Raw genomic sequence first — 72,089 nt, 5'->3', positions numbered from 1 at the left:
AAAAGATAACAGAAACTTCATATGGTGTGTCTATTGACTTGAAAGACATACTGACCTCTAGAAGCTCAACCTCCAACAAATCACTCAGCACTACAACAGCTCCTTCCTCTTTTCTTTCTTCTGGGGAGGTCACTTCAGGTCTAGCAGGTCTTCATCTGGATGGTCACCGTCTGCTGTTTTAGTCTTGGTATCTGCCACCTCTGGCCTAACTTCATGAAGAACTGATAGATCCATAACTTCAATCTCCCCACCTGGTGCCTCTGTGAAAGGAAGGAACTTGCTGCTGAGTGCCTATTTGAAAAGTTTGCTACAACTTTCTGTCTCTTCATACAATTTCAGCATGAACTGTGACCTGATTACGTTGGTCATAGTCTTTAGTCGTAATTCATTTCAATTCACGGCTGCCAATGGCTGAAACTAGATACGATTAAAGCTGAAGTTAACTGATTTTATAACCATGAATCTTCACTGAAGGGTGAAGATTCTGTTTACATGGGTATTTGTACATGCTGAACTATCAATTTTCTTTCACTGTTAATTTGTATTTTATTGTTTTTAACTATTTAAATAAATCGTATTGTTGTGTAATTTCTGCTGCAGCAGCATTAGCCTCTTGCCAGGTCATTACTGTAAGTGAAAATCAGTTCGCAATTGACTTAACTGGTTAAGTAAAGGTTAAATAAATAAAATATAAATTTCCTCAGAGGCTACAGGTTGCAGTTCCGTTGGTTCTAAATAGAACATTGAAGACCATTCTTACGGGCTTAAGAAATAGGAGAAAGAATAGGCCATTCAGCCCTTCGAATCTGCTCTGTCACTCAATGAGATCATTGCAGAACTTCTATTTCAATGCCATTTTCTTGCGTTACCCCCTATCCATTGATGTCTTTAACATAGAGAAATCTATCCATCTCACTATTCAACATTCTCAGTGGGTGGAATTTTCTCATTTTTTTTTATAGTGTCAACATGGATGGGAAAAGGGGTGTGGTAGCCACCGGCTTTTCCTGCCAAATTTTTAACACTTTTGAGAAAAGGAATTCAGGAGATGGATCCTACAAAGTCACCCTAAATGAACTTGCCCCACCAGCAGCCTCAGATTTCAAACTGTGCCCCAACATAACAAATAAAAATAGAAAAACATGGATCATGGGCAGGACGGTGGTACAGTGATTAGCACTGTTGCCTCACAGCATCAGAAACCTGGATTCGATTCCCAGCTTGGTGACTGTCTGTGGAGTTGGCATGTTCTCCCCATGTCTGTGTGGGTTTCCTCCGGGTGCTTCAGTTCCCTTCCATAGTCTGAAGGATGTGCTGGTTAGGTGCATTGACCCGAACAGATGCTGAAATGTGGCGACTAGGAGAATTTCACAGTAACTTAATAGCAATGTTAATGTAAACCTACTTGTAACTAATAAATAAACTTTATTTCCCCCACCCAGCACCATAGAATAACTCCCTCCCCTCCCACAGGCATGGAACCCCCAGCACCACCCATGACCCCCTGCACTGGCCCCTGGCACTGCCTGGGTATTGCCAACTGTATTCACAGACTGTGGAAGGGAACTGAAGCACCTGGAGGAAACCCACACAGACATGGGGAGAACATGCAAACTCCACAGACAGTCACCCAAGCTGGGAATCGAATTCAGGTTTCTGATGCTGTGAGGCAACAGTGCTAATCACTGTACCACCGTTATAAACTTTCCCAGGGTGTGGGGGATGTTACAGCGGGGAAGCCCATTAACTCGATTTAAATGTATATCATAATGAGGTTCCTGTCATTGTACGGCGGAAAACCTGTTACATCACTGACGCGGGGCACGGACATTCAAGTAGGAAAATCATGCTAGCATAATGGCTGTTTTGGGACTCCCCCCTTCATCATTCCCATCCACCAAAAATGGGGGCAGTATATGCCCTCAAATGACTGAGCCTGCACTACACTCTGGGACAGAGAAGTCTAAGGGGTCTCCACCCTCTGAGTGATGAAATTTCTTGCCATCTCAGTTTGAAATGGCCAGCCTCACAGCTGGGTCAGTATTCCTGCTTGTAGATGTCCAGCTGTTAGAAACATCCTCTTGCATCAACCCAATCAATTCTTGTGGTAATTTTGTATGTTTGAATGAAGTCAGCTCTCGTTCTTCTAAACTTCAGAGAATAAAGGCCCAGTCTATTTAATCTTTTCATATCTTCACAGCACTAAAAGGTGCAGAGGAGATTCACCAGGATATAGGAACTCTGTACATTTGTCTTTACCCTGATTTTCAATTTGTTGGATGGAGTTTGTTTCATAAATATCTTCTTGCTTTCTGTCTTGAATAAGCTTGTTACATTTAAAATGTTTCATTTTTCTCCAACTCCACGCTCCCTGCTGTGTTAGACTGATGAAGAGCAACATGCCTACTCTGTAACCTCTTTAGGTTTAGTACTGATAAAGAAGTGGTAAGCAAGGGCCAGAGTATAATTACAAACTGCTCCATATAAGAGGAGGTTTAGAATAACTTGGGACTAAAAGGCTAACAATCAGAGTGAATACAGTATAGAGAAGTAACAAAGTGCCTGGAATATATGTTATAAAGGCGCTGTTTGCATCGAGACACATATAACCACTTTAGAGAATGTAAACATGTATTTCTGAAAACATTATATTCTGTATTAAAAGCATATATCTTGGCTAACGACGCGCTGCTCTAAAACATGATGGGATGTAGTCAAGTAAAAAGAACCACATTCTACTGAGCAATATAGCTACTTATTGAAGGGAGAAAGCAATTCTTATCAACATCTCTAGTCCTAAATGTTTACAAAGCTAAGGACAGTACTAGAAATTTCAGGCAGGCCAATGAATAGATCATATATTACACAAGATAAGGATGTCTAGGGAATGTTAGCAGACTGTGAGAAAGACTTTCAAAATCCATGAACTTACATATTTCCATGCTGTCAGAGGGTAAATGTTATTGGCCAAGGTAAATAATTCATAACAATTCCAGACTGATTTGAAACTATCTCAAATCTCTCTCCTTTGTGTGTTGACCAGGCCTGGAAGATAAAGGTATCTCTTTAATCAGAATACTGTCTCCACGAGTCTTTGTATTAGTTGAGCCGTAATTACTAAGGGAAATCCCTCATGTGAAAGCCAGTTTAATGCTTAACCTCTGAAAAAATCTCCAACATCGAGTAACCAAGAACCATGTCTTCAGTCCATGGATAACAAAGACCATCTCAGAACATGGTGATAGCAGTAGAGATACCATTACAAATAGTACATACTGTCATTATTGAAGGAAATCTTGATAGCAGCTTGTACTTACAAATCGACAGGAGGAGGGAAACTGTGGAGAGATACCAAGGGGACAGTCTCTGCCTCAACTTGACTTGTGAGTGTCTTGAGGGCCCACAGAGAGGCCAGCAGTGGGAGCTGTGGAAACGCCATATTTTTTCAATCTTGGCACTTGTGTTGGATTTTCATGCCACAATGCAAGCATCTCAAAATGGCTACTGTTCAGTTTGGCAGGCTTTCTTATGGGTGGGACTGCGGCTGGGGGCCTATCCTATCAATAAAGACATATGGGCCTTAGAGTCAAACCGAATTACAGTCTGATTGTTACCTAAGTTCAGCCTGCTTCATATACTGGACTACTTGATTTAATAATATGGTCATCTTTGTTCTGCAGAAAGGTCGGGGCGGAATTCTCCGAACTTCCAGCCACGTGTTTCCCACCAATAGGAGATGGCGAATTGTTTGCTAATGGTGAGATTTTCTGGTCCTGCTGCTATCAATGGAAATTCCCATTGACGTCACCCTTCGCTGGCAGGAAATCTGTGGGTGGGGAGATGCTGCTGGCGGGAATAGAAAATCACTTCAGCATGAATGGCCGGAGAACCCAGCCCAAGTTTTTCATCTTGATGTCTGCCATGAGGAAGGTATTAGAATCAATCATTAAGAAGTATATTGCTGTACACTTAGAGAAAACCAAAATAATCAGGAAGAGTCAGCATGATTTTGAGAAAGGGAAATCATGTTTAACCAAGTTATTGGAGTTCTTTGAAGAAATAACAAGCAGTGTGGATGAGAGCCTGTTGACATGCTGTACTTGGATTTTCATAAGCACTTGATAAAGTGCCACATTAAAAGTTATTTTGGAAAATAAAAGTTCATGATGTAGGGAATAATCAATTAGCATGAGTAGAAGGTTGGCTGGATGACAGGAAATAGAGTACGCATAAATGGGTCTTTTTCTGATTGACAGGAAGTGATGAGTGGAGTCCCATTGAAGTCTATGCTTGGCCTCAACACTTTCAACTTATATCAATGACTGAGATGGGGGGAGTGAAGGCAAGGTAGCTAAAAGATAATTAGGAAAGTATGTTGTGAAGGAGACATAAGGAAGTCTCAGATGGATATAGAAAGATTGAGTGAGTAGACAAAAATCTGGCAGATGAAGTATATTGTGGGAAAATTTAAAGTTGCTCACTTTGGCAAGTAAAATATAAACACATAATATTACTTAAATTGAGAACAGGTACAGAATTCCAATGTGCAGAGGGACCTAGGTGTTCTGGTTCATAGAAAATAAGAGCAGAAGGAGGCTATTCAGCCCTTTGAGCCTGCTCTGCGATTCACCAAGATCATGGCTGATCATCCAACTCAATAGCCTAATCCTGCTTTCTCCCTATAACCTTAAATCCCGTTTACCCCAAGTGCTATATCTTGCCACCTCTTAAATACATTCAATGTTTTTGGCATCAACTACTTTCTGTGGTAATGAATTCCACAAACTCACCATTTTTTGGGTGAAGAAATGTCCCCTTATCTCCATCCTAAATGACATCCTGAATCCTCAGAATGTAGCCCCTGGTTCTGGATACACCCACCATCAGGAACGTCCTTCCTACATCTACCCTGTCTAGTCTTGTTAGAACTTTATAGGTCTCTATGAGATCCCCCTTCATTCGTCTACAGAAACAATCCTAACCTAGTCAATCTTCTTTGTACATCAGTCCCGCCAACCCCAGAATCAGCCTGGTACACTTTTGCTGCACCCCCTTGAGAACAAGAACATCCTTCCTCAGAAAAGGAGATCAAAACTGCACACAATATTCGAGGTGTGGCCTCACCAAGATCTTGTATAATGAGATGAGACACATGAAGTTAATATGCATGTACAGTAAGTAATCAAGAATGCTAATGGAATATTATCTTTTTTATGAGAGGAATCGGTCATAAAAGTAAGGATTTTATGCTTCATTTATACAGGGTGCTGGTGATATCACATCTCAAACACTGCATGCAGTTCTGGTCTCCTCTTTTAAGGAAGAATGTCAATATATTGGAGGCAGTTCACAGAAGATTTACAAAATTGATACCTGGAATGAACAGGTTGTCTTATGAAGAAAGGTTAGACAGACTGGGCTTGTTTCCACTGGAGTTTAGAAGAGTGGAGAATCAGCTAATTGAACTATATAAGATGGTGAATGATCTTGACAAGTGGATGAGTCCAGAATTAGGGAATATTGTTTTAAAATTGGGAGTCACCCTTTCAATACAAAGATGAGAAGGGTTTTTTTCTCTCAGTGCGTTGTGTCACTTTAGAACTCCCTATCGCAGAAGGTGATGGAAGCAGGGTCATTGAATATTTTTAAGGCAGAGGAAGATAGATTCTTGATAAGCAGGAGAATCGAAGGTCATCGGGGGTACATAAACAGATCAGTCAAATGGTGGCGTAGGCTCAAGGTGCTAAATGGCCTATTTCTAATCTTCCTTCATATATTTGTATAAGTCCGTAAGAACTGAAGTCCAACGGCACATTTTCAATCTCAAACATGCTGCAGCATCTAATGGCCAATATCTCAGCTTCCACTACAGCAGGAGGATAAGTCACTGAATTCCTGGTGTTCTGCCTTCTGATTCAAAAGGTCAGTTCGCTGCCATGGAAACTCAGACCACGTTAGTCCCAGTTGCAGTTCCAGTTGCAGCTCCAGCTGCAGTTCCAGTTCCAGACATTGTGGAGGCATGGCCCTTAGTAGTTGGGCCGGCCCTAGGGATTGTTGAGGCAGGAAACTGAGCCAATTGAGTGTGAGGGTGCATTTCCCAGGCCAGGAAGAAGTAGTGTACAGTTATATAGTTATTCTGTCTCACCCTGCTGCAAATATAGTTCAGTGTTTGTTAGAACATAAGGACTTGGAGCAGGAAGAGGCAATTCAGCCCCTTGAGCCTACTCCTCCATTCAATACAATCATGGCTGATTTCATCTCGACCTCAACTCCACTTCCCTGCCTGTTCTCCAAAACCCCTCAATCCATTACTCATTAAAAACCTGCCTATCCCTTCCTTAAACTTACTCAACGTCCCAGCATTCAGCGCACTCTGGGGTCGTGAATTCCACAGATCCACTACCCTTTGAGTTTCGTCTCTGCTACCCCTTTTCGTAAAACTATCACCCGTTGTTCCGGATTGCCCCAAAAAAGGACGCATCTGCTCTGTATCTACTTTGTCAATACCTTTTATCATTTTATATACCTCAATTAAAGCTCTTCTCATTCTTCTAAACTTCAGAGAATATAGGCCTAAACCGCTGAATCTCACGTCATAAGACAAACCCCTCATCTCTGGAATCAGTTTAGTAACTCTCTGAACTGTCTCCAATGCCACTCGTGGGCAATAAAACCTCTTGTTTTTTAACCTACTGAGTTACCCTCAATTTATTACAGACAGTTCAAACAGGCTTACACAGTGTCACAGCAGTCCCAGCTGCAGACACTATCATCCAAAGCGGTTTACAGGGTGTCACAGCAGTCTCACAAGCTGTTCTCCAACAGATTACTAGGATTTCTGAATTGTCATTGTGGGGAGTGGCAGTAGTTTTAAGCCTTCTCTTAGGATAGCAACATTCATTCTCCCACCAGCGCCACTCTGCCAGTATCCTTGTTGTTCCCTGTTGACTAGCCAGCCTGTGCCGATTGGTGCAGCCCAAAGTTGGACCTTCTGCACCCACAGCACTTGGGGTCATCTTGCAAAGACATCTCAATCCTCTTCCACTGAATGTCAGCGGCTGCCCACTGGCCATGCTGGATCGCACTGGGTCACAGCACCAGGACAGGCAAAGGCACATTGGAGGAAGGATCTAAAGCAAATGACCAAGGATGATTTGTTGATATTTGTTTCAGAAATGATTTGGTTTAGTATAGTAATTTGGTTTGGAAGGTTTACTCCAAAAACGTTGCCTTTCATTTTCACTTGGTGATCAAGCTGATTCTGTGATAGTCAGTGACAGAGGGAAGGTAAGATGTAGCAGTCTTGGTGAATGGGGAATTAGGGTTGGATTGACTGGTATTGTACTCACACTTCCCTGGCTTGAAAGGGATTGTGTTGGTTACTTATCTTTCTTCCTTTTCCTCCTTCTTCAGCTGTTTGTATCTTGCTGAGTCATGGTAGTGCAGGGTGCATAACTTGACTGCACTCTGCAGCAAAAAGAGAGGTCATCCAGAGGGGAGGCTTTTTTTAACCGCTCCAATGAGTTTCTCTGTCATATTGCTCCTGGTAGCATGACTTTCATTGCGTGCTGGCTGCCCATGTTGTAAGCTATGCCGGGGGTGTCCCTTGTCACACAGTAATTATCTTCTGGTTCATCAGAGAATCATAGAAACCCTACAGTGCAGAAGGAGGCCATTCGGCCCACCGACAATAATCTCATCTAGGCTGTTTCCCCGTAAACCCACATATTTACCCCACTAATCTACACATCCCAGGACACTAAGGGCAATTTAGCAAAGTCAATGCATCTTACCCGCACATCTTTGTCTGTGGGAGGAAACCGGAGCACCCGGGGGGAAACCCACACAGCCACGGGGAGAACGTGCAAACTCCACACAGACAGTGACCCAAGTCAGGAATCGAACTCTGGAGCTGTGAGGCAGCAGTGCTAACCACTTTGCCACTGTGCTGCCTGGTGAGTCTAACATAGGTGGCACAGAGCCTGCTATAAGATGAAGACATCGTGACTGCTACCAGGATGCCACACACAGCTGTACAGTAAGGCAGTAGAATCCATCCCAGAATTCTTAGAGTTGACATGTGGCCCCCACAAAGCAACCTGCAAGGTAGTTATTGTCAATCCGCATGATTGGAGAGGCCATTTGCCTCATTTTCTCTAGCGAAAGGAAATGAAATGTATTTAGCTCTCTTGAAACGCAGAATCTCAGTGACATCTCTTATGATGTCCCATCCTATCCATTGGCTCTGCTACACTTCCCACTGCCTCGGCAAAGCAGCCAGCATAATTAAGGACCCCACGCACCCCGGACATTCTCTCTTCCACCTTCTTCCATTGGGAAAAAGGTACGAAAGTCTGAGGTCACGTAGCAACCGACTCAAGAACAGCTTCTTCCCTGCTGCCATCAGACTTTTTAATGGACCTACCTCACACTAAGTTGATCTTTCTCTACACCCTAGCTATAACTGTAACACTACATTTTGCATTCTCTCCTTTCTTTTCTATGAACGCTATGCTTTGTCTGTATAGCGTGCAAGAAACAAAACGTTTCACTGTATGCTAATGCATGTGACAATAATAAATCAATTCAAATCAAATCAAAGCTATTATAGGTTGAAAGAGATGTTATTTGTTGAGGATCTGGTGTTTGGGAACACATTGACTCCATAGACTCTGACTCTGTTGGCAGGTCTAATTTAGCAAATACAAATGGTCTTCATGTAGTTCCCTTTGAAGTTGGACTGTGCAAGTCCCTAGGAAGAGACCCCAGTCCCTCCACTAGTTACAGTCTGCCAACTTGAAGAAGCCCCATTTCTCCCTGCTTCCTGTCCCTTAACCAATCATCAACCTGCGCTAATACATTATACAAGTATAGGCACAGAATATTTGTTCAACATCTCTGCCATTTCCTCAGTTGCCATGATAATTTCTCCCATTTTTTCTCTCAGAAGAACCAACACTTACTTTAGCTACTCTCCTCCTTTTTACATATTTGTAAAAGCTTTTATTTCTGGTTAGTTTACATAGAATCATAGAATGACTATAGTATAGGAGGAGGCCATTTGGCTCATCAAGTCTGTACCGACCACAATCCCACCCAGGCCCTATCCCTATAATCCCACATATTTACCCTGCTAATCCCCCGACACTAGGATCAATTTAGCAAGACCAATCAATGTAACGCACACATTTTTAGACTGTAGGAGAAAACCGGAGCGCCCAGAGAAAACCCACGCAGGCATGGGCAGAACAAGCAAACTCCACACAGACGTTTACTCCTATATAAGAACAGAGGATGCTGGGAAAACTCAGCAGATTCTGCAGCACCTGTAAGGCGAGAAAGCAGAATTAATGTTTTGAGCCCGAAACTCTTCATCATGTTGCCTCTCACTAGTACGTCCACTTATTTCCAAGTGGGAATAAATCCTGTCTCGAAGAATCCTCTCCAATAATTTCCCTACCATTGATGTAAGGCTCGCCGACCTGGATTATTCTTGCTATCCTTCTTAAAAAAAGGAGCAACACTGGCTATTCTCCAATATTCTGGGACCTCCCCTGTAGCCAGTAAGGATGCAAAGATTTCTCTCAAGGCCCCAGCAATTTCCTCCCTCAGTATTCTGGGGACTTGTCTGTCTTAATGTTTCTCAAGAACCCCAATATCTCCTCCTTTTAGATATCAGCATGGCTCAAACTATCTACACATCCTTTCCCAGACTCATCATCCACCACGTCCTTCGCTTTGGTGAATACTGACGCAAAGTACTCATTTAATACCTCACCAGTTCCTCTGGCTCCACTCATAGATTCCCTCCCTTGTCCTTGAGTGGGCTAATCCTCTTCCTGGCTACACTCTTGCTCTTTACATATGCATAAAAAGCCTTGGGATTTTCCTTAATCCTGCTCATCAATGCTTTTTTGTGACCCCTTTTAGCTCTCCTCACTCCTTGCTTAAGTTTCTTTCTACTTTCCTTGTATTCTACACTTGCTTCGTGTATTCCCAACCTCCTAGCTTTGACAAATGCTTCCTTTTTCTTTTTGATTAGGTTCACAATATCTCTCGTTATCCAAGGTATGCAAAAGTTGCCATACTCACCCTTCATCCTTACAGGAAAGTGCCGATCCTGAATCCCTATCAACTTACACTTGAAAGTCTCCCATATGCCAGATGTTGATTTGCCCTCAAACATCTGCCCCCAATCTACATTATTGTTAAGACTCCCTTCATAATAAAACAGATTGGGTGAATGGACAAATCAATGGTAGATGCAATATAATTTGGATAAATGTGAGGTAATTCACTTTGAAAACAAAAACAAGAAGGCAGATTACTACCCGGAATGACTGTAAATCGGGAGGGGAATGTGCAGTGGGACCTCAATGTCTTGTGCACCAGTTGCTGAAGGTAAGCATGCAGGTGCAGCAGGCGGTAAAGAAGGTAAATGGCATATTGGTCTTCATTGGGAGAGGTTTTGAGTGCAGGAGCAGGGATGTGTTGTTGCAATTATACTGGGCCTTGGTTAAGCCACACCTAGAATATTGTGTGCAGCTTTGGTCTCCTTTTCTGAGGAAGGATGTTCTTGCTCTCAAGGGAGTGCAGCGAAGGTTTACCAGACTGATTCTGGGGATGGTGGGACAGATGTATGAGGAGACATTGACTGGGTTAGGATTTTTTCTGCTGGAGTTCAGATGAATGAGGGGGGAATCTCATAGAGATTTACAAAATTCGAACAGGACTAGACAGGGTAGATAGAGGAAGAATGTTCCTGATGGTGGGGTGTCCGAAACCAGGGGTCACAGTCTGAGGATACAGGGTAAACCATTTAGGACGGAGGTGAGGAGACATTTCTTCACCTAAAGAGTGATGAACCTGTGGAATTCGTTACCACAGGCAGCGCTTGATACCAAAACATTGAATATATTCAAGAGGTGGCCAGATATAGCACTTGGGGCGAACGGGGTCAATGATTATGGGGAGAAAGCAGGATTAGGCTATTGAGTTAGATGATCAGCCATGATCGCGATGATGGCAGAGCAGGCTCAAAGGGCTGAATGGCCTCCTCCTGCTCTTATCTTCCATGTTTCTGTGTTTCTATAATAGATTCCTGCAAGTTCCTGCTGACTGATGTCAAGCCAATTGGCCTGTGGTTTCCTGCTTTTTATTTACTTCCTTTCCTGAATAATCATGTTACATTTGCTAACTTCCTATCTACTATGGCCAATGTAGGATCTAGGGAATTTTAGGAAATCAAAACCAGCACAGTCAATATCTCTACAGTTGTCTCTTTTTGAATCCTAAGAAGTAGGTCATCAGGTCCTGGGAAATTGTCAGCTTTTCATCCTTTAATTCTCTCTAATACCTTTTCTCTACTGATATTAATAATCTTATATTTCTAATTCTTAATAGCATGTTTATTATCCTACACTTCTGGTATATAATTTGTCTCTTCCATTACAAATGCAAGCATAGAATATTTGTTTAACGTCATTGCCATTGCATTGAGGTAATACATGGGTATTTATAAAACAGGGGTTTAAGATGGAGGAGAAAAATCATAATCCAAAGCTGCTGAACTCAATGTTGAGTCCTGACTGCTGCATCTTGCCCTTATATTCTAGTTTTTGCTGCTTGATTAATTTTTTGAACATTCTGAATTGTTTCTTTTAATTCAGTGACATTCTGATTGGAGACAACAGCAGAGGAGGTAAAGAAATGGAGGCAAAAAAGCCTAACAGTGTAGACCTGACTGGTAACACCAGCAATGGAGACGGTAGATAATAAAAGAGAATGAATGTCAGAGTATGCATGGACCTGATCAGCGCTTTTACAAAGTGTAAGGAATGTCATCCCATGAAAGAATATTTTAAAAGTACTGACTTAAATTTAGAGCGTAACCAGTTGAACTAATTAATACAATTTGAACTTTAGTAACTATAGCAGTAAGGGAATTAGTTTTAAAAGCAATTAGTAGGGGCATTTATTCAAATTATTAGCTCATACTTGATCCTATGAGGGAACAGAGATTTTCCTTTGATCATAGATAAATTGCTGGGACCTGACAATTCCTGTGTCATGTCAGAACATAGAATCCTACGGTGCAGAAGCAGGCCATTCAGCCTTCACTGACCACAATCCCACCCACGCCCTATCCCCATAATCCCATGCATTTATCCGAGATAGCCCCTTTGACACTGAAGGGCAATTTAGCATGACCAATCCTCCTAACCCCCGCACATCTTTGGACTGTGGGAGGAAATCAGAGCACCTGGAGGAAACTCACACAGACACAGGGAGAATGTGCAAACTCCACACAGACAGTGACCCAAGCCAGGATTCGAACCCGGGACCCTGGCACTGTGAGTCAGGAGGGCTAACCACTGTGTCACTGTGCTGCTCTGCTAACCACTGTGTCGTCATGCCGAACCTTGGGTTGCTTCATGTCTTTTGTAAGTGTCTCCAGCTGTTTGAGTATGAGCTCAGCTCACTGATCTGCACCTCAATTTCATTCATCCAACTAAAGGGTGAATGTACAGAAGGGAGAAGGTAGTGAAATTAATGAAAAAGTTACATTTGAAATGTTTCTACAAATTAAGCTGCAAAAACTGAATAATGTGTCACAGAAAAGGTGAATTGAGGACAGATAGCGGTGGGTTTTTTTACACAGACAATGATAGGAGGAGGGAATAAACATCTCAGCAGAGTGGGAAAAGGCATAGGTCATTCTGGATAGAATAACTAAGATGGGCCAAATGGCCTTTCGCAGCAGTAATTCTATTGCAATGTGGAAAAGTGTGAACTTATCACTTTGGTACATAGAAAAACAGAATATTTTTTGAAAGGTAAGAAACAGGTAAATATTCGGTGTTCCTCCATTCCCTCCCTATTCATGTATCTATCCAGAGGCCTCCTAAATGTTGTTAATGTGCCTGCTTCCACCGCCTCCTCTGGCAGCACGTTCCAGGCATAAAAAACTCACACATCACTTCAACTTCCCCCCTCCCAGCTTGAACCTGTGCCCCCTTGTAATTGAAACTTCCACCATTGGAAATAGCCTCTGACTATCCACCCAGTCTACGCCTCTCATAATTTTATAGATCTCTATTGGGTCTCCCCTCAGCCTCCGCCATTCCAGTGAAAACAATTCTACTTTATCGAACTTCTCTTCATAGCCAAAAACCTCAAAATCAGGCAACATCCTGGTGAATCTTCTTTTCACTCTCCCCAAAGCTTCAAGTAGTGTGTGACCAGGACTGCACGCAATACTCCAAATGTGGCCTAACCAAAGTTTTATATAGCTGCAACATGATTTCCCAACTCCTGTACTCAATGCCCTGGCTGATGAAGGCAAACATGCCAAACGCCTTCTTAATCAGCTTGGTGTCCTGTTTTTAGGGACCTATGGGTTCAGGTCCCTCTGTACGTTAACGTTCCTAAGGGTTTTGCTATTAACAGTGTAATTCACACCTAAATTTGATCCTCCAAAATGCATCACTTCCGGATTTGTCCGGATTAAACTCCATCTGCCATTTCTGTGCCCAAGTCTCCAATCTATCTGTATCCTCTCACTATCGCCGACACTATCAGCAATTCCACCAATCATTGTGTCATCCGCAAACTTATTAATCACACCACCCACATTTTCCTACGGATCGTTTGTATATACCAGAAACAACAGAGGTCACAGTATTGATCCTTGTGGAACGCCATTAGCTACAAATTCCATTCTGAAAATGCCCTTCTACCTTTACTCTTTGTCTTCTATAACCAAGCTAGATCTGTATCTATCTAGCCAGCCCACCCGAAATCCCATGTGATTTTAGTTTTTGTACCAGTGTGCCATGCGCGACCTTGTCAAATGCTTTTCTAAAATCCACATAAACTACATCTACAGCCCTTCCCTCATCAATTATCTTTGTTAGTTCTTCAAAGAGCTCAATCAAATCGGTGAGACGTGAACTTTTCCTTTCAAAACAATGCTGCCTGTCACTCGTTAATCCATTTTCTTACAAATGTGCATATACCCTGTCCCTCAGTATCTTCTCCAAGAGCTTCACTGGCTTATAACTTCCTGGGTTATCCCTGTTTCCTTTCTTAAACAAGTGAACAACATTGGCTGCTCGCCAGTCCTCTGGAATCTCACCTGTGGAAGAGGATATGAAGATATCTGTTAAGGCCACAGCTATTTCTTCCCTTGCCACCTGCAGTGACCAGAGATAGATCTTAACTGGCCCCGGAGACCTGTCTACCTCATGCAATTTAGGATACTCAACACTTCCTCCTAAGAAATATTGACATTCTCTAGAGCATTCACACATCTATCCCTGTCCTCAACATGTCATATCTTTCACCTTGGTGAATACCGATACAAAGTACTCATGAAGAATCTTACCCACTTCCGGTGGTTCCATGCACAACTTCCCTCCATTGTCCTTGAGTGGGTCTACTCTTTCTCTCGCTACCCTCTTGTTCCTAATATATGCATAAAAAGCCTTGGGATTCTCCTTGACCCTGTTTGCTAAAGACATTTCATGGCCCCTTTTAGTCCTCCTAATTTCACATTTAAATTCCTTCCTACTTTCTCTATGTTCCTCAAGGGCTTTATCAATTTTCAGTTGTCCAGACCTATCATACGCTTCCTTTTACCTGTTGACTAAGATTCCAATTTTCCTTGTCATCCATGGTTCCCAAATCCTGCCATTTCTATCCTTCAGTTTTGCGGGGACATGCATGTCCTACACTTCAATCAAATAGCCTTTAAAAGCCTCCCACATTCCAGATGTGGATTTGCCCTCAATAGCCACTCCCAATCCACATTCCCCTGTTCCTGTCTAATTTGGATGTAGTTGGCCCTTGTTCAATTAAGTACCCTCACCCCAGTGCCACTCTTGTCCTTATTCATGACTATCCAACTTCTTATGGAATTATGGTCACTAGGCCCAAAATTCTTCCCCACTGAGACATCGATCACCTGGCCCAGCTCATTCTCCAGTACCAAGACTAGAAGGCCCCTTCCCTGGTTGGATTGTCAACATGCTGTATCAAAAAGCCCTCCTGGACACATCTAACAAATTGCTTTCCATCTGAGCCCCTTGTCCTCGGGGAGTCTCAGTCAATAAGGGGGAAATTAAAGTCACCCATGACAACTACCTTGCTTTCTTCACACCTTTTCAGTATCTGACTACACATCTGCTCCTCCGTCTCCTGCAGGCTGTTGGGAAGTTTATAGTACACTCGCAACATTATCATTCCATCCTTTCTATTCCTGAGCTCCATCCATAATGCCTCACTACAAGATCCCTCCAATATGTCTTCTATCAACACAGTTGTGATGTGCTTCCTAAACAGCAGTGCAGCTCCCCTACCCCTTTTGTTTCCCCTTCTGTCCCATCTAAAACAATGATCTCCCGGAATGTTAAACTGTTAGTCCTATCCCTCCTTTAACCATGTCTCCGTAACTGCAATATCATAATTCCATGCAGTAATTGAGGCTCTCAGTTCACCTGGTTTACCTGCCAGACTTCTTGCATTGAAGCAAACGCACTACAGACCTACAGTCCCACTGAGCTCATATTTGATATGTTTATCTCAGTCTTGTATCGGTATTCACCAAGGAGAAGGAGATGATGGATGCTGAGGTCAGGGATAGGTGTGTGAACGCTCTAGGGAATGTCAATATATTGAAGGAGGAAATGTTGGGTCTCTTAAATTGCATTAAAGTAGAACAATCCTGGGGCCAGGCGGGATCCATCTCAGGTTACTACGGAAGGCGTACCAGCTATCTTCACATCTGCTTTGACCACAGGCAAGGTTCCAGAGGACTGGAGATTAGCTATTGTTGTTCCCTTATTTAAGTAAGGAAACAGGATAATCCAGAAACTTATAGGCTGGTGAGCCTGATGTCAGTGATGGAGAAGCTTTTGGAGAAGATACTGATGGACAGGATATATGCACATTTGCAAGAAATTGGACCGGTTAAATTTGTTTATTTGTATTTATTAGTGTCACAAGTAGGCCTACATTAACACTGCAAAGAAGTTACTGTGAAAATCTCCAAGCTGCCACACTCCAGCATGTCTGTTTGATGATACTGGGGGAAAATTTAGTGTGGCCAATGCACCCAACGAGCGCATCTTTAGACTGTGGGAGGAAACTGGGACACCCAGAGGAAACCCATGCAGACACAGGAAGAACATGGACTCCGCACAGACAGTGAACCAAGCCGGGAATCAAACCTGGGGTTCCTGGCACTGCGAGGCAGCAGTGCTAACCACTGTGCCACCTTAGTTAGTGACAGGCAGCATTGTGTTGTATGCGAATGTTATGTCTCACCAACTTGATTGAGTTCTTTGAAGAGGTGACAAAAATAATTGAAGAGAAAAGGGCTGTGGATGTAGTGTGTATGGACTTTAATAAGTCATTTGAAAGGTCTCACATGGCAGACAGGTAGAAAAACTAAAATCACATGGGATTTTGGGTAGGCGATGGATACAGAACTGGCTTGGCATAGAAGACAGAGAGCGGTGGAAGGGTGTTTTTCAGAATGAAGATCTGTAGCTAGTGGTGTTCCGCAGGGATCAGTGCTGGGTCCTGTATTGTTTATAGTATAATTAAATGATCTGTACGAAAATGTGGGGGTTCTGATTAGTAAGTTTGCAAATGACACTGAAATTGGTGGAGTTTCTGATAGTACTGGGCATTGTCAGAGGATACAACAGGATATAGATAGACTGGAGACTTGGGCACAGAAATGGCAAATGGAGTTTAATCTGAACAAACGCAAGGTAATGCATTTTGGAGGATCAAATTTAGATGTGAATTATACTGTAAATGGCAGAACCCTTAGGAACATTAACATATAGAGGGATCTGGGCATGCAGGTCCACAGGTCCTTATAATGGCAACACAGGTGGCCGAGGTGATTAAGAAAGCATATGCCATAGTTGCCCTCATCACCCAGGGCATTGAGTACAAAAGCTGGGAAGTCATATTGCAGCTATATAAAACCTTGGTTAGGCTGCATTTGGAGTATTGCGTGCAGTTCTGGTCACCACGCTACCAGAAGAACATGGGAACTTTGGAGAGAGTGCAAATAAGGTTCACCAGGATGTTGCCTAGTCTCGAGGGTGTTGGCTTTGAAGAGAGGTTGAGTGAACAAGGATTGTTTTCACTGGAAAGATGGAGGTTGAGGGGAGATATGATAGAAGTCTATAAAATTAGGAGAGGCATAGACAGGGTGGATAGTCAGAGGCTTTTTCCAAGGGTGGAAGTGTGAGTTATGGGGATGGGAGGCACGGGTTCAAGATGAGAGGGGAAAAGTTTTAGATGTGTGGGGGAAGTTTTTCAAGCAGAGTGGTGGGTGCCTGGAACGTGCTGCCAGAGGAGGTGGTGGAAACGTGGAAATTAGGTATGTGAATATGGAAGAAATAGGGGAATATGGACCGTGTAAGGCATACGTTTTTTTTTCAGTTTAGTTAGGGCACTATATTGACTTGGAGGGCCGAAGGGCCTGTTCCTGTGCTGTACCTTTCTTTGTTTTTTGTTCTTTGACTGGTTAAGTGGGAAGAAAAGTAGCAAAACAAGTTCAATCCAGAGAAGTGTGTGATTATAGATTGGGGAGGTCAAACAAGACAAAGGATTTCACAACTGGGAGAATACTGGGAGGTGTGGAGGAAGTGACAGAGCTTCTTGGAATGAATATCCACAGACCTCTGAAAGTAGCAGGACAAGGCATTAAGAAAACACTTGGAATCCTTTCACTTGTTAGCCAAAGCATAGAATGTAAGATCAGAGAGGTTATGTTGGAACAGCGTGAATAATTAGTTCGACCACAATTAAGTAGTGCGCGCAGTTTTGGTCACCTCATTAGAGAAAGCATGTAATTGCATTAGTGAGGGTACAGAAGAAATGTACGATGATATTGCAAGGGCTAGAAATTTGGAGCAATGAAGAAAGACTGGATAGGCCAGGGGTGTTTCCCTTGGAACAAAAGAGACTGAGGGGAGATTTGATTGAGATGTAGAGAGCCCAGATAGAACGGATGAGAAGGGCCTATTTCCTCCGCCAGAAAAGTCAGTGGGAGGTATTGGTTTCAAGTGATTGGTAGAAAGATTAGCGGGGACATGAGGAAAATATTTTCACCCAAAGAGTAGTCGGGATCTGGAGTTCATAGCCTGAAAGAGCAGTAGAGGTAGAAAGCCTCAACTCATTCAAAGGGTGTCTGGATATGCACCTCAAGTACGTATTAGGCCAAACAAGGTGGATTAGATAGATTAGGCTGGGGGGGCGGAGGTGGGGGGGGGTGGCTCATTTTTTGGCTAATGCAAACACAATGGGTTAAGCGGCCTCTTCCTGTGCTGTAAACTTCCCATGATTCTATAAGAAGGATATTATTAAACTAGAAAGAGTGCAGAAAAGATTTACTAGGATGCTACTGGGACTTGATGGTTTCAGTTATAAGGAGAGGCTGGATAGACTGGGACTTTTTTCCCTGAAACGTAGGAAACTTAGGGGTGATCTTATAGATATCCACAAAATAATGAGGAGCATAGATCAGCGAGATAGTTAATATCTTTTCCCAAAGGTAGGGGAGTCTAAAACAAGATGGCATAGGTTTAAGGTGAGAGGGGAGAGATACAAAAGGGTCCAGAGGGGAAATTATTTCACACAGAAAGTGGTGAGTGCCTGGAACGAGCTGCCAGAGGTAGTAGTAGAAGCGCATACAATTTTGTCTTTTAAAAAGCATTTAGGCAGTTACATGGGTAAGATGGGTACAGAGGGATATGGGTCAAATGTGGGCAATTGGGATTAGCTTAGTGTTTAAATAAAAATGGCAGCATGGACAAGGTGGGCCGAAGGGCCTGTTTCCATGCTGTAAACCGCTGCGACTCTTTAAGAACAAAGTGTTGAAATGGAGCTCAGCCATGATCTTATTGAAGGAGCAGAACAGGTTTGAGGGACAGCAATTCTGCCCTTAGTTTTTATTTCTTTAATTATTATGGAATGTGGGTGCTCCTGGCGAGGTCAGCATGCGTTGCCTATCCCTGATTGTCCTTGAGAAAGTGGTAGTGAGTCACCACATACCAACCAAGGGATTTGTTAGGCTATTTCAGAGGGCAGTTAAGACATTGCTGCAGATCTGGAGTCACACATGGACCACTAATCAACTAAGGATGGCTAATTTCTTTTACCTAAAGGACACCAATGAAAGAGATGGCTCTTTATGGCAATGGTAGTTTCCTGGTCACCATCACCTGAGACTAGCTTTCCATCTCAAATGTACCAATTCATTGAATTTATTAACTAATTGAATTCAAATGTCACCAGCTACCTTTGTATTATTTGAATCTATTGCCCCAAAAGTATTATCCTGGTCCAGCGACAATAACACTACACCTCCATCGCTCCATTTTCTCTGTGCCACTCCAAAATTCTTCACACACTGTTCATAACAGCGCTGCCCAAAGTGATCCTATTCCCCAATCTTATCCATTTTCACGCAGGTCCCTGTCAGCTTCTATCAGGTACCTTTGCATGCACCCAGCTCCTTATCAGGCTGCCCCAGCACTTCACAAGGAACCAATCCCTGCCCGAGCAAGAAACCACACCCCAGCCATAGCTTGTCAGAGTTTAAAACATTTTGTTCCAATTTTTTTGAGTGTTGGTGTTCGTTCTCAGTGCAGGACAACAGGTAACAAGCTGGAAGTGATCGGAACTGAATCTGTGAATCTTATGACAGGTAGGAATCTCAATTATTCGCAGTTTTTGTATAATGTCTGTTACAATGGTGAATTTAGTAATTGTTACTTAAACCAGACAGTTAAGGTAGGTAAGATGGTCAAGAAGGCGCACAACATGCTTGCCTTCATTGGCCAAGGCATGGAGCATAAAAGTTGACAAGTTCTATTCTGACTGTATAAAACTTCAGTTCAGCCGTATTTGGAATATTGCATGCAGTTCTGGTCGCCACACTATCAGAAAGAAGTGGATGCTTTGAGAGAATGCAAAGAAGGTTTACCTGGATGTTACCTGGTTTGGAGGTTTTAAGTATCAGGAGAGGTTGGATAAACTCAGATTGTTTTCACTGGAAAGACAGTGGCTTGAGGGGCAACCTGATAGAGGTCTACAAAATTATGAGAGACATCGGTTGGGTGGATAGTCAGAGGCTTTTGCCCAGTTTGGAAAGGTCGACCACAAGAGGGCACAGGTTTAAGGAAGGTTTGGGGAGACGTGTGGGGAACATTTTTCACACAGAGGGAGGTGGGTGCCTGGAACACGCTACCAGTGGAGGTGATGGAAGCAGGCACATTAGCAACGTTCAAGGTGTATCTTGATAGACAAATGAATGGGAGGTGAATAGAGGGATAGAAATCGCACATCGGTGCAGGCTTGGTGGGCCGAAGGGCCTGTATTGTTCTTCGTTCTTTGTTATCATGCCCTTTATAAACAGTGGCATAGTGGTAATGTCAGTGAACTAGTGATCCAAGCCACAAGTAATGATTTCGGCCATAAAGGGTGCCCTCCCATTACACTATAATTTTTGAACCCTCGCTCCCATATTTAAACTGCTCCCTCACTTCACTCTGTCTTGACTGGGACTGGCTGTGTGAGAAGGGTGACATATCAGTGCTGTAGTCTAGAACAGTCTGCTCTCAGCTTCTGGAGCTGAGTATGGGTGAGCTGGTTTTAGCCACCTCTGTGCAGGTTGTTTACTGAAATAAGAATTGTTGATGGGGTGTGAATGTCACTGGCAAGGCCAACATTTGTTGCCCATCATGGATGGTGGCATAGTGGTTAGCACTGGGGTCTCACTGTGCCAGGGATCTGGGTTCAATACCGGCCTTGGGTGACGCTGAGTGGCGTTTGCACATTCTTCCCATGTCTGCGTGGGTTTCTTCTGGGTGCTCCAATTTCCTTCCACAGTCCAAAGACATGTAGGTTAGCTGGATTAATCATGGTAAATGTCTGGGGATTACTGCGATAGGACGGAGAGAGAGCCCGGGCAAGATACGCTGTCAGAGAATCAATGCAGAGTTGATGGGCCAAATGGCTTCCTTCAGCACTGTAGTGATTCTATGAAAGCCACGTAATTGCCCTTGAGAAGATAGTGGTGGGCCACCTTCTAGAACAATTGCAGTCTAGCTGGTGTAGGAACATCCTCACAAAAACACAAGGAATAGAAGTACGATTAGATCACACAGTCTATCTAATCTGCTCTGCATTTAATATCAAGCAAGGTTTCACCTCCAGTCTCATACCTGTCCTCCCTTATCCCTTGATTTGCTGAGACACCAAAATTCTGGCAATCTCAGCCTTAAATGGTGCATTCACAACTCCCTGGGTAAAGGCTTCCAAAGATTCACACCTCTTTGAAATGAGGGAATTTTTCTTCATCATAACACAGTTAGGGAGGAGCTCCTGGACTTTGATCAAATAGCAGTAAAGGAACGGCTGATATATCTAGAAGTCAGGATGATGTGTGACTTCGAGGGGAGCACAGGATGATCTCCCATGTGCCTACTGCCCTTGTCCTTCTATGTGGCAGAGGTCATATGTTTAAAAGGTGCTATCTCGCAAACTAGTTTATTCTGGTTTGCATAATAACTGAGGTTGAGGCGGACGTGGCGTTGGGAGGGGGGGAGGGGTGGAGAGGCGGTGGGAACTGTGAAATCTCGTGCCACATGGACTTTGGGCAAGGAAATCACTTGCGAGCACATATAACCACAGAAAAGCTAAGGACTCCAGCAAACAGGGGGTTTTCCTGAACATGTTGTGGTAGATTGAGAATGTCCAGAGGCAGGATCCCAACCAGCTGAGTGTTCTGTAGCAACTGGGTCAACTCCCCAGAGTTTTTCTACCATTCATAAAAACACAAGTCATAGGGGAGGCGATGGCATAATGGTAATGTGACTGGACTAGTGATCCAAAGGCCCAGGCTAATTATCTGGAGAGAGGATCTAACCCCTTGACACTCAGTGGCATTGCCATCACTGAATCCCAAATTGTCAACATCCTGGGGGTACCATTGACTAGAAACTGAACTGGACTAGCCATATAAATACTATGGCTACCAGAGGAGGTCAGAGGCTGGGAATTCTGCGGCCAGTAAATCACCTCCTGACTCCCCAAAACCTGTCCATAAGACACAAGTCAGGAATGTGATAAAAAAAACTTTTCCTTTGACTGGATGAGTGTAGCTCCAGCAGCACTCAAAGAAGCTCAACACCGTCTGCTTGATTGGCCCTCTATCCACATTAAACGTTCATTCCCCGACTGATGCATAGTGGCAGCTGTGTATACCACCTATAAGATGCGCTGTTGGAACTCTCCAAGGTTCCTTAGACAGCATCTTCCAAACATCTACTATATGGAAGGACAAGAGCAGCAGACACATGGGAACACCATTACTTGCAAGTTCTCCTCAAACTATCCTGACTTGGAAATATATTGACTGTTCCTCCGTGTTAAAATCTAGGAACTCCCCCCCCTAACAGCACTGTGGTTGTACCTACACTTTTATCAGTTCAAGAAGGCAGTTCACCAGCACTTTTCGGGAGTGCCTAGCAATAAGCAACAAATGCCAATCTTGCCAGTGAGGCCCATGTACAGTGGACATACGCAAAAAAAAAATCATAGCTCAGGGAGAAGCTGGCACCTTGGGGACCATAATTAATCCTCACTCCTTTCCCTTGAATTGACCTGCTTATTTGCAACCCTCTGACCCTCTCAATTTCACTCAGGTACCGCACTCAAATGCCCATTCCTCACAAGTCAAGCCCACATACTGATGGTATGCTTTCTGACTCAGACCTGCAGAATACAGTGGGTGTGATCAGACTGGTGCTCTGGGTGTTGCAGAATATCCCTGGCTTATCTGAACGACACTTATGCAGTGTTCAAGGGCAGAGTGGGACTGGGGCTGTTTACTGACAATGCTCAGAGCAGCCCAGTTCACCCTGTCAGACTAATACCAGCAGCAACCTGATGAACTAGTTAATATTTTGAGTCTGCTTTGAAACATCAACTCAGTTTCTCTCTCCACCGATGCTGCCAGCCCTGCTGAGTTTCTGAGCATTTTCTGTTTTTATTTGAAATTTCCAACATCCGCAGAATTTTGCTTTTGTTGCATGAATTGGAGCTTGAGAAACTGGAGAATGACTAATTGCAGAGTTTGATTAAGGGAAGACAGATTAACTTCAGTCAAAATAACTGAAGTTATATAAATCTTTATTGTTTATCTTTTTCAACCTCTCTCCTATTCTATCCATCTGTTGTACCTCACATGAGTACCGCACTTAGAACTATGGTCCTCTCCCGGAGTTCCTCCTCTTGGCCTCTCCCTCTCCCCTTGAAATCCTGCAAGCGAACTCTCTGTTTTCCTCTCTCTCCCCAGGCTCCTACGCCCGGTCTCTCTCCTTCTCTCTCTTGCTTTGGGCTCCTGCAACCAGCCTCTCTCTCTCTTTCTCCCTGGGTTCCCACACCAAGTCTCTCTCTCTCTCTTGCCCTGGGTTCCTGCACCAAGCCTCTCTCCTTCTGTCTCCTGCACCCAACCTCTCTCCCTCTGTCTCCCGGGCTCCTGAACCCAGCATCTCTTTCTCTCAGTTTCTCTCTCTCTCCCTGGGTTCCTGCACCAAGTTTCTCTCGCTCTGAGTTCCTGCACCCAGCCCCTCTCTCTCTTGCTCTGGGCTCCAGCCCCGTCTCTCTCTCTCTCTCTCAACCATCTCTCCCTGGGTTCCTGCACCCAGCCTCTCTCTTTCTGTCTGTCTCTCTCTCTCCTTGGGCTCCTGCATCTAGAATCTCTTTCTCTCTCTCTCTCTGTCTCCCTGGGCTCCTGCACCCAGCATCACTCTCTCCGTCTGTCTCTCTCTCTCTCCCTGGGCTCCTGCACCAAGCCTCTCTCCCTCTGTCTTGCCCTGGGTTCCTGAACCCTGCCTCTCTCTCTCTCTCTCATCATCTCTCCTTGGGTTCCTGCACCCTGCCCCTCTCTCTCTCTCTCATCATCTCTCCTTGGGTTCCTGCACCCTGCTTCTCTCTCTCTCTCTCTCTCTCTCATCATCTCTCCTTGGGTTCCTGCTCCCAGCCTCTCTCTCTCTCAATCTCTCTCTCCTTGGACTCCTGTACCGAGAATCTCTTTCTCTCTCTCTCTCTCTCTCTCTCTGTCTCCCTGGGCTCCTGCACCCAGCATCGCTCTCTCTCTCTCTCTCTCTCTGTCTCCCTGGGCTCCTGCACTCAGCATCACTCTCTCTCTGTCTCTCTCTCTCCCTGGGCTCCTGCACCAAGCTTCTCTCCCTGACTTGCTCTGGGTTCCTGCACACTGCCTCTTGCTGTCTCTCATCATCACTCTCTGGGTTCCTGCTCCCAACCCCTCTCTCTCTCAGTCTCTCTCCCTCCCTGGGCTCCTGCACCCAGCTTCTCTCTCTGTCTGTCTCTTTCCCTGGGCTCCTGCAGCCAGCTTCTCTCTCTCTCCCTGGGTTCTTGCACTCTGCCTCTCTCTCTGTCTGTCTGTCTCTCTTTCTCTCTCCATGGATTCCTGCACCCAGCTTCTCTCTCTCTCCCCCTGGTCTCCTGCACCCAGCTTCTCTCTTTCTCTCTCTCTCACCATCTCTCTCTGGGTTCCTGCACCCAGCCTCTCTTTCTCTCTGTGCCTCCCTGAGCTCCTGCATCAAGCATCACTCTTTCTCTCTCTCTGTTCCCCCCTTGGGCCCTTGTACCCAGCATCTCTTTCTCTCTCTGTCTCTCTCCCTGGGCTCCTGCACCCTGCCTCTCTCTCAGTCTATCTGTCTGTCTCTCCATGGGTTCCTGCACCCAACTTCTCTCTATCGCTTTCTCCCTGGGTTCCTGCACCCAGCTCTCTCTCTCTCTCTCTCTCCCCCCCTGGGCTCCTGCACCCAGCCCCTCTCTCTCTGTCGCTGTCTCTCCTTGGGCACCTGCACCCAGCTTCTCTCTCTCTTCTCTCTCCCTCTCCCTGGGTTCCTGCACCCTGCCTCTCTCTTGCTCTCTCTCTCTCTCTCTCTCTCCACCCCCCCCCCCCCCACCCCCAATGGGTTCCTGCACCCACCTTCTCTCTCTCTTCATCTACCTTGCTCTTGCCTTGGGCTCTGATATCAGGCTTCTCCCTCTCTCACCCTGAGTTCCTATAATGAACCTCTCTCGCCTATGGTCTCTTTCACCCGACCTTTGTCCCTCTCTCCCTGGGTACCTGCACTAAGCGTCTCTCACTTTGGTTTCACAGCAAAAACATTGTTCCAAATATACTGTTTCCTTTTGCAGAGAAAACTGAAAATGAGAATGATCATGCACAGCTGCCCATTTCTGTTGCGAGTCCCTCGTGCCTTCGTCCAGAAAGCAGGCCCATCTCTGGCAATCTATGCTCAGCGTTGCCCCATAACCTCCCGCTGCCTGGTAACTAGTGGTAGCAACTTGCAGTGGATAAAGGAGAAAACCCCATCTGGTAAGACTGGACATAAAGGATCATCTTACTGTTGAGCTGTGTTTCTATAATGTGGCGAAAATTTTCCAGGCAATTCTTAATCTAATTGAATTCTACAGGTTAGTTGAACCACAAAACTCCTAGGACAAGTACAGCAGAAGATTAGATACAGAGTAAATCTCCTACACTGTTTCCTTCAAACACGATGTGGGTATGCCGGCGTTGGACTGGCGTAAACACAGTAAAAAGTCTGACAACACCAGGTTTTAGTCCAACCTATTTATTTGATAATATACTCGCAAGCTTTCGAGGGGTTACCCTCTTCGTCCTGACGAAGAGGGTAACCCCTCGAAAGCTTGCGAGTATATTATCAAATAAATAGGTTGGACTAAAACCTGGTGTTGTCAGACTTTTTACTGTCCTTCAAACACTCCCAGGACAGGTACAGCACGGGGTTAGATACAGAGTAAAGCTTCTTCTACACTGTCGACATCAAACACTCCCAGGACAGGTACAGCACGGGGTTAGATACAGAGTAAAGCTCCCTCTACACTGTCCTCATCAAACACTTCCAGGACAGGTACAGCAAGAAGTTAGATACAGAGTAAAGTTCTCTCTACACTGTCCCCATCAATCGCTGCCAGGCCAGGTAGAACATGGGGTTCAAGACAGAGTAAAGTTCCTTCTGCATAGTATAATTCACCATTTTTAAGAGGGGGTATAAAAAAGAATTTGCATTGTATATTTATTATGGGTGGTCTCTATTCTCTTTCTTTGCAACCCCACAACTTAAGTAACTGTGCTCCATGAACCAGCAATGGTTGTGTGTTCAATGCTTCTCATGTAAAATCAGACAACGCTGATAAACTCTGTGCTCTAAAACTATGTTGTAACATGGAGTAAGAGTCTCGCCCTGTCCCAGTTTAACGTGCAGACAGTCATTGGATGTCCATTTGCATTTGTTTTTCAGGTCCAGCTGCCTTGATCTCAACATGGCTTTCCCCTATTAAGGCGATGGTTCAGCCCCTCAGCCAGGTTGCTGCACCCACCACCAACAATTTTAATGCCAACTGCCCTTTTGTGGAATCTGAGATTAAAAAGGGTATCAGCATGGTTATTCGTGAAGCAAGTCTGGCGATGCAAGAGGATGTGGCATATACGAGTCCTCAGCAAGGTGAGAGTGGAGGTGGCAGCCAATGGAAGTGGGAACCAGAGGGTTAAAAATGAAGCCAGATACTCGTAAGGCCTCAGGTGCCTCACAGTATTTTATATTTAATCAACATTCTAAACGTTTGAAATGGGGGGAGGGGGGAAGAAAGAGTGGCAGCTCATTTATGCACAGCAAGACATCACAAGTATGATCATGACCCGATATCCTGTTTTATTGATCAGGGTGGTTTCCATGGCCTTCCTCAAATTATGCCACGGGATAATTTACATCTATCCAAGAGGGCAGACAGAAATTTAGTTTACCACCTGGGAAAAGATTGTCGCCAACAGTACAGCACTCAAGTGGCTTGAATGGCTGTTTCTTTAGGTCAATGGATGTCTGAGAGCTAGTTTAAGAATTAACAGGGTTTCTATATTAAATAACAAGTACAGGGAGGAGGAGGCATGGAGAGGGGGATCAAAAACACTACTGCCTTCATCCTAGCTATCACTAGCTCCCCTATCACCCTAACCTCACTGACGATATTGGCTACCAGTCACCCAATCCTTCAAGTTTAACATTCACGCTCCCATGTTTAAATTGCATTGACACTCTGCCCTTCCCTATACTTGTAACATTTTCCATCCGACAGCCTCCTTCACTTGAATTGTCTATTCCTCCAGTTCTGGGTATCCTTGTGAATGAATCACAGAAAGTTGGTTTGCAGGTGCAGCAGGTAATTAAGAAGGCAAATGGAATTTTGTCCTTCATTGTGAGAGGGATGGAGACTAAAAACAACGAGGTTATGTTTCAGCTGTATAAGGTGTTGGTGAGGCCACACCTGGAGTACTGTGTACAGTTTTGCTCCCCTTACTTGAGAAAGGATATACTGGCAGTGGAGGGGGTACAGAGGAGATTCACTAGTTGATTCCGGAGTTGAGGGGGTTGGCTTATGAGGACAGACCATTAGATTGGGGCTATACTCAATAGAATTCAGAAGTATGAGGGGAGATCCTGTAGAAACATATAAGATTATGAAGGGAATAATGTTTCCACTGGCAAGTGAAAATAGAACTAGGGGACATAGCCTCAAAATAAGGGGAAGCAGATTTAGTATGAGTTGAGGAGGAATTTCTTCACCCAGAGGGTTGTGAATCTATGGAATTCCCTGCCCAGTGAAGCAGTTGAGGCTATCTCATTGAATGCTTTTAAGACAAAGATAGATAAATTTTTGAACAGTAAAGGAATTAGGGTTATGGTGAGTTGGCAGGTAAGTGGAGCTCAGTCCATGAAAAGATCAGCCATGATATTATTGAATGGTGGAGGGGGGCCAGACGACCTACTCCTAGTTCTTATGTTCTTCATCCAGAGGGTCGTAAATTCACAATTCACAATTACTGAATCTAGTTGAGGCCAAAACGTTGTCCGATTTCAAGAAAAAATTATATATATATAAGATATAGCTCTTGGAGCTAAAGGGACCAAGGGATATGGGAGGAAGGGAGAATTCAGGATATTGAATTCGATGATCAGCCATGATCAAAATGAATGGCGGAGCAGGCTCAAAGGGCCGAATGGCCTCCTCCTGCTTCTAGTTTCTGTGTAATGAAAAAGGTGCAACACAGATCCGAGTAAGAGTAAACTAATAAGAGCAGCTTAAGCTTTCAAAGCTAACAGAAGTCTTCAATATCCAAAGGTCAGAATTAGGGCTCTTTGCTAAACATTAGACAATAACTGCACAGTGCTCAGTTACAGTCACAATTCCTGTGATAATTAAGCAGACCGTCCTTTCGTGCAGCAAGACTTGGTCAATATCCAGGCTTGGGTTGATCTGTGATCACATTCAAGCTACAAGTGCGAGACATGAGAGAATGTAATACCTCATCTCTTCTTGTCATTCAATTGTATTTCATTTATCAAATACCCCACCGTCAAAATTCTGAAGTTCCCAATGGTCAGAAACTCAAGTGAAGCAATGACATTAATGCTCTGGCTTCCAGAGTAGGTCAGAGACTGGATATTCTGCAGTGAGTAGTTTACTGACTCCTCAATTCCTCTCCATGACTTACATAACTCAGGAGGGTGATGGAACATAATCCACTTCTTGGGGGAAGTTGCTGCAATGCTATAAAAGCTCAATGCCATTCAGGTAGAAGCAACTGAGAACCCCTCTGAAAAGTAAACAGCCCTTTCTCTTCAACACTGGTGCACAGTGGCTGTAGCCAGTACTGTCTGCAAAATCATAGAATCCTTACAGTGCAAGGGGCCATTCAGCCCATCATGCCTGCACAGACAACAATCCCACCTAGGTCCTAGCCCCATAACTCCACCTATTTACCCTGCTAATCTCATTGACACTAAGGGGCAATTTTGCATGACCAATCCACCTAACCTGCATGTCTTTGGAATGTGGGAGGAAACTGGAGCACCCGGAGGAAACCCGGGTGCAAACTCCACACAGATACTTACCCGAGGCCAGAATTGAGCCCAAGTCCCTGGTGCTGTAAAGCAGCAGTGCTAACCACTGTGCCACTGTAGTTTCTTTGGCTTTGCCTCTCAAACCTGTAATGTCATTGCTGATCAAGAGGCGGAGGCCCATGGAAACAGTATCACTACCCTGAGGTTTTATTGTTGCCTGTCTCTTTACCATTATGGGTTATAATCTTAGAACTGGCAATCTATCAACGTTACAGGAGTCCCCTCACTACATGAACTGTGATGGTTTTCCCCAAGGATCTTCATTGAGGCTCCTGGTGTATCATACCTATGCAACAAATTAAAATAGTAGGGAATTTTTGAAGAAAGATTTGCATTTCAAATGCACCTCTCACAACTCCTTTCACCCCAAAACATTTTGTCCAGATGCTTCTTAAGTGTGAGAGCACCTGCACCCAGCACCCTCTCAGACAGCACAACTTCCATCAACTTCTGCATGAAAAGAATTTTCCTCAGATCCTCTCTAAACAACTTACTCCTCATCTTAAACCAATGCCCTCTGGTCTTAAGACGCCTTTGCCATTGGGAAAAGATTTTTACAATCCACCTATCCATGCCTCACAATTTTGTATACCTCTATCAGATCCGTACTCAGCCTCTGCTCCAGGTAAAATAAACACAACCTGTCCAGTCTCTCCTCATAGCTGAAACTTTCCATCCAAGGCAATATCCTGGAGAACCTCCTTTGCAGTGCAATCACATCCTTCTGATAGTGTGGTGACTAGAACTGCACACAATAATCCATCTATGACCTATGTTTTAAAAAGTTATACCACGACCTCACTGCTCCTATATTCTATGCCCCAGCTAATGAAGGCAAGCATTCCATATGTTTTTTTCACTACCCTACCTATCTGTGCTACCACTTTCAGGGGTCTATGGACTTGTACACCAAAGTCGCTTTGTTCTTTAATACTCCCTAGGAACTGACCGTTGTGTATATCCGGCCCTTAGCAGACCTCACAAAATGCATCACCACATACTAATCAGGGTTAAATTCCATCTGCCATTGTTCTGCCCTACTTACCAGCTTATCAATATCAGTCTTGCAAGCTTACTAATTATTCCTACTAATCCCTGTGGACACCGCTGGTTACAGATTTCCAATCACAAAAGCAACTTTCCGCCATCACCTTTTGCCTCCTATGAGGAGTAGCACGGTGACACAGTGGTTAGCATCGCTGCCTCACAGCTCCAGGGACCCAGGTTTGATTCCCAATTTGGGTCATTGTCTATGCAGAGTCTGCACATTCTCCCCATGTCTGCAGGAGTTTCCTCTGGGTGCTCCGGTTTCCTCCCGCAGTCCAAGTGATGTGCTAGGTAGTACATTGGCCATGCTAAAAATTCTCCGTCAGTGTATCTAAAAAGGCACCAGAGTGTTGCAACTAGGGGATTTTCACAGTAACTTCATTTCAATGTTAATGTAAGCTTACTTTTGACACAGATAAAATTAAATTTAAACTTTTATTAACGTGCTAATTTTGGATCCAATTTGCCTTGGATCCCATGAGCTGTAATGTTTTGGACCAGCCTTCCATGTAGGACCCTTTCAAAGGCCTTACTGAAGTCCATGTAAATCACACAATTTCCCTAGTCATCCTCTTGCTCTTAATATACTTAGAAAATGCTTTGGGGTTTTCCTAAATATTATCTGCCAATGATATTTTGTGGCCTCTCTTTGCCTCCTAATTTCTTTTATTAGCATCTCCCTTTCTGTACTCCTGAAGGGTCTTCCCTGTTTTTAATGCTTTATGCCTACCACATGCTTCCATTTTTTATCAAACCCTCAATATTCCTTGACATCCAAGGTTCCCTGGACGTGTTGTCTTTACCCTTCACTCTTAGCGAAACACGTTGGCCTTGTAGTCTCACTATTTCAATTTTAAAAGATTCCCACTTTCAAAATGTAGATTTACCTAATAGTAGCTACTCCCAGTCTACATTAGATCCTGTCTCATGATGTTGAAATCAGTCTTCCTATTCAGACACTTGGCTTCCGGACTACCCTTATCCCTTTCCATAATGATTTTGAAACTTAAAGAGTAATGGTCATTGTCCCCAAAATGTTCACCCACTGACACTTTGACCAATTGCCTGGCTTCATTCCTTAGGACAGCACCAGGGACCCGGGTTCAACTCTGGCCTCAGGTCACTGTCTATGTGGAGTTTGCACATTCTCTCTGTGTCTGCGTGGGTTTCCTTCCACAGTCCAAAGATGTGTGGGTTAGGTTATTGGCCATGCTAAATTAACCATAGTGTCAGGCACATTAGCAGGGTAAATGTGAAGAGTTACGGGAATAGGGCCTGGATGGGATTATGGTTAGTGCAGACATGATGGGCCGAATGGCCTCCTTCTGCATTGTTGGAATTCTACTCAATGATTTATCTGCCTTACCAGAAAGGCTTCTTGCATTAGAATAGTTGCAATTCAGCTTTCCGATCCTCTGATGTGCCCTACAGTACCCATGTCTTCTCTGCCTGCTGGACTAACTTAGTTTTCCTTCCATATTTGACTGAACATTGCTCCCAATTGTACATAGGCTCTGTGAACCATCCCCCTGTCAAATTAATTTAAATCTTCCCCAAAAGAGTGAGCAAACCTCCTAGCAAGCATATTGGAACTATTCTGGTTCAGGTGAACAAGAACAAACAAAATTACAGCACATGAACAGGCCCTTCAGCTCTCCAAGCCTGCACCGACCATGCTGCCCGACTGAACTAAAACCCCCTACCTTTCCGGGAACTGTATCCCTCTATTCCCACCCTATTCATTGTCAACTTATCAAGCTTGTACAGGTCCCATCTACCCCAGAAATGGTCCCAGTGATCCAAATATCTTAAACCCTACCTCCTACACCATTCCTTTATCCATGCATTTATCTGACCTATCTTTCTACCCCTATACTCTGTAGCGCGTGGCATCGGAAGTAATCCAGAGATTACAACCTACTCTTTAATCTACTACCTAACTCCCTAAATTCCCATTGTAGGACCTCATCCCTTCTTCTACCCACGTTGAGGGAACCAACGTGTACCACAACCACTGCCCCTTCAGAATGCCCTGCAGCCCCTCTGAGAATCCCTGACCCTAGCACCAGGGAGGCAACATACCATTTGAGAGTCTCAAACATGGCCACAGAAATGCCTGTTGACTCCCCTTAGTCGGTTCCCGTAGGATTCATTCATTCCTCTGAACAGACCGTGGGGACAATTTTAAAGGTGATTTATTGAATATAACTTGAAATTAAAAATCACAGAAAGTGGAGAAGAGAGAGAAAGGTGGGGGGAGCGGCAGGCAGCTGGTCCTGATTATAGACTTGAGTTCAAAACCTTGCAGGATTTCACTGAATTAAACAACATAGCTGTATAGAGCATTATAATTTTTCGGTTATCTTGTGTTATGAAATAGCTGGGCACGAGCAGTACAAGCAATGTCTATAACTTTCAAAAACAATTCATAGCTGTGTGACCGGGAGAAAACCTGTTTACGACAAAAACCATTACTGTTAACACTGCACTTTCAAATGCAGTCAATTTCTAAGTTCAACCCAGAATTCCAAGCTGAGTTTTAAAATGTGGCCCAAGTTAGCTTAAGTTAGCTTTAAAGCACAGCATAATTAATTACATACCTTAAAAGAAAGCTTTTTAACTAAAGCAAAAAGAAGACAGGTACATGGATGAGAGGGGTGTGGAGGGATATTGTCCAAGTGCTGGTCAATGGGACTAGGCAAAAAAATGGTTCGGCACAGACAAGAAAGGCCTGTTTCTGAGCTGTAATTTTCTATGGTTTTAAGATCCCATAATTCCCCATCACTAAAGTCTTCCAATCTTTTTTCCTCCCCTGCTATCTAGCAGAGCCAACTGGGGTGCCATAAATGATCAGATAAACTAGTTTAGTGATGCAGGTTCAATATAAATATTAGCTAGTATACCTGATAGAAATCCATTGCTCTTCTTCTTCTGGCATCTTTTACACCTATCTGAGAGGGTCGATGTAGGCCTTGGTTTAATGTCTCATCTGAAATACAGCTCTGCACTTGCTCACTATTACACTATAAGTGTTGGCCTGGATTATGGACTCTTGTCTCTTGAAGTATGCTTGAATTTTCAATCTTCAGACTCAAAGGTACTAACAATTGATAGAAATACAAGATAAAACCACCTGAGAGTGTAAGAATGCGGATGTGGTATAGAGAGCTGGTGGTTCAGTCAGAATGAAAGGGTTTGTGGTTATTTACATTCTGCAATTTAACTCTTTCTTTTGCAGAATCTGCCAAGAGCTTGGCCATTTCTGATCTGGTGGAAAGACGCCAAGATATTCGGTCTTCAGTTGGCAATGACAAGCTAATTGTTACCCACCTCCTCCAGGACAATATGACCAAGGGTAGGTGTGGGGCTTCTGAGTTCTATCAGTTATGTCACCCCCAATGACATGGCTGTGACCACATGAGAGGTGTTGAAATAACTCCCTTACTACTCCATTCCAGGACAGTAATTTTTTCTGTGAACTTACGGCTGATGTGCTTTGTCAGTGCTGCAGATGACCCCACTATTTGCACTTTCAGTTTGTGACAATTAAGTCGGGCAGGTTTTCTTAGGTTAAACAAAGAACCAGACAAGTTTGCTGAAGTTTGTTTCCTGAACTGAAACAAGACTAGGTAAATCACAACCACCATTCATGCACGATGAGTGCTGTTTGACTGTGAGGAGTGCTTTTGGAGTTGGATGAAAACAGGGAGTTAGGTGAAACAGGCAGCAGAGGCTACAAGCGAGAGTGCTGATTGGTAAGTGTTATTTTTTCTTTTTGCTCTTGGCATTGTAGTTCTTGTTCACTACTATAGTTTTTCTGTGTAATTTCTGTGGTTTATAGTTTGAAAAGGTAATATTCGGTAGTAACAAGGAGCAGAAAAGAAGGGCTTAGAAAATTGGATATAATCTGAAACAAAACATCGTTCAAAAGTTTAATTTAAAGGGGTAAGACATGACAGGAGAGCTCCAAGCCATGGTTTGCTCCTCTTCTCCATGTGACAGGCTGGGGGCAGTTCCAGTCCGCTGGGTCAGCATGTGTGCAGGTAGTGTCTCCAGCTGCAGCTCCTGGAAGCTTGAGTTTCAGAACTGGAGCGGCGGCTGGAGCTACTGTGGAGCATCTGCTAGTCAGGCTGTATTGTGGATAGCACGTAACAAAGAGGTGGTCACACCACAGGCTCAGATTCCCCAGGCAGGAAGGGAATGGATGACCAACGGACAGAGCAAGAGAGAAAGGCAGGTAGTGCAAGAATCTCCTGTGACCATTCCCCTGCAGAATAGATATACTGCTTGGTTTTTGCTATCTGTTTTTTATATTCTGAGTGAGTTTAATCCCATAATCCATCTTACTTTTCTTTATAGTTTTTTTCAGTTTTAACCACTGTACCACCATGCGAATACCGTATCCATCTGGGTGGTTTTAAATTCTACCAGAGTATAGAAAATTTATCTTTAAAACAAAGCACATCCATGTAACAATGCTCCAACAGTTAGTTAGTTTGATTGGCTGTTCTTTATTTTTTTTTAACAAGGAGTCAATGCTTTATTGATCATTTGATGACTGGTTGAACAGAGTTTGTTTGTGTTTCCTGTACAGGAAAAAGGTGATCGACAAAGCAGAGATCAGAGATTGGATGTTCTTTATTGGTGCTGATAATTTGTTTGTATCATTGGCAAATTGGTTATTTGATTGCAAAGATGAACATTTGGTTAGTCTGGTTGTCATGATTGGATGGTTGGTGACATTGAAGATTAAAATGTTTCAAAACTGCAACAAAAACATTTTCCCAACTAGTTGTGACTGTGTTTTTCTCTCTGCTCATGTTGTTGTTGGCTATCTGGTTATGGGCCCTGGCTTGGCTATTTAGCTGGACTGGTTAAATGGTGGGTATTTTTTGGATGATTAGCTTACTTTTGTTGTTAGTTTATGAAAACAGTAAATGCTGGATGAACTCAGGAGTCTGTGGAAAGAATTTGACATGGACTCAAAATGTTAGAACTGTTTCTCTCGCCACAGGTGCTGCCAAAACTGCAGTCTTTCCAGCGTTTTCTGTTTTTATTTCAGATTTCCAGCATCCAGTATTTTGCTTTCATTTTGGTTGGAAGGTTAGTTTGATTATGTAGTTGAAGAACGAGAAAACTTATCAAATATAAACTTTCAATCTTCAGACTCAAAGGTACCAACAACTGATGGAAATACAAGATGAAACCACCTGAGAGTGTAAGAATGCGGATGTGGTATAGAGAGCTGGTGATTCAGTCGGAATGAAAGGGTTTGTGGTTATTTACATTATGCAATTTAACCCCTTCTTTTTCATAGAAAGTTATAAAATTCTAACAGGACTGGACAGGATGAATGCAAGAAGGATGTTCCCAATGGTGGGGGTGTCCAGAATTAAAAGTCACAGTCTAAGGATACAGGGTAGATTGTTTAGGACAGAAATGAGAAGAAATTTCTTCAACAGTGAGTGGTCAGAATCACAGAATCCCTACAGTGCAGGAGGAGGCCATTCAGCCCATCAAGTCTGCAATAACTCTCCAACAGAAGAACCCACCTAAGCCCTTTCCCGTAACTCCTTGCAATTATCCCACTGATCCATCTAACCTACAAATCTTCGGACTGTGGGAGAAAACTGAAGCACCCAGAAGAAACCCACGCAGACATGGGGAGAATATGCAAACTATACACAGTCACCCAAGGTCAGAATTGAACCCAGATCCCTAGTGCTGTGAGGTAGCAGTACTAACCACTGTGCTAACGTGCTGCTATCGAGTTTGCTGCCACAAAAAATACTTGAGGCTAAAACATTGTATATTTTCAAGAAGAAATTAGATATAGCACTTGATGTGAAGGGGATCAAAGGATATTGGCGGGGAGTGGTGGGCAAGGCAGGATCAGGCTACTGAGTTGGATGATCAGCCATGAACATAATGAATGGCAGAATGTGCTCAAAGGGCCACCTCCTGTTCCCATTTTCTATGTAAATTTGATTGCACTACTTTGTAGTTTGGTTGGGCCCTAGGTTATGTGGTTGGATTTTTGTTTGCTTGTTAAGTTAGCTTTGGTTAGCTGCTTTAAGAGTCCAGTGTTTTTCCTACTACACAGGTGTGATTATTTCATTGACAATGTATAAACTGTGCTTTTGATCTGAACTTTCACTAAATGATTAAGGTTTATTTAATTCCACACACGAACAGGAAAACACATCTTCAATAGTTTAAAGCCCCAGGATAAGGTACACTCTGTGTGATTCCTTCCATTTTAGTTGGCTGGATAGTATGGCAGGCTGATTTTATTTCATAAAGGCAATAAACCGCAGATGCTGGAATCTGAAACAAGAACAGAAAATGCTGGAAAGTTTCAACAGGTCTGACAGCATCTGTAGAGAGAGAGACTGGAGCTTTTTTTAAAAAACGGTTTTGAGTCTGGATGACGTTTCGTCAGAGGTAAAGTCAACGAAAATAGGGCGAGATTTATACTGTGAGGGTGACGGTCAGGGAGGGTTGGTGTGGCTGTAACTGGCATAGACAAAAAGACAAAGGGAATATAAATGTGGTTATAGAGACTGAGAATGGTGCTGTGTCCAGTTTATTTCAGTGTTGAAGTTGTTTGCTTGGTTAATTCAGTTGATTGCTGACTAAATTCTCATTGGTTAGTTGATTATCTTTAGACAACAAATGTTTCCCATTTCTTGTTGGCAGAGCTGCCTGTTTTTAATTACGATGAATTCTTTGCCCGGAAGATTAAGGAAAAGATGAATGACCACACCTACCGCGTGTTTAAAACTGTGAACAGAAAGGCAGAGGAATATCCACTGGCAGAGTATTACGAGCCACTGGCCGAAAAGAAGAACGTGTCCGTGTGGTGCAGCAATGATTACCTAGGGATGGGCAGTCACCCCCGGGTCCTGAAAGCCATCATGTAAGTAGATCCAGAAGCCAACACATTCTCATGTGTTCATACACTTACAAAGATACAGCTAGGCATAGGCACAGGACTGGAAACAGGGGAATGTAAGGGAATGTGAAGAGTCAGTGTTGCAGTGAATACCCACCCAACCCAGCAGCTATCTTGGAAAGTGCTAGCTGTATAGGTATACTCTGCAGACACTTCCTGTCTGGGTTGAGATTACCATCAGGTCAGACCTGATCTTAGTGAATGGCAGAGCAGGTTGAGAAGCTGAGTGGCCTTCTCCTGCTCCTAATTTGTAAGTATAAGGAAGAGTCAGCCAACATTGACTACCTGATGTTGGAGGGAAATGGGCTGGGAAAGTTTGTGTCTGCTTAGCTAGTTTAAAATTAAGCCTGGATAAAGAGTAACACTGAGATTCATTCTTCTATAAAACGCATTTATCAGAATTAATACTTAATGACATCCTTCTGTGACTGTGACAAAGGTAAATTATCCCTTCCTGGCCAGTCAGGAGTCACCAACACAGATCCACACAGTTCACTCCAGTAGCTTCAAGGATGGTCCCCTCCTAGTTCTCATCGATGTGCTTCACATAGTGACATCTTTCAAAAGACAATATCACTTGTAAGCTGATGACATCCAGCTTTAACTCAACACCATCCCTCTCAATCTCTCCACTGTCTCCAAACTATCAGACTGCTTGTCCAAAGTCCACCTCTTTCTCAACCTCTCTACTGTATCCAAACCATCACACTTGCTCATCCAAAGTCCATCTTTCTTGATCTCCCCACTGCCTCCAGAGGTTTCACCCAAAATCCGTTTCTCAACTTCCACACCAGTCTCCAAACTATCAGACTGCTCATCCGAAATCCAACTTACAAAACCTCCCCACTGACTCCAAACTCCGTCTCTCAACCTCCCCACTCTCCAAACTATCAATTGTTCAAAGTCCATCTATTTTGACCTCCCTGTTGGCTCCAAATTATAAGACAATTCATCTAAAATCCATCTCACTCGACTTCTCCACTGTCTCTAAACTATCAGATTGCTCATCCAAAGTCTTTCCCTCTCAATCTCTTCACTGTCTCCAAACTATTAGACTGCTTGTCCAAGTCCAGTACCAAATGAGCAGAAATTGGTCAATTAAGTGTTGGGATGATTGAAGATATTATCTTCAGACTCCACTACAAGTAGCCCTTCTTCATGACTCCATCCCTTTCCCTGACAATAGCCAAAGGCAAAATGAGACTCCACGACCTTGTAGTCATACCTGACACCAAGATGGACTTTCAGCCTGAAACCCACACCATCACTAAAGCCAACTATTTCTCCCTCCATAACACTGCCCAACTCTACACTGCTTCCAGGTATTCTGCCAAAACCATCAATCTGATGACATTAAAAACTCCGGTTCATATGTCCAAACTCATCCTGTGCTTACATACAGTTTCCTGTAAGCATCCATTTTAAAATTTACATCCTGCAATAAAATGGCTCTGTGATCTGGCCTCTACATCGAAAGCTGAGAGTAGGGATGACATGCAAAATGCAGGATGTAAGGCACAGGGGACAAAGTGATAGCTGCGCAGAGTGGCAGAAGGTGCAAAGTTTTCTTTCACAAGCATCAGTGCTGGGACCACTGTTGTTCACAGTTTACATTCACGACTTATACACTGGAATCAAAAGAAAATATCTGAATTTGCAGATAATACCAAATTGCAGGGGACAGTCAACACTGGAGGACTGCAACAAATTACAGGACAAACTTGCAAAATTGGCAAATAAATTCCAAACAGATAAACATGAGCTTATTGTCTGACCTCAAGAAAAATTAGAAGGTTACATAATACCCAGAGAAATAACAATATAAACTTAGGGGTGGGGTGGAGATATCAAAGGAATTTCTGAGTACAAAGCCACTGAAAATAGTGACATGTATCAACAAGGTGATCAGTAAAACACAGTCACACAGGAGAGTTTATTTCAAGATGGATGGAATTGAAAAGTAACAAATCCTTGGTGAACATGAACAGAATATTTCTTTAGACCACACCTGGGGTGCACGTACAATTCTGATCACCATTTAGTAAGATACAAGGCATTGGACAGGATGCAAAAAAAAAAGATTTACAAGGGCAAGACCAGGACTGCTGGATCACATTGATCTGGAGATGATGAACAGGCTGGGTCTCAATTCTCTGAAAAATACAGCTGATGGGCAACCTAATAAAGGTCTTTAAAATGATCAAAGATTTTGAAAGAACAGATGGCATCGCTCGTGAGGAAGACTAGAGCAACAACCGAGGAGAGAGAGTTAGCTGAGGAAAGATGAGGGAGGAGGTTTGTAGTGTATCAACACTGGCAGGGCTTGGTGGGCAGAGTGGATATAAAACACATAAACAGGCCACACCATTCAGAAGAATGAGAAGCAATCTCACTGGAATATATAACATTCTTAAATATGCTGGGTACAATATAGTGGAAAGTCCAGGACTAGCAGAGGAATCAAAGTCTCAAAATAAGGGTGACTGAGGTGAGGAGAAATGTGGATCTATGGATGCTCAGGTCGTTTAGTACATTTAAGATACTGATAGATTCTTGCGTTCAAAGGAACATAAGGATAGTGCAGTATAGTTAAGGTAAAGGTTCAGCCATGGTTGTATCAGATAGCAGAACAGAGCAAACTGGAAGGGCTGAATGGCCTACTCCTATTTAACTTCTTACACTTGCAGGCAGTTTCAATGTCCCCCCACCCTCAAATAGTATTTACCAGAAAATGCACTGGTCTTGGTTCCTATCACAAATTATGGAAAATCAACAGAAGATACAATGAAAATGTAGAATAGTCGGGGTTAATATAAACACTACTCATTCTGCTGTCGACAGGGAGACGGTGCAGGAGTACGGGGCAGGAGCTGGTGGGACACGCAACATCTCTGGAACCAGCAAGTTCCACGTGGACCTGGAATCGGAGCTGGCCAACCTCCACCAGAAGGATGCCGCACTCCTCTTCACATCCTGTTATGTGGCTAATGACTCAACTCTCTTCACTCTGGCCAAAATGCTTCCAGGTACAGGGTAGAGACCACACATATTACTTGGTGAGGACAGAGGTTAGGGAAGAAAGAGTGCAGAAGGGGGACAGGGGGAAAGGGAGAGATAGCATACAAGACAAATGACGAGTGTAAATGTTGCTGATTACCCTCCATTTCGTGTTTCAAACGTGACAGCTAATTTCAGAACAAGCAAATGGTTAAGAAACTGTTTGATTCCCACAGGCTGTGAGATTTACTCGGATGCTGGGAACCATGCATCCATGATCCAGGGGATTAGGAACAGCGGAATCCCTAAGTTTGTTTTCCGGCACAATGACGTCGAACATCTGGAGCAGCTCCTGAGGGAGTCAGACCCAAAGGCCCCCAAAATTGTTGCATTCGAGACAGTGCATTCCATGGATGGTAAGAAATTAGGGGCAATGTTGCTGTGCCAGTCCGAGAGATCATGGTAGGAGAACAGAAGGGAGCCCAGTTTAAATACGCAGCAGCTTTTCATTGTGTAACTCTTTCGCAACATAACATTTTGCAATACGGTGTTATTTAAGACATGATTTGGTAGCTGTAGTGTGCTCATGATTAAAGATGACTTTGGGCTCATGGTGCCCAAAGTTCCCCATCAGTGGCGTTTTCCACAACTCATACAAGCTTGTTGTGGACTAAACGGTGGAATAGATCAACGTGAACAGTTCTCAGCTCCAGTCTCTGGTGGGGTCCCATGCTTCAACCATTTATGGAAACTCTGTACAACCCTCAATCACTTGAGGAGCAGTCGTGGAATAAGCGGCCACACTTTCCACAAGTTGAATGTGGAAAACGGTTCAAGCTGTAACCATCCAAGTCAGGACATGGCCGACACACTGAATTTCTGCCCCAAGAGATTCACTCCTGGTAACCAGTCACAAGCCACTGAGTTCACTGCTAACTTCGACAGCCTTGATCTAGAACCACGTCCCCAATCATACAAATGTTTCTTTTAAAAAAAAGCTCCTTTATCATTATCTAGCAATTTGTATGTGTTAGAACCAACCTTTTGCCTCAAGTTGCTGCTTTGGAGCAGGTGAAATTTTACAGTCCTCCTTCCTGCGGGAGGCCCCTTGCCTTGCTCAATGGTGGCAAAAGCTGGAGATGTCAGCAATTTGCTCCTCACCATCCTTCTGGGCTGAAAGTTGTGGTACATTTCCTATTTACCTGGCCAGGTTGCAGAGGGTCCAAAGACTCATTATTAGCCCCTCAAGGGTCCGATTCTCAACGAAAAGGAACAACATACATTTCTGTAGAACCTTCTGTGACTCACTACATGCCAAGGAGTTTCACAGCCAACGAGTTTGCAAAGTGCAGTGAAATAAGGAAATGCAGTAGCCAATCTGAACTCATCAAATTCCCAGAGTTTTTGAAACATTTGGTCAATTTAACAGTCGAACATGGCCCCAGAGGCACTGGGAAAACTTTTTTTTAAAATTTTTACTTGCTATGGGATCATTTAATATCCAACAGAACAGGCACATGTTCAAAAGGTGAAGCTTCCATAAGTGCAGCATTGCCTCAGTAATGCACTAGAAGTCAGACTAGATTACATGGTGAAAATCTTGTCTCTATCTGACTGAGAACTAGGGAAGACCAACTTCTCAGCTAGGGCTGTACTGCCTTCAATGTTCCAGCATTTCAGAAAGGGTGAAAATTTTAGCCCAAGTTTTCCGCTCTGGGTTACAATCACGTCACTTCTGCCAGCAAGATGTTTGGCTTAACTAACAACAAGGCAAGGGATTCTGGAAGGCCTGTACTATACTTGGTCTCAGTATCCATGTAAGGCAGTTGAAGGTTGGAATTTGGTCACTCAATTGTAGCTCAGTCTCCCAATTTGGTATTGGAAATAGGTATCAAGGAAGATGTCATAGCAAAGCAACTCTCACATTTCAGTGTTAATAGTAGTCTGCCCTGCACTTTATTGATTTATTCGAAAGGTAATGGAACTTATTGTCCAACTATACAGAACTGAGTTTATTCATGATAAAAATGATTTACAGCAATGTATAGAACTACTTACTATGCATTCACCATAGGAGTTGTTTGCTGTGTGACTACGCAGTGTTTGAAATTAGTCATTAAAGTGTCACTTCTTCTAACGCAGGTGGCATCTGTCCATTGGAGAAGCTGTGTGACGTTGCTCACAAATACGGAGCCATCACCTTTGTCGACGAGGTGCACGCTGTGGGTTTGTATGGAACTCATGGGGCCGGGATTGGAGAACGGGATGGCATCATGCACAAAATAGACATCATATCAGGAACACTGGGTGAGTCAGCATCACACCTGCACTTTTCACTTTAAGGCTTAAGGGCTCGACTATTAAGGCAAGAATGCAAAGCAGACAAAGGGAAGTTTGGAGTGTGTCTGCTCTAGGCACAGTGTGGTAAGGTTGGTATATGCAGATACATTGGATCTAAGATACAGCAGCACTAATGAAGACTTGGCACAAACAAGGAGAAGGTTGGAAATTTAATATTCCTGACTGCAAAGGTATTCAGGAAAGGCAAGGAAGGGATATCACTCTTTATTGAAGAAGCTGTTACAGCACTAGAAGGGGATCATATACGCAAGCGCTTAAAGACAGAAGCTGTTGGTCAAATATAATTAACAGTAAAAGGAGTTATTAGTGATGGTCACTAAATAGTGAGGAAAATACAGGTGAGAAAAATCCACAGGAAAGCGCAAGAAGGTTAGAGCAACAAAAATGAAATTCCATTACTTTAATGGAATAGGAAATAACAGGGAAGACAACAGTATAGATGCAAATGAAATGTATACAAGAGAACATTATTGAGCAGTATGTTTCCAGCCTAACAAAAAGAAGTAATGCTGGATCTAATCCTGGGGAATTAATTGGCAGATATTTCAGTGGGGAGTACAGCAATCATAATATAATTACATTTTGAACAATCATGGAAAAGGATAAGGAAAAATAAAATATAAACACAGTTGACTTCAGTGAGCTGACGGGGATTCTGGACCAAGAATACTGGAGTCAAAGGCTAGCAGACGAAAGGCAAGACTTCTTTTTTTTTTGATATAGGGGTGTACATGCACAAATCTTTAAAGGTGACAGAACTTGAAAAATTAGTTAAAAAGGCATATGGTTTTTTTGGTTTTACAAATAAAAGGCACAAAATAGTAAAGCAAGATGTTTATGATAAACTTTGATACAATACTGGTTTGGACCTATTAAAGCGTTATGGCCAATTTAGGGCAACACTGGCAGGAAGGACATAGCCTCGGAGACTTGGTAGAGAATCTGATCAAAGTGAGACTCCAATTAGGGGAATGACTAGAGAAGCTGGGATTGTTCTCTTTACAGAAGAGAACTTTAAGTGTAATAGATCACACCAATCAGCCTCAGTACCTTTGACTTGAAAGAGTGGTTGGGTTCCTGTGCCTGATTTTCCTCAGTTGATGCTTGCTATATGGATACCAAGGAAAGAACAGAAGCAGTCTGGGTGAAATGTTGAATAGGTTGCTCCTCAGAATATTAATGGGCACTATGGCTAAACATGACGACTAAAACTAAGTGTAGGAGGGAGGGAACAGCTGCCAAGAAAGTAAGACTGGCTCCAGAGGAAGTAGAGATGGAAGCTGGGGTATTACTTTCCAGGACTGATACTGAACGGTAAATGTTTCATCCTCATTAGGTAAAGCCTTTGGCTGTGTGGGTGGCTACATTGCCAGCACAGCTATGCTTATCGATACAGTTCGATCGTATGCAGCTGGCTTCATCTTCACCACAGCACTGCCACCAATGATACTGGCTGGTGCCTTGGAGTCCATACGTATTTTAAAGAGCGAAGAAGGTCAGGCACTGCGGCGTTCTCACCAGCGCAACGTCAAGTATATGCGGCAGCTGCTGATGGACGCAGGCCTGCCGGTCATCAACTGCCCCAGCCACATCATCCCCATACAGGTAAGTGACCAATACCCTGAGCAACATCAACTCATCACAGAAACATCAACAGTACAAACAATGGCACAGGGCTGTAACAATGTAATCTCACTGTTTAACCAGTGTCAAGAGGGCTGTAAACAGGGTATTCTTTGTATAACCAGGGTTACGGGGCTGTAACCAGGTAATCCCACTGTATAACCAGTGTCACAGAGTACCTGTGAAAGAAAATTAAGTTGCTACATCCAGGAAGGTCAACAGGGTTTGCAACTGGACATGTCAGCAGCAAATGAGTTGAGTGCAGATAAATGTAACCTGCTGCAAATTGACAATAACAGCATGAGGCATATGTACACCAAGGGTAAGAGTTGGAAGACACCCAGGGTGCTCAGGGAGTTTACCAACTTTGTGTTTACCTTTGTCTTGCTGTTGGAAAATGAAGAAGTCTCCATAGTCCCAGAGTAGCCATTGATTATTGGTTGTGACTTTAACCCGATGATCACTACATCTCAGGCGAGAGGCAAGTTGATAAGGTTGGGCCTTCATGAGCAACTGGTACGGAAATTGAACCCGTGCTGTTGGCTTTTGCTCCATATCACAAACCAGCCATCCAGCCAACTGATCGAACAGATGCTCCCACAACAGTTTGAGGTAAAGTGGAAGCACGCCACTGGTCCTGGGGTCTATTTACAAGATAGGGGCACATTCAATCTCACAGAAATCATTCTGACACCATCAAATGTCTGGAAGTATCAGGGAAAGTGTCAATCGCCAGAACACAGGGTATCAAAACAGAGGAATCCCTGATTGGGAAGAAAAAGGTGAACTCATTACCAGGATTTTTCAATCTCCCACAGAGACTTTCCTGAGGAAGAACCGAAGGGAAAGATAACTAAGGTACAGGGCTATGGGCCAGGTGCAGGAAAGTGAGATTAGAAAGGGCACGAGATTATCCAGAGGCTGGCAAAGGACAAGATGGGCCAAATGGCTTTCTTCTGTGTTGTAACTTATCTACGGTTCTATGGAAACAGGATAAATTTAAGCTGGAATAATATTCCTGGGTGAGTTCACAGGAGAAAACGGTCAATTTTAGGATTGACAGTTTTGCAGCTGACCAAGTGGAAAGGTAATTAGGGAGGCTTTTTCGTTCCTAATAAAAAGTATTCTTTCATGGGAGGGCTGCTGGCAAGGCCAGCAATTTGTTGCCCATCCATATTTGCCGTTGAACGGAGTGGCTTGTCACTCAGATGGCAGATTTCCTTTGTTTAAAAGTGTATTAGTGAAGCAAATGGGTGTGTATGACAATTGATAAAGTTTCTATGATCACCATCACTAAGGCTAGCTTTGTAATTTCAGGTTTGGTGAATTGAATTCGAATTTCATGAGCTGTCGTGAAGGGATTTGAACTCATGTCCCAGAGCCTTGGCCTCTGAATTACCAATCCAGTGATAATTGTCCTTGGCAGTGGTTTAGAGACTGAATAAACACAGCGAGGGTAATGGGAGGGTCAGACTTTGATAGCTTCAGATCCAAGAAAGGTAAAACAAATCAGGTTTAACCGGTCAATGCTTTCCTTGAAGGTGTGCGACGCTGCAAGGAACACAGAGATCAGCAACATCATGATGAGTCGACATGACATCTACGTGCAGGCCATTAACTACCCAACTGTCCCCCGGGGAGAAGAGCTTCTTCGACTGGCCCCCTCCCCGCATCACGAACCCCAGATGATGGACTACTTTGTGGGTGAGTTACAGACAAGTGTATAGTGAGAAAGGGAACCCTGGAATTGTTTTCTGGTGTCTGAGGTGCTGCCTTCCGTGGGGTAGTCAGGACAGCAGCACCCCTTGGCTCAGAATTAATTTTGGATTTCAAATTTCTGGCCATTTTCTCAGAACGTGAAGAGGTAGTACTGGAGTGGGCTGCAGCACTCAGCCATGAATCTCGGTAGACACACATCTTTATTCACACAGCCAAAACAGGAATCAAGGGAGCAAGGGCAAGAGACCTGGAGGGAACCAGTATCAAGCCATAGCCCTTAGAATATTATTGATAAATCAGCAGTAGATTTATCAATGCAGCTCCAACACTGTGTTGTAGCTACATCTCTGCAATAATTAGTCAACTAAATGGACAGAGTTATAGAATTTGACACATTCTTTGGCCACTGGTATGACCAGCTACAGCTTCAGGTCATGGGTGTGAGCTGCACTCAAGGATCTTTGAGCTTCAATGCACACCTGTGGGAGGACTGCACTGTCTCAGGTGTTTAGATAAGAAGTGATCCTGTCTGCATAATCAGTTGGATATCAAAGATCCCATGGCTACTTTTGGAAAAAGACAAGACAGTTCTCGTGGTGTCAGAGGGCTGAACTTCTTCCTTCAACCATCACCATCAAAAAGCAAAATCTGAGTGGCTGTTTATATCAGACATAAAATTTTTCTGTGGACACTGTTGACTGGCAGGTTTTCTGACACCAAGTGTCTAAATTAAAAGACTGCATTAACTAAAAGCAATCAAGTCCTCATTATTTCTGGTCAGACATTTCAGTTTCAACAATTGTCAAAGAACAATGGAGGGAGTGCAGAGGAGGTTTACTAGGCTGATACCGGAGTTGAGGGGGTTGAGCTATGAGACGACGCTGAATAAACTAGGCTTGTACTCGTTAGAGTTTAGAAGAATGAGGGGAGATCTCATTGAGACGTATAAGATGATGAATGGGATGGATAGGATAGAGGTGGAGAGACTCTTCCCGCTCAGAAAGGATAGTAGGACTAGGGGGCACAGCCTCAAGATAAAGGGGGGGCGGTTTAGAACGGAGTTGAGGAGGAACTTCTTCAAAGGGTGGTGAATCTCTGGAATTCTCTGCCCGTTGAAGTGGTGGAGGCTACCTTGCTAAATATTTTTAAGACGCGGGTTGATAAGAGAGGGGATTAAGGGTTATGGGGAGAGGGCGGGAACGTGGAACTGAGCCACGACAGATCAGCCATGATCTTATTGAATGGCGGGGCAGGCTCAAAGGGCTAGATGGCCTACTCCTGCTCCTATTTCTTATGTTATGTTAACACTTCCCTGCTCTCTTCCTCACCTTTGTGATGATCTCAGACTGATTCAGTTAGGGCAGCACGGTGGCACAGCGGTTAGCACTGCTGCCTCTCAGCGCCAGGGACACAGGTTTGATTCCTGTTTGTGTGGAGTTTGCATGTTCTCCCCGTGTCTGTGTGGGTTTCCTCCGGGTGCTCCGGTTTCCTCCCACAGTCTGAAAGGTGTGGTTAGGTACATTGGCCATGCTAAATTCTCCCTCAGTGTACCCCAACAGCCAGAGTGTGGCGACTAGGGGATTTTCACAGTAACTTTGTCATATTGTGAATGTAAGCTGACTAATAGATAAATAAACTTTACAGATCCATGATAGAATGATTTTTCCCCCAATTTACCGTAAATAAAGTCCCCACGCACCCTCCAAATATCTGATCTTCCATTCACCATCACAGTTGGAATGAAAACAGCCCCAGTGTCTCTCACCTTTCCTCACGAGTGTCATTTATTTCCAGATTGCCTGCTTGATACTTGGAAGGAAGTGGGGCTTCCAATGCAGTCCCCGTCCTTGGCAACCTGCAGCTTCTGTCAACGACCCCTGCATTTCGAACTGATGAGCGAATGGGAGCGCTCCTACTTCGGTGAAATGGAGGGACGATACATCACCATGTGCGCCTGAATCAATGGCTGGTGGAGTTCGACAGAGTAAACTATCTGAACACAATTAAATTACAAGGAGCAGATGAGCTGAGCTATCAGCTACATATTTCACCATAATATTTATAAACCTCTATACCATAACATTGTCTGATGAATGCCATATATTCACGATAATAAATTTACCACACCTCTCACTGTAACACTCATATAGAAATATAGAAACCAGAAGTGGGAGTAGACCATTTGGCCCTTTGAGCTTGTTCCACCATTCATTTTGATCATCAAATTCAATATCCTGATTCCCCACTTCCTCCCATATCCTTTGATCCCTTTAGGCCCAAGAGCTATATCTGATTCCTTCTTGAAATCAGACAATGTTTTGGCCACAACTACATTCTGTGATAGTGAATTCCACACATTCACTTCTCTCTGGGTGAAGAAATTTTGCCTCACTTCAGTTCTAAAAGTTTACCTCTTATCCTCAAACTATATGACCCCAGTTGTGGATTCTCCCACTACTGGCAACATTCTTGCTGAATCTACCCTCACTGTGACACTGATATATCCCACACCCCTCACTGTCACAGTCTGATATATTCTGCATCCTTACAGAAATGCTGAATACATCGCTGTATCTCAGATCCTTCACTGCAACACAAAGCTTATAAAAGAGACATCAGGTCAATATATCACATGTCTTTCCCTTCCTGTGTGAGGCTGTGACTTTCCCTCAGTATGGGCTGTTGAGAAGAGTCTACACTCCAACTAACATCATTACTCTGCTCCCCAAATGCCCAGATTTTGCAATTACATTTGTACAAAAAAAAAGGCAAGAGTGTCATATTAGAGAGACAAGATATAGCCCACACCGACACAAAACACTGGATTTTGGAAGGTGAAACAAAACTGAGCTGTAAAGACTCAGAGGCAGCATTAGTGGAGGAATAAAACATGGACCTTTCAGGCCAACAGTCTCAGAACTCTGCAATCTGAAACATTACGAATGTTTATCTCTCCAGAATTGCTGCCTGATCTGCTGAATAATTCCAGCATTTACTACTTTCATAATACATGGTTTGCAGACCGTAATTAAATACATAAACTCCCTCCCCACCCCCACAATTCATCTGTTTATCCACATTTCACCCAAAGACTTCACTCAGCCACAACTCCCCATGCTCAGGAAAAACACACAAGATGACAAAATGGACCCAGGAATATCCTTGCCATTAAGGGTCACTGGATACGAACAAGAGCACAGACCATGCTGATTTTTATGCCCTTCCCAATCTCAGCTGCAACAGAGCCAATTACAACATCTCTGCCCTCCACCCTGGTTTATGAGCTAATTCAGCAAGGGCTAAAGAGATAGTCAGGGCAATGAGGCATAAAGTTCAAACCAGGCAGTCACACACAAGCAATCTAAACAAACAAGATTTATTTTCTCAGACAAACATTAGAAGTCACACATTGAAATGTAAATTGAAATGATTAAAAGCAAACAGTCAAAACAGTTCCATAATCTCTGCAATGTTACATGACAAACAAACAAAAATCCTGACAATAAAAGTTTGTACTCAAATACGAAGGTGTCCATGTCCTTAATAAAGATCACGAGCCAGGTCACCTTGAGGAGACAAGGATGCATAATGTGTAAACAATTGGGCTGGCACCAAATCAGACATCATTATTGGGATTATCTGCTTAAAAAAAGTGCAGTAAAAAGTCTGACAACTTTTTACTGTGTTTACGCCAGTCCAACGCCGGCATACCCACATCATAAAAAAAGTGCAACAGCAGTGTAGCACCTAGTGCTAACATGGGAAAGAAGAAACTGTCACACTGGGGAGCGCACACTCTAGGACAATGCCTTGCTTCATACGCAACATGCATTGCATCTGTCAGCTGGATAGTATAAAGGGAGCTTTACTCTGTATCTAACTCCATGCTATACTTGTCCTTGAAACATTTGATGTGGACAATGTAAAGGCAGTTTTACACTATCTAAGCCTGTGCTGTACTTGTCCGGGGAATGTTTGATGTAGACAGTGTAAAGGCAGATTTATTCTGAATCTAACCTTGTGTTGTACCTTTTTTGCATTCATTCTTGGGACATGGGCATTGCTGGCTGGCCAGCATTTATTGCCTATACCTAGTTGCCCTTGAAAAGGTGGTGGTGAGCCGTCTTCTTGAATTGCTGCAGTCCATGAGATGTGGGTTGACCCACAATGCCATGGGGTGAGGGGGGAGGACTTCAGGATTTTGACCCAGCGACTGCAACGGAATGGCAATATATTTCCAAGTCAGGATAGAGAGTGACTTGGAGGGGAACATGCAGATGGCGGTGTTCCCATACACTGCTGCGCTTGTCCTTCTAGATAGTAGTGGTTGTGGCTTTGGAAGGTGCCATCTATGAATCTTTGGTGAATTGCTGCAGTGCATCTTGTAGATAGTACACACTGCTGCTACTAAGTGTCACTGGTGGCGGGAGTGGATGCGGTGTCAATCAAGTGGGCTGCTTTTTCCTGGATGATATCAAGCTTCTTGAATGTTGTTGGAGCTGCACCCATCCAGGCAAACGGGGGGGTATTCTATCACACTCTTGACTTGTGCCTTGCAGATGGTGGATAGGTTATGGGGAGTCAGGAGGCAAGTCACCCACTGCAGTATTCCTAGCCTCTGACCTGCTCTTGGCAGGGTGGAGGGCAGAGATGTTGCAGTTGGCCCTGCTGCAGCTGAGATTGTGGAAGATAATAAAAATCAGCATGGTTCCTGCTCGTTTCCTATCCAGTGACCCTTATTGGCAAGGGTGTGTGTGTCCTGTGACCAGCAGGGGATTTGGCTTGGCTGCGATACTCCCCATTCGTAATGACATTCAGGAATCTAAATCCACAGGTGAAGTTACTCATCAGGCAAGATCCATGGAGAAGGTGACTAAAGCTTTGAATGCCATCTAGAAAGAGTTGCTGCCTGTGGGATTGAGGCAGTTGTAGTGGAGGGAGGTCGAGTGTGGGTGGGGTGTTCATGACAATTGAGAGGATCTGAAACAGTTTCATCACGTCTTGGGTTATTTCTAATAATACAGGAGCTCTTGGCCCGTTTTATGTGGTGAGTCCAGTTGAGTTTCTGGTCAATAGTAACTCCAAGGATGCTGACAGTGGAGGATTTAGTGATGGTAACATTATTGAATGTCAAGGGGCAAAGTGTCTCTTGTTGGTGATGGTCATTGCCTGACATGTGTGGCACAAATGTTACTAGCCACTTGTCAGCCCAAGCCTGGTTATTATCCAGATTTTGTTGCATTTGAACATGGATTGCTTCAGTGTCTAAGGAGGTGCAAATGGTGAACATTGTGCAATCAAACATCCCCACTTCTGTTTTTATGATGGAGGGAAGGTCACTGATGAAGCAGCTGAAGGTGGGGCCTAGGGCACTACTGAGGGACTATCCTGGAGCTGAGATAACTGACCCTCCACAACCATCTTCCTAAGTACTAGGTATGACTCAAACCCCTGCTACCCAGATTCCAGTTTTGCTAGGGCTCCTTGATGCCACACTTGGTTGAATGTGGCCTTGGTGTCGAGGGCTGTCACTCTCACCACCTGTAGAATTCAGTCCTTTCATCCATGTTTGAATCAAGGCTGTGATGAGGTTAGGAGCTGAGTGATCCTGACAAAACCAAACTGGGCCTCACTGAGCACGTTACAGCTGAGTAGGTGCTACTTGACAGCACTGTTGATGACCCCTTCCGTCATTTTACTGATGATCGGGAGTAGACAGAGTGGCTGTGTTGGGTTTCTCCTGCTTTTTGTCCATGTACACATTTTCCACATTGTTGAGTGGATGCCAGTATTGCAACTTTATTGGAAGAGCTTGGCTAGGGGAGCAGCAAGTCTTCAGTGCTATTGCGGGAATGTTATCAGGGCCCATTGTCTTTGCAGTATCCAGTGCTTCCAACTGTTTCTTAATCACACGAGTGAAATTGAGTTGGCTGGAGATTGGCATCCGAGATGCTGGGGATCACTGGAAGAGGCACCAGCACTTCAACCACTCAGCACTTCTGGCTGAAGATTTCTGCAAATGTTTTAGCCTTATTTTTTGCACTGATGTGCTGAGCTCCTCCATCCTTAAGGATGGGAATATCTGTGGAACTGCCTCTCCAGTGAGTTGTTTAATTGTCAATCACCGTTCATGACTGGATTGTAGTGATAGATTGTTGGTTGTAGGATCACTTAGCTCTGTCTATCATTTGCTGTTTATATTTGGCATGCAAGTAATCCAGTGTTGTAGCTTTACCAGGTTGACACCTCATTTTTAGATATGCCTGGTGCTGTTCCTGGCATGCCCACTTGCACTCTTCATTGAAACAGGGTTGATGGCAATGGTTGAATGGAGGATATGCCAGGCCATGAGACTGCAGATTATGCTGGAATACAGTTCTGCTCCTGTTGATGGCCCAAAGCACCTCATGAGTGCCCAGTCTTAAGTTGTTAGATTTGTTCAAAGTCTGAACCATTTATCTGTCCCAGGAATGGTTGAGGTGGACAGTGTAAAGGGAGCCTTGCTCTGTATCTAAGCCTATGTTGTACCTGACCTGGGAGTATTTGATGGGACAATATAAAGGGGCTCTGGAGTCACTTGAGTGACGGTCCATCTCTTATGTTGTGATTTCACACAATCCAAGAACTCATTGAACACAATTACAAATCTGAACCTCAAAAGGAGACAGGAAGCGTTTGAAACCCAAAGAACAAAGAAAATTACAGCATAGGAACAGGCCCTTCAGCTCTCCAAGCCTGCACCGACATGCTGCCCAACTGAACTAAAGCCCCCTACCCTTCCGGGGACCATATTCCTCTATTTCCAATCTATTCATGTACTTTCAAGACACCCCTTAAATGTCATTATCGTATCTGCTTCCACGGTCTCCACCAGCAGAGAGTTCCAGGCACCCAACACCGTGTCAAAAAACTTGCCTTGTACATCTCCTTTAAACCTTGCCTCTTGCACCTTAAACCTATGCCCCCTAGTAACTGATTCTTCCACCCTGGGGAAAAGTTTCTATCCACTCTGTCCATGCCCCTCAATCTTGTAGACTTCTATCAGGTCACCCCTCAGCCTTCATTGTTCCAACAAGAACAAATCAGTGAAGTTTGTACAGAAACTTAGCTCCCAGTAAAAAAAAAGTATGCAAACCGTGACACCAGGTTGGCAACGAATATCACCCATGAAGCCTCCCCATATCTTTGACTAAAGGTCCATATTAAAGTTGATGTCAATGGAATGCTCATGAAATTAAGATTTTCACAATCTAAAACTCAAATCCATAGGAGAGAGATCCACCATGATGACTGGACAGGGAATTATTCAACCATCCTCAGGAGGAGAGGAGAAGGGGATGGCTCTCTGAGATGCTGACCTCTGACTGTTATGGAGTTGGAGGAATGAAGTTCCTCTAGTCACTTGTTCTCGCTCCATAATTGTATGTTTTTGTCGGACAAGAGCCTGATATTCTTCCTTGGTGGTCAGAAGACTGTTCTGGAGAGTTGCTACCTCAGCTGCGACCTCAATAACTGGGGAAAAATAGCAAAAATGAAAGTGACTAGAACATTCATCACAGATAGTGACAGCCGTAAAAAACAAGCGAGTGATGCAGAGACAAACATGAAAACTGTGCACAATAGACATGATGTGGAGCGCAGGCGACGAACTGGCAAGTCATGGGGGTTACAGATGAATCTTGGGTTCATGTTGTAGTGTCTGTAACTTGCAACATCTCACTTACTATCTTGTCTGGAGACAATACACATCTCTTTAACCTATGCTTAATGATATCTCCGCTCACATTGTCTGCACCTTTAAGACTTGAAAAGCACGTTAGCTATAAAGACTCGCATTCTAATCAGTATTCTGTAAACTGTGCGCGCCATTATATGCCCTTCTCTGATCAGAACTGTCCACACACCTGACGAAGGAACAGCATTTCCGAAAGCTTGTGGGTTTACTTTCAACTAAACTGGTTGGACTTTAACCTGGTGTTGTGAGACTTCTTACACAATAGGTATGATAGAAAGGGCAAAAAAAAAACAACTTTGACAAAAGAAAAGCCAGTAAGTGGAAACAGCATGGAGACAAAAAGAGCAGAAATCAGAAGCCGTGAAGAAACAAACATTTAAGAGGTACAGTACCAAGAGCAAAATTATAAAATATATCTTAGAATTTGGATTTCGTCTCCTCTCTCAGACTCTCGCTTTTCTGCCTCTCCCTCCTGCCCTTCTATGACCCTCCCTCAGATACACGAACAATATTCCATTCCCTCCTTTCCCTTCATCCATCTCTCTCCCTCTCATGCCTTCACCCCAATCTCACACTTGCCTCCACTCCTCCTCCCCCACGTGCTCGCCCCTGTCCCCACCCCCACACATACCTGGTCTCCTCTGTCTCTTACTTGCCCTTCTTGCGCGCCCCCACCCCAGTCCATGTCTCTCTCACGTGCACTTGCCCCCACCCCAGTCCATCGCAAACACCACGCACACGCCCCCCTCAACACACACTCCTTCACTTCTCTCTTGCATCTTTGCAGTTTCATTTCCTTGCACTTTCCCCACTGAAGCTGTCTCCTTAGGATTAGGACCATGGATTCTGTACCTTCTTTGAATGAAGCCTGAGCAATCTTCAAACTCTGTGGCACTAAAACACCAAACCACCTGATTGGGTCCTGACAGGGTCGACGTCCATCCTTCTGCTCCACAAGGGTCTCCTCCTCACCAGTGCTTTCTTTCAAAGTCTGTGACCTGCTGGCCACCTCATCTTCAGAGGACAGCTTTTGCTCCTCGTCTTCCTTCCACTTGGATTTTCTCCTCCTCACTACAGGGATAAAGAGGCCAAAATGTAAATTCACGCAGCAAATCCACATTACACCCTTCCCTCCCCACGCTGCGAATGTTTGATTTAGAAAGAGGCAAAAAGTGAGAGTTAAACCCCTCGTCTCCCTTGCTGCTTCTGCCATCAGAGACTGTTAATCTCATGTTTCCATCCTTTGGGTGCAAGTGCAGCCTGAGTTTCAGCAGGATGTGAAAACATTTCCCCATCGAATATCTCTAGCCCAAGAGATATCCTGACCCTTTGCACCATGCTGCCTCCCAGCAAATGGGAGTTATGGAGGTGAAGAGACACTGCTTGAAAATAACACTTGGCATTATCTATTGATGGTTTGCTGTCTCACTGAGTTAAATACTCACCCTGCTCTCTGGCACCAATCTCCACTATCTCCTTCTGTTCCTCCTGGAGAGCTCCTGTCCTTTTCACTTCACCACAGTCCACTCTCTCTACTTGGAAGCCACAGCGACCACCTTCCTGCAGACTGTAACAAATACATTAGCTGAGGTGCAAACTCGGATAGCACCACATATTTCAAGCATATAATGACACCATCCCACTGTCCCAGACCTCCCCATCATCCTGCCCTGCATCTCCTAGGCCCAATTTCAAACTCTGCAGATCTCACAAAACCTTGACACACAGTAGCAGTCGCAGCCAGGCAGACAGAGACTGGTGAAATGGACAGGTCCATAGCCATGAGACCGCCAACAGGGAGAAATCTGAAGTCATGTATTTCAGTTAAAAGGATAAAGAAAACAAATAAAATCTGCATGAGCATTATTCTAAGCATTACAGCAGCATGGCGGATAAGGGGAAACCAATGGAGGTAGTGCATTTGGACCTCCAAAAGGCATTCGATAGTGGCATACAAGTCCTCTTCTTCTTCTTTGGCAGTTGCTTAGGGTGGAGGATGATTTGTTTCCACTCCAGGGAGGTGGGTTCTGCAGTGATGGAATAGTTTAACCATGGAACCCCAGACTCTGCCAGGCAGGTGGTGTTTGAGGTGGTGGGACACACTGGTTTCTGTGCTCTCTTTACACCATTTATGCTTGTCCTCCACGTGTTCTACCTGGAGACTGTCACTGTCACAGAGGTTTCTTCTCAGTGTGTGTTCTGAGGCAATGCAATTCCCACTTTGGGGATTTTCAGAGCGTTTCTGTGGCCCTCCCAGTGACCACGTGCCAATGCAGAGCTCAGAGTACAGCACTTGTTTTGGGAGTCTGGTGTTGGGCATTCGGACAAAGGGGCCCGCCCATCGCAGCTGGTCACCCATGACGAGTGTCTGAATGCTGGGGATAGCAACCCGAGTTTGGGCTTCAAACACTCTGCTCCTCAGATGTCTAAAGACTGCACTGATGTCTGCTTGTGCTGAGAGGAGGCTTCCAAGGTATGGAAAATGATCCCTATTGTCAAGGGGCTCATCCTGGATCCTGATACTTGATATGGGGGGGGGGTGCCGGTTCAGTTGTGCGCGGCAGCAGGACCGGACTGGCACGGAACCTTTGTTTTCCGGTTCTTTAGTCTGAGTCCCATTCTCTCCTATGCCTCAGTGAGGGCACCAACGATGGTTTATAGCTCAGCCTCAACAGGTGTCGTCTACATATTGCAACTAGATGACAGAAGTTGAGGTGGTTTTGGTTCTGGCTTGAGGTATCAGACAGTATTGAACAATTTCCCATTTATCCAGTAGGCTAGCCTCACTCCAGCAGGGAAACTCCAGGGTCACGGGCTGAAATGTTGCTGCGAGGAAGATGGAGAAGACTGTTGGTGCGATGAAGCAGTCCTGTTTGACCCCAGTTTGCACATGTATTGTGTCTGTGATAGCTCTGTTAGTGAGGATCACAGCTTGCATGTCATTGCAGAGCAGGCAGATAATGCTAACAAAATTTCCACAATCCCTCATGGTTGAGAGTCAAAGGCCTTTGTGAGATCAAAGAAGGTGGTTAAGAGGCATTGAATGCAACAGCAGGAAGGTTATGATGAAGCTGCATAAAACACTGATCGAATGGACAGAACAGCAGCAAATGGAATTTACCCTCTGAAAAGTATGAGGCAATGCATTCTGGGTGAAGTAACAAAGCAAGTGAATACACAATGAAGTATAGTGTACCAGAGGGATCTTAGCGTGAATGTCCATAGATCCCTGAAAGCAGAACAGGTAGATAAGGTGGTTAAGGAGGCATTGAATGCAACAGCAACAAGGTTATAATGGAGCTGCATTAAATACTGGTTAGGCCACATCTGGAATATTGTGTGCTGTTCTGGTCAGCACACTATAGGATGCGAGTGGACTAGAAATGGTGAAGAGGAGATTCAATAGGACATTGCCCGGGTTGAAGCATTTCAACTATGAAAAGAGACTGGTAGGCAATGGTTGTTTTCTTTAGAACAGAGAAGGGGAGACCTGATTGAGGTTTACAAAACTAAGAGGGACATAGATAGGGGGGATAGGAAGGAAACTTTTGGGCAGCACAGTGGTTATCAAGGATCTGGGTTCAGTTCCAGCTTTGGGTGACTATCTGTGTGGAGTTTGCATGTTCTCTATGTCTGCACGAGTTTCCTCTTGGTGCACCGGTTTCCTCCCACAGTCCAAAGATGTGCAGGTTAGGTAGATTGGGCAAGATAAATTGTCCCCAAGTGTCAGTGCAATTAGCAGGGTAAATGTGTAGTTATGGGGAGGGGGCCTGGGTGGAATTGTTGTCGGTGCAGGCTCGATGGGCCAAATGGCCTCCTTCTACAGTGTAGGGATTCAATGATTTTTCTCTTAATAGAAGGGTTATTAACCAGGGGGCATAGATTAAAGGTAAGGGGCATGCAATTTAGAGGAGATTCTTCATCCAGAGGGTGACAGGAATGTGAAACTTTGCCCAAAAAAGGTGGTAGAGGCTGAAACTCTCAACATTTAAGAAGCATTTAGATGAGCACTTGAAACACCATGGCATTCAAGACCACAGACCAAGTGCTGGAAAATGCCATTAAAATAGATAGGTGCTTGAGAGCTGACCCAGACATGAAGGATCAAAGAGCCTCTTTTCCTGCTGTAAATCTCAATGACTCGTGCCACTACTGTTTCTTAGCTCCAACCAAACAGCTGGACTTGCCTGTGTGCAAACTCCACACAGGCAAGTCACCCAAAGCCGGAATTGAACCTGGGTCCCTGGCGTTGGGAGTCAGCAGTCGTAACCACCACCATCATGCTACCCATAGTCACATGGAAATATAATGTGGTGGCAAGAATGGTTAACTCAAGGACAGACATCAATGGTTGTTGAATATTCTTGGATACAAGCTGGTCAGGAAAGATAGAGAGGGGGAAAAATGAGGAGGGGCTGACAGCGTTGATTCAGTGTAACGTTGCAGTGCTGAAGAGAGGACTTTCCTGATGTGGGTTTCCCCCATAGTCTAAAGATACGCAGGTTAGGTGGACTGGCCATGCTAAATTGCTCCTTAGCATCAGGGGGATTAATGGGGTACGTACATGGGGTTACAGAGATACGGCCTAGTTGGGATTGTTGTTGGTGCAGGCTCGATGGGCTGAATGGCCTCCTTCAGTACTGTAGGGATTCTACGACTATCTGCGGCTCAGCAGCCTCACTCATCACACTTCATTTTCACGTCCAGGTACAATAAACTGAATTTAGATTTTATTAACTTCCCTTGTACACTGATCCCATCAAATGGCTTATTATTTATTTCCTATTCTACTGCAGTGTCTCCCAATTCTCTCTCTACCTTTTAATTTTCTATTTATTACCACCTCCCCGAACTTAGATCGCTGTAACATGGCTGAAATCCTTACTCTCAAACTAGCAAACTCTCTGGGAAGACAGATCCTGGCTCTGTTCAGCTGCAACATGCCCAGATTCTCATGTCTCATCCTTCCCAAAATCAGTCCCAATATCCCACGGTTCGAAAGGTCGCCGTCTTGTACCAGTTCTCCAGTTACTCATTCATCTGCTCTGTCCTATTTCTGGACTCACTCGCATGCTTTTTTATAAAAAAAAGAAGTGATTAATCTGGAGGTTACTACCTTTGACATCCTGCATCTTGGTTTCTTGTCTAACTCGCTAAAATCTGCCTCTGACATTGCACATAGTGCTACGCACTATTCACGACTACTGCCTATTCACTATTTCTCCTTTCTTGCACTCAGGAGCCAGTGACATTCTGGACGTTTAAAAACAGAAAATGCTGGAAACACTAAGGCAGCACCACAACTGACAAAAAGGACACGGTTAGATATGTAAACTTCATTCCTTTCCTCTTAAATGCTGCCAGATCTGCTGAGTATTTCCAGCATTTTCTGTTTCTATTTCAGGTTTCCAGCACATGCATGATTCTGCTTTTGGATCAGTGACATCCTTGATTCTGCACCTCCCCACACCCCTCCAGAACAGCAACATCCCAGCACCTGCTGCCCCCCGCTCAGGGCAACGCCCCAGCTAGGGCCCAGCCCATCCAGAATTCACCGGAGGGATAACAGGCCATCCAAATTTAAGCCTACAACTGCATTTCACCTGACTATTGCCTTCACCTTTGAATTCCAGTCTTCCTCCTGTACTCTGGTACCTACCTCACATCAACTTGAGCCAAAGGTACCATCTCCGGTCCATATTGGAGTGACGAAACCCACTTGTTTCCCATGGAATAACGAGCCTTGGAGAGTGAGAACCAGCCCTAGGGTAGAGGGACACTGGGTTAGAAGGCAAAATGGACCACCAAGAGTCAGCTCACTCCCAGTCCCAAGAGGACATAAGGGAAGAAACAATAGTGCACCCAAACGTACAATCTAAACTCACAAGTTTAATGGCTCAATGGGCGAAGACACCTCAGTGTGGTGCTGACACACAAGCTGGTCTGTGTTGAGTGAATGAACCACATTCAATGCCCTAGAGCTTCAGGGCTAAAGGAAATAAGCTGCAGCCTCCATCCAAGAGCGTGGTCAAAGTGACACGAGCAGAGATTGTAAAAAAAAGTACACAGCAAAGTCAATGAGCTTACCCGAGGTCTGTCCCAACAGACGCTGATCCCCTTTTCACATCCCAAACTAGCAAAGGAGCATGGAAAATTGCAGCACAGGAGACCGAATGCATCCGAGATGCTGCCTTCTAATCCCGTTACTCAGTCTCCTTTTAATAATTGAGAAACTAAAAAAGCATTTATATAATGCCATGCACGACCATCTGACTTCCCATAAAGTAACAGTAAATTCCTGCACTGTGACACCTATTATGCATACTGCCAATTTCAAACAACAATGTGATCATGACCTTATAATCTGCTTTCTTGACGTTAATGGAGACAAATATTGGCCTCAGGACACTGGGGATAACGCCCCTATTCTTCAAAAGACATCTACCATCGTGAAGTGTTACGAATAGCACAAATCAATCCCAGCCTCCCAGATTGCCTGGATCCACTAGTTCGCCTATCGCCGCAACAGTCCACAGCAGACGCCATCTCCCTGGACCTGCACTCAATCCTGGAACACCTAGATAATAAGGACATCCTGTTGGACCCCTATTTATTGACTACAGCTCAACCTTTAACACCATTATTTCTAGGAAACGCATCTCCAAACTCCATGTCCTGGGCCGCAGCTACTCCTTCTGCAACTGGATCCTGAACTTCCTAACCCACAGACCATAATCAGTAAGAACAGGCAACAACAACACCACCACCATGATCATCCTCAACGCCGGTGTCCCACAAGATGTGTACTCAGCTCCCTACTATACTCCTTATACGCCTATGACTACGTGGCCAAATTCCCCTCCAACTCAATTTTCAAGTTTGCTGACAATACAACATAGCAGGTCAGATCTCAGTGGCAACACATGATACAGGAATGAAATAGAGAATCTCATGAACTGGTGCAACAACAATAATCTCTCCCTCAATGACAGCCAAATGAAGATGATCGTCATCGACCTCAGGAAACGTAGAGGGGAACATGCCCCTGTCTACATTAATGGGGAGTAGAAATGTAGAAGGGCTTCAAGTTTTTAGGTGTCCAGATCACCAACAACCTGTCCTGGTCCCCCCATGCTGACACTATAGTTAAAGCCCACTAACGCCTCTACTTTCTCAAAAGACTAAGGAAATTTGGCTACGACTCTCACCAATTTTCACAGATGCACCACAAAAAGCATTCTTTCTAGTTGTATCAGAGTTTGGTACGGCTCCTACTCTGCCAAAGACTGTAAGAAACTACAAAGGATCATGAATGTTGCCCAGTCCATCACACAAACCTGCCTCCCATCCACTGACTCTATCTACACTTCCTGCTAGCTTTCGGAGCGCTAGTCCTTCATCAAGTGAGTGGGATTTTAGTTCACAAACAGGGCATATAAAGACACAAGACACAAACTCAATTCACAAAATAATGGTTGGAGTTCGAGTCTTTATAGGTAAAGAAGTCTTAAAATGTTCAGACAATGTGAGCAGAGAGAGGGTTAAGCACAGGTTAAAAAAAAACGTGTATTGTCTCCAGCCAGGACAGTTAGTGAGATTTTGCAAGCTCAGGCCATTCATGGGGGTTACAGATAGTTTGACATGAACCTAACATCCCGGTTGAGGCCATCGTCATGTGCAGAACTTGGCTATCAGCCTCTGCTCAGTGACTCTGTGCTGTTGTGTGTCACGAAAGCCACCTTGGAGAAAGCTTATCCACCTGCTGGGCTTTAACCTGGTGTTGTGAGACTTCTTACTGTGTTTACCCCAGTCCAATGCCGGCATTTCCACATCATTATACTTCCTGCCACCTTGGAAAAGCTGCCAGCATAATTAAGGATCCCCCGCACCCTGGACATACTCTCTTCCACCTTCTTCCGTTGGGAAAAAGATACAAAAGTCTGAGGTCACATACTAACCGACTCAAGAACAGCTTTTTCTCTGCTGCTGTCAGACTTTTGATTGGACCTAACCTGCATCAAGTTGATTTTTCTCTGCACCCTAGCAATTACTGCAACACTACATTCAACACACTCTCCTTTCCTTCTCGACGAATGGTATGCTTTCTCTGTATAACATGTAAGGAACATTACTTTTTAATACATGTGACGATAACTCAAATCAAAAGATCAGTATTTCATTATTTGACTGTACGTGTAGCTTTACAATACAACCTTAAGCAAAATAATGTTAAACAATTACAATGTGCCCATTACAACGTACATAAAAGCTGTAGTCAGTTCTGTAGGGCTCTTTTGTGATGAAAAAACATCAAAACATTATATCCTACAAATAGAAATGCTGTAAATTCTGAAATTTCAATATTATAAAGGAAATAAATAGAAGAACTATGCCAATTCTTTCTACTTTCTCTCATATGCCTCTTTCCTCTGTGAACCTTCTCCCCACTAACTCAGTGCCCCCACCCCAAGCTCTACCCCTCTTCCCCACTCACAAGATGAGTTACTTGCTGTAGAATTCCTAGTCTCTGACCTGCTCTGGTAGCCAAAGAATTTATACATCTGGTCCAGTTCAGTTTCTAGTCAATGATGTTGATATTGGGGGATTCAGTGATGGTAATGCCATTGAATGTCAAAGAGCAATGTTTACATTTCCTCTTATTGGTGATCATCATTGCCTGGCAGTCTGGGGTGCATAAGAACATAGGAAACGAGTAGGCCATTTAGCCTGTTGAGCCCATTTAATCACAGCTGATCAGAACTTTTAATGCTTTTTACGCACACTATTCCTGTAACCCTTTAACATTATTGTTAATCAGAAATATATCAATCTCTAAACATACTCAATGATTGAGATCCCTTCACCCTCTGGACTAGAGAATTCCAAAAATCCACAACCCTCAAAGAATTTCTCTTCATCTTAGTCCTAGGTTGCTTTCCCCTTATTTTGAAATTGTGCTCCCTATTTTGGGCTCTAGAACAAGAGAAACATCTCATCTGCATCATCCGATAACGGTCCAAGTGTCCCTTTATCATGATTCTAGCGTATTCCCTGATGTAGCGCCAACAGATTTGTAGTTCCCTGTTTTCACTCTCCCTCCCTTCTTAAATGGTGACATTTGCTACCTTCCAATCTTTAGGAACCATTTCAAAATTTTGGAAGTTGACCACCAATGCAGCCATGGTCTCCACCATTTCTGACTGCACACAATGGTGTTCGGCAGTGATCAGTGCTGGGATCCCTGTTTTATATGAATAAAAAATTGATCTGGAGGGGAATGTAGCATTCTGTTTACAATGTTTGCAGATGACAAAGATTGGGGGAAACTGTAGATAGTGAGGAGGATTGCCAAGGGATACAGCAGGATATAGTTAAGCTGGAGATTTGTGGAGAAATGGCAGATGGAATTTAATCCAAACAAACGTGATGCATCTTGGAAGGTCTAATGCAGGGGGGTGGGAAGCATAAATGGCAGATCCCTTCAAAGCACAAACACACCGATGATCTAGGAGTATAGGTCCACATTTCTCTGAAAGAGGCCACACAAGTGGATAAAGGGGTCGAAGTGGCGAATGGCATACTTCCCATCAGTTGGGGCATGGAGTATAGAAATTGGCAAATCATGTTGCAGCTGTATAGAACCTTAGTTATGCCACATTTGAAATATTGCATCAGTTCTGTCAGCACGCTACCGGAAGGATGTGGAGCCTTTGGAGAAGATATTGAAAAAGTTTCAGGATGTTGCCTGGTTTGGAGGGTATTAGCTATGAGGAGAGACTGGACAAACTTTGTTTTCACTTGAAATTTGGAGATTGAGGGACAATCTGATAGATGTTCACAAAATTATGAGAAGCATGGACAGTCAGGAGTCTTTTCCCCAGAGTAGAAATGTTAATTGCTATGGAACATAGGTTTAAGGTAAAAGGGAGAAAATTTAAAGGAGTGTGAGGGGCACTTTTTTTTAAAAACAGGGTGGTAAGTGCCTGGACTGTACAGCCCCAGGCGATGATAGCAGGAGATACAATAGCAATGTTTAAGAGAAACCTTGACAGATGCATAAATAGGCAGGGAAGAGAGGGATACAGATCATGCAGAAGCAAAAGATCTTAGTTTAGAAAGGTGTTATGTCAGGTACTTGATGGTCAAAGGGCCTGTTCTTGTGCTTCACTGTTCTTCATTTTTCTTTGATCTATAGCAACTTCTATCATCAGATCTTGGGGACTTATCAACTTTCAGTCCCATTAATTTCTCCAACAAAACCTTCTTATACTAATTTTCCTCACATCAACATTGAGTCCTTTGGGAAATTTCCTGCATCCTTAACGAACATAGACATTAATCAATCATTTAGCTTTTCCGCCATTTCTCTATTCCCCATTATGAATTCTCCTGACTCTGCCTGTAATGGACCTACAATGGTTTTTGCTAAACACTTCCTTCTTATATTCATTTTTAATGATTTTGCCCGGTTGCATTCATATTCTATTCTCCCTTTATCAGCTTGTTGACCTTCCTTTACTGCATTCTAAAAACCTTCTAATATTCAGATTTATTATTTCTGGCAACCTTATAAGCCTTTTCTTTTAATCTTATACAATTCTTAACTTTCTTTTGCAACCAAGGTTGACTGGCTTTTTGCACCCTGAAGGAACATCTAGGTACTGTAAGCTATGTAATGGTTTTTTGAAGATTATCCAGTGCCTACGCATAGTCATACCTTTTAATGCAATTTCCCAATCTACTTCAGCCAATTTGTCCCTCATGTTTTCACAACTTCCTTTATTCAACTTTAACATCTTGTATTCAGTTTGAACTTCCTCACTATGTAAAATTCCATCATATTGTGGTCACTCATCCCAAAATTAATTTTACAACTACATTATGAATTAGCCCTTTTTTATGTAATACTAGATCTAGAATAGTCTGTTCTTTAGTTGGCTCAACATTCTATCCCGGAAACCCATCCCTAACACACTCCAAAAACTTGTCTTCCTCAGCATTACTGTTCATTTGATTTAGCCAGTCTATGTGAAGATTGAAGTCACCCACGATCATGGTCTTGGCCATGTTACATGCTGCTTTCGTCTCCAGATCAATATTATGCCCCATATTATCACTGTTAGGTGATCTAAAAACAAATCCAACCAATGTCTGCTGCCCTTTGCTGTTTCTTAGCTCTATACAAACAGATTCCACACATTGTTTTTCTGATCTGAGATTCCTCCTTACTACTACACTGATCTCATCCCTTATCAGCACAAGTCCACCTCCTTTCCTTCCTTGTCTATCCTTCCTAAATGTTAAAGGTGTTCGAATATTCAGTCCCCTAACTTGGTCACTATATAGCCACGTTTCCTAATAGCAATTACATCATACCCATTTTACACTATTTGTACCTTCAGATCATCTATGTTATGAACGCACACTTAGGTGGCGTGTCCTTAACTTTGTCTTTGCGACATCTTTCCACATTTGATGCAAACTCTATGCTTTTCTTTGTTTCTCCTGCATTCTGGTCTCACTACCACTTCCTGTTATGACCTACTGTACAATTTGGGCCAGCCTTAAGGTTCCCAACCTTCATCAAGTTGCTTTAAACCACACCAACAGCACTAGCAAATCTCTCTGCAAGTATATCAGTGCTAGTCCTGTTTCACTGATCCAGCTTATACAGGTTCCACCTAACTGAGAATCTGTCCCAGTGCCTCAAATCTAAAGCCCTCCCTCCTACACCACGTCCTCCAGCCACATATTTAATTAACAAATCCCCCTATGCCTATGCTCACTAGCACATGGAACCAGGAATATTCCAGAGATAACTGTGCGTGAGGTCCTGCTTTTTAATTTCCTTCCTTTTGCCCTAAAATCTGCTTCCAGGACCTCAACCCTCTTCCTGCCAAGGTGGGCCACGACTTCTGGCTGCTCCCTCTCCCTCCCCTCCGTGGTATCCCCTGGCACCAGGGAGGCAACACACCATCCTGGAGTCACGTTTACTGCCACAGAAATGCCTGTCTGACCCCAGTCACTTGGGAACTCCTCATCCTCCATTCTTTTTCCCCTTCTGTACAGCTAAGCCACCCATGATGCCACAGGCTTGGCTCTGGCTGCACTCCCAAGAAGTCACCCTCATCAGCTTTCTAAAAGCAAAACTGATCAGCAAGCAGTATGGACTCAAGGGACTGCTGCACTGCCTGTCTGGCAGTCACCCATTTGCTCTCTAGCTGTACACTTCTAACCTGAATGTGCTATGCACATAGCCCTCAGCCTCACACATTAATGATGCCAACCGCTAAAACCCGGAGCTCAAGCTTGTGCAGCTGGGGACACTTTCTTCCTACAGATGTTTGTCTGAGACATATATGTCTGTGACTTCACACATATCACAGGATGCACACTCCATTTGGCCAAACTGACCTGCCATTTCTTAGCTTTAACTATTTATTACACTTAGCACGAGTACAATGAGTAGTAAAAATTACTCATATTAAATTTAGGATAAGTGTAGTAAAGTTATCTTACTTTGCTTACTTTATCTCAATTTGACTTAATTTAAAGTTTTAAAGTTTATTAGTCATAAGTAAGGCTGTGTCATAAGTAACACTGCAATGAAGTTACTGTGAAATTCCCCTAGTTGCCACACTCTGGTGCCTGTTTGGGGCAATGCACTTAACCAGCATGTCTTTCATACTGTGGGAGGAAACCACAGCACCCAGAGAAAACCCATGCAGACACGGGGAGAATGTGCAAATTCCACACAGTGACCTAAGCCAGGAATCAAACCCAGGCACCTGGCACTGTGAAGCAGCAGTGCTAACCACTGTGCTACTGTGGCACCCAGATTACTTCCCTACTGGAAGTGATCAGTACTGAAATCCAAGCTCCCTGACTCCTCTCTTTCTGATGTTCGTTAGAGTTTAGAAGAATGAGGGGAGATCTCATTGAGACACAAGATGATGAATGGGATGGATAGGATAGAGGTGGAGAGGCTCTTCCCGCTCAGAAAGGACTGCAGGACTAGAAGGCACAGCCTCAAGCTAAAGGGGGGGCAGTTTAGAACGGAGTTGAGGAGGAACTTCTTCACTCAAAGGGTGCTGAAACTCTGGAATTCTCTGCCCGTTGAAGTGGTGAAGGCTGCCTCGCTAAATATATTTAAGACGCGGGTTGATAGGCTTTTGATAGGCAAGGGGATTAAGGGTTATGGGGAGAGGGCGGGAAAGTGGAACTGAGCCACGACAGATCAGCCATGATCTTATTGAATGGCGGGGCAGGCTCAAGGGGCTAGATGGCCTACTCCTGCTCCTATTTCTTATGTTCTTATCTCCCCAGCTCCATTCTCTTTACTAATCATCAGCCCAAGACTTGATATTGTTCAGGTTTTGTTGCATTTAGACATTGACTGCTTCAGTTTTCGAGTCGTCGTGAATGGTCAGCCAGTAAACACCTCCACTTCTGATCTTATAAAAGGAAGGCCGTTGATGAAGCAGCCGAAGATAGTTGTGCCTAAGACACCCCGCTGAGGACCACTGATGTTCTGGAGTTGAGGTGTTTGACCTCCAACCACCACCAGCACTTTCCTTCAGTACAACCAGTGGAAATTTTCTCCCATGACTCCAGTTCTGCTAGGGCTCCTTGATGCCACACTCAAGTCAAATGCAGCCTTCATGACAAGGACAGTCATGCTCACCTATCTTTCGGAGTTCAGCCCTTTTGTCCATGTTTGAACCAAGGCTGCAATGGGGTCAGAAGCTGGCAGAGCTCTAAGCATCCATGAGCAGGATACTGCTGAGTAAAAGCCAATTGATAGTGCTATGATCACTTTACTGTTAATCAAGAGTTGGGTGACAGCCCCTTGTACTGTAACTGAAACAAAACCTCAACAAAAACTTGACAAATGAAACCAAAATATAATTCCCAGATGATGATGCACTACTGGTCGCAGAATGACTCAAGCATGCCAGTTGTCACCGCGAGATCCTTCTCCAAGTCTGCCCAGCTGCGAATGTAGCAGCCATACAGGGGCAGTCTGTCGGATAACAGAGCAGGCTTGCGAGGAGATCTTCTTCCCTCCTCACTCACTTTCTACACCGGGTGATGAACATTAGGAGCATGGAGTTGCAGTGCAACCAAAGGTTGAGGCACAGCCCCTTCAAGTAGATTTAAAAAAGGGGCTGTGAAATGCAGCTTTGGAGTCTGTGAATCATCTTAATCTATGATTGCGTGGCACTGCTGTGTGCAACACTTCCCACACCACAGGACTCCCACGTAGACCATCCACCACTCAAAACCTCCCCCAAAGCCAGGCAATAGTTTGTCCAGCTTTTGTGTACAGGACCAATTAGGTTTCGTGAGCCATGTGACGTGAAACGTGCTAAAGCTGAATGAAGCCCCTACATGAGATGTGCACATCAACCCTCCTATTTCTGCAACATTAAAGTGGAACAATCCTGAATGAGGCAACTTAAATCAGAGACTTCCCACATTGTCATGAAATCTTGAACTCCAGCTAAAGGGCAGACGGGACCCCAGTTTAATGGCTCATCTGAAAAACTGCACCATGAACAATACAGTATTTCACAAGTACCACACTGGAATCTGAAAGAGGAAGCAACCCTGAGCTCAGGGCTGTTGGCTATTTCTCCACCTCACTCCCAATCTGAGCACTAAGCTACCAGTCCTTGCTGAGTCAGAGTTTTACAGCACAGAAATAAGTCATTCAGCTATCGTGCAAAATGGCTGCTGGCCACCAAGCCCCTATTGAATCTAATCCCATTTTCCAGCACTTTGTCTGTAACCTCACATGCCAAGGCATTTGAAGAGCTCCTTTAAATGCATCCACTCTCTGGCTGAAATCCCCACTAAATCTCCTGTCCCTTACCTGAAATCTTCCCCTGGTTATTGACCCATCGACTAAAAGGAAACATTTCATCCTATCTACATCCAGCATAATTTTGTACACCTTAATCAGGCACCTCCTTAACCTTCTCTAAGGAAAACAACCCCAGCCTAACCAGACTCTCTTCATACCTGAAACGCTCCACCTCAAACAACATCCTGGTGAATCTCCTCTGCACCCGTTCCACTGCAATCACATCCTTTCTATAATGTAGCAACAGAACTGCAGACAGTATTCTAGCTGCACCCTAACGATCACATCTTACAAATTTGACTGAATTTTTTGAGACGTGGAGAGGAGGGCAGTGCAGTTGATGTACCTACATGGACTTCAGTCAGGCTTTTGACACGGTCCTACATGGGAGGCTGATGAAGGAGTTCAGAGCCCATAGGAGCCAAGGCAATTTGGCAAACTGGATTTAAAACTGGCTTAACGGCAGAGGGCGCTGGATGAAGGTTGATTTTGTGACTATAAACCTGTGTCCAATGATGTTTGGCACGGATCTGTACTGTGTCCCTTGTTGTTAGTAGTATACATAATGATCTAGATGTGAATGTAGGAGTTACGATAAACAAGTTTACAGATGACACAAAAATCAGTGGTGTGGTAAATAGTGAAGTGGCAAGCCTCAGACGACAGGACAATATAGACAGGTCGGTTAGAAGCAGAAAACAGTGGAATTGGAACCTGAAAAGCGCGAGGCCTTGCATTTTGAGATGACTAACAAGGCAACGGAATACACAATGAATGGTAGAGCATCAAGGATTACAGGGAACTGGAGGGTGGGGATACATGTTTACAGATTCCTGAAGGAGGCAGGACAGGTAGATAACGTGGTTAAGCAGGCACATAGGATACCTGCATTCAATGCCTCAGCTAATAAATGTAAGAGCAGGAAGATTATGATGAAGCTGTATAAAAAGGCTGGTTAGGCCACAGCTAGAGTACCATGCGCAGTTCCGGTCACCACATTATAGTAAGAACGTGATTGCACTAGAAAAATCCGAGAGACTTTAGACACATGAATGTGTCTACGAACAGAAGGATGAAAATCGTGCATCGGCACACGCTTGTTGGGCCAAAGGGTCTATTCTAGGATGTTCCCTGGATTGGAGCTTTTCAGCTATGAAGAGAGGCTGGTCAGGCGAGAGTTGTTTTCCTTAGAGCAGAGAAGGACAAGAAGGGACCGAATTGAAATGTATAAAATTATGAGGGCCACAGGTAAGAAAATTTTCTCCTTAATTCAGAATCCCTACAATGCAGAAAGAGGCCATTTCGTCCATTGAGACTGCACCGACCACAATCCCACCCAGGCCCTATTCCCATAACTCCACATATTTACCCTGCTAATCCCCCTGATACTAGGGTCAATTTAGCATGGCCAATCCACCTAACCCACACATCTTTGGACCATAGTTGGAAACCAGAGCACCTGGAGAAAACCCATACAAACAATGGGAGAATGTGCAGACTTCACACAAGACAATGACCTGAGGCCAGAACTGAACCTGGGTCCCTGGCACTATGAGGCAGTAGTGCTAACCATTGTGCCATCTCCTTAGTAGAGAGGTCAATAACAGGGAAGGGGGGGGGGTGGGGAGCACAGATTTAAGACAAGATAAAGGGAAATTTGAAGAAAAACTTTTTCACCCAGAGAACAGTTGGAATCTGGAACTCACTGCCCAAAAGGGTGGTAGAGGCAGGAACTCTCACACAACATTTTAGAAGTACATGGATGAGCACTTGAAATATGACAGCATACAAGGGTACAGCCCAAGTGCTGGAAAATAGGATTAGAATAGATAGACAGAGTAAGAAGTCACCCAACAGCAGGTTAAAGTCCAACAAGTTTATGTGGTAGCACAAGCTTTCAGAACACTGCCCCTTCATCAGGTGAATCAACCTCCCATGAGACTCACCAACAGCATTCCAAAGTTGGTGTTACCAAATAAGCCTGTTGGACTTTAATCTATTCTGAGACCTCTTACCTGAACAGGTGCCTGATGACCAACACATAGATGAGGGCCGAAGGGCCTCTTTTTGTGCTAGAAAACGCTGTGGGCAGGATTTTACGACCCCGTTCGAACGCAAACCCCGCCAGGGGTGCGGGGACATTTCCATTGCCCGCGCCTCGCCCACGCCAATTGTGTGGCGGGCGGTAGAATTCCGCAGGCGGCTCGATGCCCTCTGGTTCTCTCCAGCTGACTGCCCCAGGCCGCGTCTTTCCAGAACTTACTCTGCTCATTCCAAAGCCCCTCCCTCAGGCCGGGGCCCATCCGCCGCCTCACCTGCTCCATCAGCGCCTCCAGCCGCTGCCGCTTCTCGCTCAGACTCTCCATTTCCTGCAAATAGCGCAACAGCTGCTCCTCCAACCGCTCACACAGTGACTCCAGCATACTGTCCGACTCCATCGCGACGGTTCCTCACCGACTAACTGCCCCCTCTGACTTACAGCTCGGTCACCCAATCAGAGACACAGATGCTGACTGACAGTTCCAGCAACCAACCCAAACACAGTGTCATCCGGCTCGGCCAATCAGAAGCCCAGCCCCGCATTTAACTCCCGCCCACACCCGGCCCTCTAACTGACAGCTCAGTGAACCAATCAGGAGCCAGGCTCTTCATCCCGTCCTGACTGAAAGTTCGATGGACCAATCAGAACCTCAACAGCCCCTCAACTCGCCCACAGCGAACCCCTTGACTGACGGCTCTGTAAACCAATCAGAAGCACAACTCCTCACGCACTAACTCCCGCCTACTCCCAACCTCCTGAGTGACGGCTCGATGAACCAATCCAGAGCCTGGCTCCTCCCCCCCACCCGCCCCCGCCCGAATGATGGCTCCGTAAACCAAGTAAAAAGTCTGTGTTTACGCCAGTCCAACGCCGGCATACCCACATCATGACTACTGTGTTTACGCCAGTCCAACGCCGGCATACCCACATCATGACTACTGTGTTTACGCCAGTCCAACGCCGGCATACCCACATCATGACTACTATCGACTCCGTAAACCAATCCAGAGCAGGGCTCCTCACCCACTAACTCCCGCCCACATCCAGACCCCTGACTGACAACTCGATGACCCAATCCTAGGACAGTAATCATCCCCGCTCCACCAATCCGGTACAAGGACCCTCACTCAGTGCTGATTGATAGCTGAATCCACCAATCACAGCACGGCGCGTCCACAAGTTCTGCCGACCTGGACACGGCTCCTCAGCCCTGCTCCGTTAGTCGGACGCCCCTGTCTAGAGATGAACATCTGGATCCAGCAGTAATACCCGGCGTTCCGTCACAGCTCCCTTCATCTCCGTTGATTATTTATTCGTGTCGCAAGTAGTCTTACATTAACACTGCAATGAAGTTACTGTGAAAATCCCCTATTGCCACAGTGCAGCGTCTGTTGGGGTTACAGAGGGAGACTTTAACGTGAGGGTGGCGTGGTGGCACAGTGGTTAGTACTGCTGCCTCACAGCACTAGGGACCCGGGTTCAATACTGGCCTCAGGTCCACTGTCTCTGTGGATTTTGCACGTTCTCTCTGTATCTACCAGGGTTTCCTCCCACATTCCAAAAGTGTGTGGGTTTAGGTGCATTGGCCATGCTAAATTGACCCTAGCTTCAGGGGTAATAGCAGGGTAAATATGTGGATTATGGGGATAGGGTGGGATTGTTAGTGCAGGCTCGATGGGCTAAATGGCCTTCTG

The 72,089-nt window shown here is 44.3% G+C and overlaps 2 protein-coding genes across 4 annotated transcripts; one reads left to right on the top strand and one right to left on the bottom strand.

Moving 5' to 3' along the window:
* The first annotated feature begins 19,644 nt into the window (after positions 1 to 19,644).
* LOC145338088 (5-aminolevulinate synthase, erythroid-specific, mitochondrial-like) lies at positions 19,645 to 49,274 on the top strand. Of its 3 annotated transcripts, XM_080182871.1 has the most exons (11): positions 19,645 to 19,732; positions 25,264 to 25,444; positions 26,394 to 26,597; positions 33,337 to 33,453; positions 36,798 to 37,017; positions 39,895 to 40,079; positions 40,287 to 40,466; positions 42,193 to 42,357; positions 43,748 to 44,016; positions 45,576 to 45,738; positions 47,548 to 49,274. In XM_080182871.1, the coding sequence occupies exons 2-11, from the start codon at positions 25,276 to 25,278 to the stop codon at positions 47,709 to 47,711; spliced, it is 1,836 nt and encodes a 611-aa protein (XP_080038997.1). In that variant the 5' UTR covers positions 19,645 to 19,732; positions 25,264 to 25,275; the 3' UTR covers positions 47,712 to 49,274. The 3 variants fall into 3 exon arrangements, with proteins under 3 accessions (XP_080038997.1, XP_080038998.1, XP_080038999.1); XM_080182872.1 differs by lacking the exon at positions 33,337 to 33,453; XM_080182873.1 differs by lacking the exons at positions 26,394 to 26,597; positions 33,337 to 33,453.
* On the bottom strand, positions 49,116 to 70,811 carry vma22 (vacuolar ATPase assembly factor VMA22). Its single transcript, XM_080182874.1, has 5 exons — positions 70,670 to 70,811; positions 59,148 to 59,251; positions 54,934 to 55,055; positions 54,341 to 54,559; positions 49,116 to 53,265 (listed from the first exon to the last, which is right to left on the bottom strand). The coding sequence occupies exons 1-5, from the start codon at positions 70,790 to 70,792 to the stop codon at positions 53,060 to 53,062; spliced, it is 774 nt and encodes a 257-aa protein (XP_080039000.1). The 5' UTR covers positions 70,793 to 70,811; the 3' UTR covers positions 49,116 to 53,059.
* Positions 70,812 to 72,089: the final 1,278 nt, after the last annotated feature.

Source organism: Carcharhinus amblyrhynchos, unplaced genomic scaffold, assembly GCF_965287045.1.
Source record: "Carcharhinus amblyrhynchos unplaced genomic scaffold, sCarAmb.v2.hapA scaffold_92, whole genome shotgun sequence".
Classification (NCBI taxonomy): domain Eukaryota; kingdom Metazoa; phylum Chordata; class Chondrichthyes; order Carcharhiniformes; family Carcharhinidae; genus Carcharhinus; species Carcharhinus amblyrhynchos.
Note: the sequence above shows the minus strand (reverse complement) of the source record. Positions and strands in the feature narration are given on the sequence as shown.

Coding starts and splice junctions, on each gene's coding strand:
- LOC145338088 (XM_080182871.1), top strand. CDS start 25,276: ATGAGAATGATCATGCACAGCTGCCCATTTCTGTTGCGAGTCCCTCGT. Junction 42,358..43,747: donor CATCATATCAGGAACACTGG/GTGAGTCAGCAT, acceptor CATCCTCATTAG/GTAAAGCCTTTGGCTGTGTG. Junction 44,017..45,575: donor GCCACATCATCCCCATACAG/GTAAGTGACCAA, acceptor CTTTCCTTGAAG/GTGTGCGACGCTGCAAGGAA.
- vma22 (XM_080182874.1), bottom strand. CDS start 70,792: ATGGAGTCGGACAGTATGCTGGAGTCACTGTGTGAGCGGTTGGAGGAG. Junction 59,252..70,669: donor TGGAGGCGCTGATGGAGCAG/GTGAGGCGGCGG, acceptor CCTCTACCCTAG/GGCTGGTTCTCACTCTCCAA. Junction 54,560..54,933: donor GATTGGTGCCAGAGAGCAGG/GTGAGTATTTAA, acceptor TTATCCCTGTAG/TGAGGAGGAGAAAATCCAAG.